The following is a 72089-nucleotide window of genomic DNA, read 5'->3' as shown; positions in this document are numbered from 1 at the left end:
TTCCTTTGTTCCTCTTTTCCTTCATCCCTTTTTGCCAGCCTCCTTCCATCCCTACCTCAATCAGGGAATTTCCTTCATTACTTCCCCCGTCTTCCTCTCAAACACTTCCTTCCTTCTTCTTTCACTCCTTGCCAACCTCCTTCCATCCCTATCTATCTATCTTTCTTTCTTTCTTTCTTTCTTTCCTTCCTTCCTTCCTCCCTCCCTTCCTTCCTCCCTCCTTGCCAGCCTCCTTCCATTCCTACCTCTCTTTCTTTCTTCCTATTTTTCTTTCTTTCTTTCTATCTTCTCCCTTTCTTCCTCTCTCCCTTTCTTCCTCCCTCCCTCGCTCCCTTCCTTCATTCATTCCTCCTTGCCAGCCTCTTTCCATCCTTACCTCTCTTCCTTCCTTCCTTCCTTCCTTCCTTCCTTCCTTCCATCCTTTCTTCCTTCTTCCCTCCTCTCCCATCCTTCCTCTCTCCCTCGCTCCCTTCCTTCCTTCATTCATTCCTGCTTGCCATCCTCTTTCCAACCCTACTTCTCTCTATCTTCCTTCCTTCTTTTTCCCTCTCTCCCTTTTTTCCTCCCTCACTCCCTTCATTCATTCCTCCTTGCCAGCCTCTTTCCATCCCTAACTCTCTTCCTTCTTCCTCCCTCACTCCCTTTTTTCCTCCCTCACTCCCTTCATACATTCCTCCTTGCCAGCCTCTTTCCATCCCTAACTCTCTTCCTTCTTCCTCCCTCTCTCCCTTCCTTCCTTCCTTCCTGCTAGCCTCTTTCCATCCCTACCTCTCTTCTTTCTTCCTTTCTCTCTCCCTTCCTTCCTTCCCTCCTTCATCGCCAGCCCCTTTCCATCCCTAACTCTCTTCCTTCCATCCTTCCTTCCTTCTTCCTCCTTCTCTCCCTTCCTTCCATCGCTCCCTTCCTTCCTACACATGTATATAATAGTGTAAAAACAGCAATAAATAAACCTAAATAAAGTGTATAACATGCAGGATTGTTGGGGTAACTGGCGATGCTAGTGATGAATGTCAGTGTCCTTGTAGAAGACATGTACTGTACAATATATTGCTGTAAATGGGGTTTAGTAAGGAGACTGCTGCCACCATGGTAAAAGCAATATCAGTCTGAGATCCAGCTTCTATCCCATGGGTAGAGCGCATAATTGCTGTATTTTATTATAAATGGGACGATTATTCGAGGACTAGCCTTGATCAGCAGACGGGATGCTTTCACCTGACGCATTTCCCCAGCAGTTACACTGTAATGAGAATTGTTTGTGTTACAGGGGCTATTGATTTGCGGCTCATGCTCCGCTATACCTGTTGGTTCCACTTGTGTGGATCTCCGTATAACCGCTGTCCTGTGCACATTGTTGTGCTTTATTACTGAAATCCTTTGTGATTGCTCTGGATCAGGCATATTGGCATGTTAGATACTCAGGTAATAGATATTGCAGCTCGCAAACAGGATATAGTGTCAGAAATGCCGCTGGCCGTAACGTTCATCACCCTCCGTCTGAGACCAATCCATTTGTTTCCTTAGCGTACCGCACTCCCGATGTCCTTGAGGAAGTCATATCCATTCATCGAAACCTTGAGCACCTCGCTGCCATTGCTATTAACGTTTTCGTTAAGGTCTGATGTGGACTCATTATAATTCTGTAATATACTGCTGGAAAAGTTGGGCGCCATTACCCGGCAGGGACCTCCTGGAGGCTTGTGTGTAAAGCTAATTCATCACTTGCTCCACGCCACTCCTACTGTTGGGACTGACATCCATCTTTTACAATAATGTGGAATTTAATATCTAAAACTTCTTGTTTCAGATTCTAAAAATTACTGTTTGTTTTTGTTTTTTCTTTGTTTTTCTTTTTCTTTTTTTTTCCACCAAGTAGCGCCACTCTTTTTCACAGGCTTGGCCTGGTATTGCAGTTCAGTCTTATTCACTTGAGCAAGAAAAAGTTTTGATTTAGCAAAATGCAATATTTAGAGGAAACCTGTCAAGTGAAAAAGTGCTATTAACTTGCAGATATGGGGTTAATCCGTGGGTTAGTAAAGTTCTGAAGCTCCTCAGTAGCCACACTTATACCCCTGCTGCCGGCAGGAAATTATCTTTATTCCCCCCGGCAGCGTTCATGTTTCAGTCATAGGCGTGGTGCCGGCGTAGGTTCAGTCACCGCTCTCTATATAGAGATCGGCGGCTGTAACCGCACCCCCGACACTGACTGACAGCCGGCCATAAGGCTGAGCTGCTATCAGTCAGTGCCAAGGGCACAGTTACAGCCATCACTATATACAGAGTGGAGACTGAACCCGCGCTGGCATCACTCCTGTGACTGAAATCGGAATGCTGCAGGGTGGGAAAAAAGTTAATTTACTCCCGACAGCAGGACGTTCTAGTGGCCACCGGGCAGCTTCAGAACACTATTAACCTGCAAATTAACTCCATATCTGCAGGTCAATAGCATTTTTTTTCAGGTGACAAGCTCCCTTTAGGTTCAAAATTATGCAATACAATATATCTTTATTATGCAATAAAAAGCAATCGAGACATCACATGTAACCACAAAAAAACTGTATTAATAAAAACATCAGCTAGGCAAAATAAGATATCTTACAGATCCAGAAAAAAAAAAAAAAAAGTTAAGGATCTCAGAAAATGGTGACACAGACCAACCTTTTTTTTTTTTTTTTTTTTAAAGTTCATAAATATTTTGTTTTTTTGTCACTAAAGTATTTAAAAAATAACCTATGTAAGGTTGGCATCTCCATAATCGCATTGACCTGTTGCCAATTCACCCAAAAAAACTCAGTCAAAAGAAAATTGAAAACAAAAATTGAAAAATTTAAATTTTTCACCAATTTTCTTATTTTTCAGAACATTATATGAAAAAAAAAAAAAGTGAATAAGGTCATTAGAAACTACAACTAATCCTCAATAAATAAATAATTAAATGAGAAGCCATTATATGGAAAGTTGATGAGTAAAAAAAAAAAGTTATGGCTCTAGGAGGAAAGAGCATAAAAAATAACCCAACAAGGCGTCAAAAAATGAAAAATCATGTTCTCGGAATGGTGGAACTTTTTGAAACTTCAAAGACTGATATCATCACAACGCTTTTGGTTGAAAAAGAGCCAAAAGGCTCCTGGATGGTGGGAGACCACTTTAATGGGGGTGCTGCAATTTATAATTTTTGGATTAATGTCAAATGTGAGTCCCCCTTTAACACTTTTTCATGTCCATAGTTAATTAATTCCTAATGTTCTATGTTCCTTGAATTAAAAAAAAGTTATTTTAACAATCCAGGAAAATAATTGTATGGATCCAAACTAGTTTTACTTTGGCCTTGATTTGCTTTTTGGCTACTGGCCCAGGCATCTTGTACATACTGTAGGTGAAATGAGTCGTAATGCACACAGTATTTAAATGTAATTACAATGGAAGATTAACAATAAATTTTGTTAAAATGATATTATAATGAAAGCAAAGTAACCCATTAGCCAACATCGAAGGCGACATAATGAACTGATACTCAGGCAGGCGGGCAGCGAGCTACAGTAGATGCTCTGAGCCGAGAGTACCGGCATGATTGGCCAGCCAGAGGGCACTTGTACTAATATATCAGCCTCCTCGGTGATAAATCCTCTGTAACGGAAGAAAGGCAAGGAGTTGAGGTGAGAATTGCAGGCGCTAGGTTTATATACATACATGAACGAGCTTGGCAGGAGTAAATATTCCTCCTTACCAACATGTGCTAACAATGGCTTTAAAGAGTCAAAGAGTGAAAAATACAGAATACTGTCGTTACGCATAAATCATATCTTCAACTTTACAAAACAATGTTCAAAATAGTTTCCTTTAAAAATCTAATTTTAAATGTAAATGACACATGGAATTTGTTTAATAAGTACATGAACTTTACTATGCAAGCTAAAGAAAAAAGAAAAATAGTTTGGACTAAAGATACCCTCCTGTTTAGTGCAGATTTTTGTGTCTCCATTCTTGCAGATGGATAAGACTTGATTGCGCTTGCACTTTTAAGTAGGCAGTCTGCAATTCACTTTTATAAAAAATTCTTCCAAAGTGCTGGTTACATGGTGTCTGTCTTTTGTTTAACTTTCTGCTCAATGCCTGTTGTCAAGTGTAGTCAATCTGGATCCACAGAGAAGATGCGAATGATTACAAGATGCAGGGCTGGTCTTCGTCTCCCTACATGAAGTGTAGATAGTTCTCTTCCTGTAGAAGGTCAATAACCTGCCCCTATTCATGCAGAGTAACATAGGACTTTTTTGTCTCTCTACGGCTGGTTTCACATTTGCGTACGGAGGAGCAGCGGAGGGATGCGGACGTCCTCCGTGACGGTGTGGCGACCGCACCAAAATGCAACATGTTGCGTTCGGCGCAGGTCGCCGCACGTCAAAACGATACATGTGGAGGCATCTGCATACATCCGCACGGCCTGGGTACCCAATGCTAAAGATAGGGTACGCAGGCCGCATGCCGACAGAGGCGGAGCTGACCAGAGGAGGTTTGGCGTGGGCGGAGCTTCATGGAGGACGTCCGCATCCCTCCACAGCTCCTCCATACTCAAATGTGAAACCAGCCTAAACGACATGGGGTAGATCTATGTCTCTTTACAGAAACTGGTAGCAGGTCTTGTTTAGAAAAAAACATAGGAATGATCATCTCAAAGAAAGAAAGGGTCCGGGCACAGAATCCTTGCTGTGTATCTAGAGTGAGGCAGGAAAAGAAAAAGGAATAATCCATCAAAGACGTTTCCCATAAAATCGTGAGTTTTTATTGACCAGAAGTCATTAAAAATCACAAATTCACATCCTACAAAGCTGAATATTCACCGACAGACTCGTTTCGGTCAACTGACCTCATTAATTCTTTTGCTGGCCTTGCTTTCTTACAAAATGTGGAGTCAGGTCTTTGTCTCTCTAGAAGATGTGATTTAAGGTCTTTGTCTTTCTACTAAATGTGGAGTCATGTTTTTGTTTTTATACAAGACTAGCTGAAGAGCCCGGCGATGCTTGGGCATATTAACTAACTGTGGTTAGTTATAACAAATTATGATTATCCTCCATTCCATAGTCCAGTGCCCATATACCCATCACACATCCTCCATCCCATAGTCCCATGCCCATATACCCATCACACATCCTCCATCCCATAGTTCAGTGCCCAGATACCCATCATACATATCCTCCATCCCATAGTCCCATGTCCATATACCCATCATACATATCCTCCATCCCATAGTTCCATGCCCATATACCCATCACACATCCTCCATCCCATAGTCCAGTGCCCATATACTCATCATACATATCCTCCATCCCATAGTCCCATGTCCATATACCCGTTATACATATCGTCCATCCTATAGTCCCATGCCCATATACCTATCACACATCCTCCATCCCATAGTCCTGTGCCCATAAACCCTTCACACATCCTCCATCCCATAGTCCAGTGCCCACATACCCATTACATATTTTCCATCCCATAGTCCCGTGCCCATATACCCTTCACCCATCCTCGATCTCATAGTCCCATGCCCATATACCCATCATACACAACCTCCATCCCATAATCCCATGCCCATATTCCCACCATACATATCCTCAATCCCATAGTCCCATGCCCATATACCCATCCTTCATCCCATAGTCCTGTGCCCATATACTCATCATACATATCCTCTATCCCATAGCCCAGTGCCCATATATCCATCACACATATCCTCCATCCCATAGTCCTGTGCCCATATACTCATCATACATATCCTCCATCCCATATTCCCATGCCCATATACCCATTATACATATCCTCCATCCCATAGTCCCGTGCCCATATACTCATCATACATATCCTCCATCCCATATTCCCATGCCCATATACCCATCATACATTGCCTCCATCCCGTAGTCCCGTCCCCATATACCCATTATACATATCCTCCATCCCATAGTCCCGTGCCCATATACCCATCACACATCCTCCATCCCATAGCCCAGTGCCCATATATCCATCACACATATCCTCCATCCCATAGTCCAGTGCCCATATACCCATCATACATTGCCTCCATCCCATTAGTCCCGTGCCCATATGGGATATGACAAATCTGCCAAGTATGACTGGGACACATGGTATCAATTATTATATGTAATTAATTATAGTCTCCATGTGTCCACTCGGATTCATAATGCCTATCATCAAATATATAACATATCCACGAAGAAAAAGATGATTAAAAGGCTTTTATACTAATATGAAACAGACTTTATTTTTAGAACCATATATAAAATATTACACATCACCAATTAGAGGAGTAAGGGGAAATAGACATACACGTATGTATATTGTGATTACACACATAAAAAAAACGCACACATCCAGCACATGGAGAATACAGGTTGCTATATGTCTCCAGTTCTATGACTATCCAAATATGGCAATTTATTCAATATAGTAGGTCAACTTCAAAGAGAACGATAACATAACAATTACCAAAATTACTATATCTCAGATTTCACTACTGAGGTTGTATACCATATATTGCATAATACTACAAAATATAAAGAGACCACATTATAGATGTCTATTATATTAAATTAAGCATCAACCACTAGAAAGTGGCTACTATAATTAGCATACATTGCCACTTCATGACAGTAAATATTTGTGGGATGATGCATAAATGCAGCCACACATCCTGACCGATCACCTATTACACTATCTATATTACTGCCAAAAAATGGCTACTATATACACAAGGAACAAAGCCCATTCTATGATAATTACCGGCAGTGGTGGTCAGGAGGTACTCCAATGTCTGGATAGCGCATCCTCCCCGACGCGCGTTTCGGACCCGCCTTCTTCAAGGACATCTATAATGTGGTCTCTTTATATTATGTAGTATTATGCAATATATGGTATACAACCTCAGTAGTGAAATCTGAGATATAGTAATTTTGGTAATTGTTATGTTATCGTTCTCTTTCAGGTTGACCTACTATATTGAATAAATTGCCATATTTGGATAGTTATAGAATTGGAGACATATAGCAATATAGCAACCTGTATTCTCCATGTGCTGGATGTGTGCGTTTTTTTTATGTGTGTAATCACAATATACATATGTGTATGTCTATTTCCCCTTACTCCTCTAATTGGTGATGTGTAATATTTTATATATGGTTCTAAAAATAAAGTCTGTTTCATATTAGTATAAAAGCCTTTTAATCATCTTTTTCTTCGTGGATATGCTATATGGGATATGGGATAGAGGATGTGTGATGGGTATATGGGCACTGGACTATGGGATGGAGGATGTGTGATGGGTATATGGGCACTGGACTATGGGATGGAGGATGTGTGATGGGTATATGGGCACGGGACTATGGGATGGAAAATGTGTGATGGGTATATAACCATCACACATTTTCCATCCCATAGTCCTGTTCCCATATACCCATCATACATATCCTCCATCCCATAGTCCCGTGCCCATATATCCCTCATATATCCTCCATCCCATAGTTCCGTGCCCATATTCCCATCACACACAACCTCCATACCATAATCCCATGCCCATATTCGTGCCATACATATCCTCCATCCCATAGTCCCGTGCTCATATTCTCATCATACATATCCTCCATCCCATAGTCCTGTGCCCATATACCCATCATACATCCTCCATCCCATAGTCCCGTGCTCATATTCCCATCATACATATACTCTATCCCATAGTCCCGTGTCCATATACCCATCATACCCATCCTCCATCCCATAGTCCCGTGCTCATATTCCCATCATACATATCCTCCATCCCATAGTCCCATGCCTATATACCCATCAAACCCATTCTCCATCCCATAGTCCCATGCCCATATACCCATCACACATCCTCCATCCCATAGTCCCGAGCTGGGTGACACTGAGCAGGTAGTTCCCGGAGATGTGCTGTTATGTAACCTGGCAGTGCGGCTCTGTGTGCGACCGCTGATGATGCGATTTTCTACGCCGGTTGTAATAGAGAACGGCAGTAATAGAGGAGGGGGGATTCATTTCTGTCATGTGCTCTCTGCTCCTTTCTGGGGCCAGACATTGGCTGGGAGATTATGTTCCCGGGGATGCTAGATTTCTCCCACCCGGTCAGTGTCTGCTGGGGTGTTGTGGAGTGGGAAAACTGTTCCTCCTAGTAACCAATCACAGCTCATCTTCTATTAAACAGCTCTGGTGAAATGAAAGATGCTTAGTGATTGGTTGGGGCTATGTGGAGTGGGCTTGGCTGATACACACACACATACACTCATTTTTATATATATAGATGTGGGAGTGAATCTTCGTCTCTATGCCAGATGTGAGAGAGGGTCTCCATCTCTCTACAAGATGTGGGAGGGAGTTTTTTTCTCTCTCCATTATGTAGGGTCAGGTATTGATCTCTCCACAAAATGTGGGGTGATATCTTTGTCTTTATTCTAAATGTTGGAGTGGATCTTTATCTGTCTACCAGATGTTGAGGTGGGTCTTATTCTCCCTACTGGATATGGGGTCAGATCTTTTGCTTTATACAAGATGTAGGGGTGGAGTCAGGTCAATATATGTCTACAAAATATTGGGTTAGGTTTTTGTCTGTCTACAAAATATTGGCTCAGGTCTTTGTCTCACTGCAAGACGATGGGTTGGTATTAGAGTTGAGCGAAACGGGTCGAAAAAATTCAAAAGTCGCCGACTTTTGGCAAAGTCGGGTTTCATGAAACGAAACCCGACCCTAGGATGAGGTCGGCCACGAGGTCGGCGACTTACGCGCCAAAGTCGCGTTTCAAAAGTTTGTTTTGCGCTCTTTTTCAGCCAATCAGGATCCACGGACACTGTGGGCAACGTGATGACCTAGGCACGGGTCACCACCATCTTTCAGAAGGGCATGCAAGTGATTGGCTTGCTTTGGTGGGCGTCACAGGGGGTATAAAAGGGCGTGCACGCCGACCGCCATCTTACTTCTGCCGATCTTAGTATAGGGAGAGGTTGCTGCTGATTCTGTAGGGAGAGCGTTAGGCAGGGAAGAAGACAAAAAAACTGCTTCTGCTGCTAGCGATTTGGCCTGCACAACACACAAGTCACTGTGTGTGCAGTGCAAGGGGAGGCTATATTGTGGTGTATCAGTGGTGTTGGTTGTTGGGCTGCCTTTTAAGGCTTCCTGACACGCTGGCATTGCTGTTTACCCACTGCTCCGCAAACTGCTTTTTTAAAAGCAATCCAATCTCCCTTATCCTCTAGTCACTTTTGTCACAGCTGTGCCATCGAGAGTGTCACATAGCGCTCAGATATCAGTGGGCCTCACACCATCCACAAGTGTCCAGTGTCCAAAAGTGTACGCAGAGATTCAAAATCTCCATTATCCTCTCGTCACTTTGGTCACAGGCAGCTGTGCCATCGAGCGTGTCACATAGCGCTCAGATATCAGTGGGCCTCACACAATCCACAAGTGTCCAGTGTCCAAAAGTGTACGCAGAGATTCAAAATCTCCATTATCCTCTCGTCACTTTGGTCACAGGCAGCTGTGCCATCGAGCGTGTCACATAGCGCTCAGATATCAGTGGGCCTCACACAATCCACAAGTGTCCAGTGTTCAAAAGTGTACGCAGAGATTCAAAATCTCCATTATCCTCTCGTCACTTTGGTCACAGGCAGCTGTGCCACCGAGCGTGTCACATAGCGCTCAGATATCAGTGGGCCTCACACAATCCACAAGTGTCCAGTGTCCAAAAGTGTACGCAGAGATTCAAAATCTCCATTATCCTCTCGTCACTTTGGTCACAGGCAGCTGTGCCATCGAGCGTGTCACATAGCGCTCAGATATCAGTGGGCCTCACACAATCTACAAGTGTCCAGTGTCCAAAAGTGTACGCAGAGATTCAAAATCTCCATTATCCTCTCGTCACTTTGGTCACAGGCAGCTGTGCCATCGAGCGTGTCACATAGCGCTCAGATATCAGTGGGCCTCACACAATCCACATGTGTCCAGTGTCCAAAAGTGTACGCAGAGATTCAAAATCTCCATTATCCTCTCGTCACTTTGGTCACAGGCAGCTGTGCCATCGAGCGTGTCACATAGCACTCAGATATCAGTGGGCCTCACACAATCCACAAGTGTCCAGTGTCCAAAAGTGTACGCAGAGATTCAAAATCTCCATTATCCTCTCGTCACTTTGGTCACAGGCAGCTGTGCCATCGAGCGTGTCACATAGCGCTCAGATATCAGTGGGCCTCACACAATCCACAAGTGTCCAGTGTCCAAAAGTCTACGCAGAGATTCAAAATCTCCATTATCCTCTCGTCACTTTGGTCACAGGCAGCTGTGTCATCGAGCGTGTCACATAGCGCTCAGATATCAGTGGGCCTCACACAATCCACAAGTGTCCAGTGTCCAAAAGTGTACGCAGAGATTCAAAATCTCCATTATCCTCTCGTCACTTTGGTCACAGGCAGCTGTGCCATCGAGCGTGTCACATAGCGCTCAGATATCAGTGGGCCTCACACAATCCACAAGTGTCCAGTGTCCAAAAGTGTACGCAGAGATTCAAAATCTCCATTATCCTCTCGTCACTTTGGTCACAGGCAGCTGTGCCATCGAGCGTGTCACATAGCGCTCAGATATCAGTGGGCCTCACACAATCCACAAGTGTCCAGTGTCCAAAAGTGTACGCAGAGATTCAAAATCTCCATTATCCTCTCGTCACTTTGGTCACAGGCAGCTGTGCCATCGAGCGTGTCACATAGCGCTCAGATATCAGTGGGCCTCACACAATCCACAAGTGTCCAGTGTCCAAAAGTGTACGCAGAGATTCAAAATCTCCATTATCCTCTCGTCACTTTGGTCACAGGCAGCTGTGCCATCGAGCGTGTCACATAGCGCTCAGATATCAGTGGGCCTCACACAATCCACAAGTGTCCAGTGTCCAAAAGTGTACGCAGAGATTCAAAATCTCCATTATCCTCTCGTCACTTTGGTCACAGGCAGCTGTGCCATCGAGCGTGTCACATAGCGATCAGATATCAGTGGGCCGCACACAATCCACAAGTGTCCACTGTCCACAAGTGTACGCAGAGATTCAAAATCTCCATTATCCTCTCGTCACTTTGGTCACAGGCAGCTGTGCCATCGAGCGTGTCACATAGCGCTCAGATATCAGTGGGCCTCACACAATCCACAAGTGTCCAGTGTCCAAAAGTGTACGCAGAGATTCAAAATCTCCCTTATCCTCTCGTCACTTTGGTCACAGGCAGCTGTGCCATCGAGCGTGTCACATAGCGCTCAGATATCAGTGGGCCTCACACAATCCACAAGTGTCCAGTGTCCAAAAGTGTACGCAGAGATTCAAAATCTCCATTATCCTCTCGTCACTTTGGTCACAGGCAGCTGTGCCATCGAGCGTGTCACATAGCGCTCAGATATCAGTGGGCCTCACACAATCTACAAGTGTCCAGTGTCCAAAAGTGTACGCAGAGATTCAAAATCTCCATTATCCTCTCGTCACTTTGGTCACAGGCAGCTGTGCCATCAAGCGTGTCACATAGCGCTCAGATATCAGTGGGCCTCACACAATCCAAAAGTGTCCAGTGTCCAAAAGTGTACGCAGAGATTCAAAATCTCCATTATCCTCTCGTCACTTTGGTCACAGGCAGCTGTGCCATCGAGCGTGTCACATAGCGCTCAGATATCAGTGGGCATCACACAATCCAAAAGTGTCCAGTGTCCAAAAGTGTACGCAGAGATTCAAAATCTCCATTATCCTCTCGTCACTTTGGTCACAGGCAGCTGTGCCATCGAGCGTGTCACATAGCGCTCAGATATCAGTGGGCCTCACACAATCTACAAGTGTCCAGTGTCCAAAAGTGTACGCAGAGATTCAAAATCTCCATTATCCTCTCGTCACTTTGGTCACAGGCAGCTGTGCCATCGAGCGTGTCACATAGCGCTCAGATATCAGTGGGCCTCACACAATCCAAAAGTGTCCAGTGTCCAAAAGTGTACGCAGAGATTCAAAATCTCCATTATCCTCTCGTCACTTTGGTCACAGGCAGCTGTGCCATCGAGCGTGTCACATAGCGCTCAGATATCAGTGGGCCTCACACAATCTACAAGTGTCCAGTGTCCAAAAGTGTACGCAGAGATTCAAAATCTCCATTATCCTCTCGTCACTTTGGTCACAGGCAGCTGTGCCATCGAGCGTGTCACATAGCACTCAGATATCAGTGGGCCTCACACAATCCACAAGTGTCCAGTGTCCAAAAGTGTACGCAGAGATTCAAAATCTCCATTATCCTCTCGTCACTTTGGTCACAGGAAGCTGTGCCATCGAGCGTGTCACATAGCGCTCAGATATCAGTGGGCCTCACACAATCTACAAGTGTCCAGTGTCCAAAAGTGTACGCAGAGATTCAAAATCTCCATTATCCTCTCGTCACTTTGGTCACAGTCAGCTGTGCCATCGAGCGTGTCACATAGCGCTCAGATATCAGTGGGCCTCACACAATCCACAAGTGTCCACTGTCCAATAGTGTACGCAGAGATTCAAAATCTCCATTATCCTCTCGTCACTTTGGTCACAGGAAGCTGTGCCATCGAGCGTGTCACATAGCGCTCAGATATCAGTGGGCCTCACACAATCTACAAGTGTCCAGTGTCCAAAAGTGTACGCAGAGATTCAAAATCTCCATTATCCTCTCGTCACTTTGGTCACAGGCAGCTGTGCCATCGAGCGTGTCACATAGCGCTCAGATATCAGTGGGCCTCACACAATCCACAAGTGTCCAGTGTCCAAAAGTGTACGCAGAGATTCAAAATCTCCATTATCCTCTCGTCACTTTGGTCACAGGCAGCTGTGCCATCGAGCGTGTCACATAGCGCTCAGATATCAGTGGGCCTCACACAATCAACAAGTGTCCAGTGTCCAAAAGTGTACGCAGAGATTCAAAATCTCCATTATCCTCTCGTCACTTTGGTCACAGGCAGCTGTGCCATCGAGCGTGTCACATAGCGCTCAGATATCAGTGGGCCTCACACAATCCACAAGTGTCCAGTGTCCAAAAGTGTACGCAGAGATTCAAAATCTCCATTATCCTCTCGTCACTTTGGTCACAGGCAGCTGTGCCATCGAGCGTGTCACATAGCGCTCAGATATCAGTGGGCCTCACACAATCCACAAGTGTCCAGTGTCCAAAAGTGTACGCAGAGATTCAAAATCTCCATTATCCTCTCGTCACTTTGGTCACAGGCAGCTGTGCCATCGAGCGTGTCACATAGCGCTCAGATATCAGTGGGCCTCACACAATCTACAAGTGTCCAGTGTCCAAAAGTGTACGCAGAGATTCAAAATCTCCATTATCCTCTCGTCACTTTGGTCACAGGCAGCTGTGCCATCGAGCGTGTCACATAGCGCTCAGATATCAGTGGGCCTCACACAATCCACAAGTGTCCAGTGTCCAAAAGTGTACGCAGAGATTCAAAATCTCCATTTTCCTCTCGTCACTTTGGTCACAGGCAGCTGTGCCATCGAGCGTGTCACATAGCGCTCAGATATCAGTGGGCCTCACACAATCCACAAGTGTCCAGTGTCCAAAAGTGTACGCAGAGATTCAAAATCTCCATTATCCTCTCGTCACTTTGGTCACAGGCAGCTGTGCCATCGAGCGTGTCACATAGCGCTCAGATATCAGTGGGCCTCACACAATCCACAAGTGTCCAGTGTCCAAAAGTGTACGCAGAGATTCAAAATCTCCATTATCCTCTCGTCACTTTGGTCACAGGCAGCTGTGCCATCGAGCGTGTCACATAGCGCTCAGATATCAGTGGGCCTCACACAATCCAAAAGTGTTCACTGTCCACAAGTGTGTGCAGAAATTCTAAATCTCCCCTGTCCTATAGACACCTTGTACCTTGTTTTACATTACTATATAGTTTGTTGGATTTTGTCTACATTTCTACCAAAAATGAGGAAGGCTGGTGGAAGAGGCCGTGGAATTGGGCGGGGGTTGGCAGCTGGTAATGATGGTGTTGGTGGTGGATCTGATGGTAGTGGCAAGAGCAAAATAGGACCGAATGCAGGAGGTGCTGACCCTGCGTCATCGTCTGGCTACATAAGGCCTCGAATGCTTAGTTTTCTAGGAGTTGGCAAACCGCTTTTAAAGCCAGAGCATCAGGAAAAAGTTTTGTCTTACATTGCTGACTCAGCCTCCAGCTCTATCGCCTCCTCTTCTTCAGTTGTAAAAAGTAAAAGCACTGAGTCGTCATTGGAGGCTCATGTTCATGAACCACACCTTTCCTTGTGTCCTTCACCCCAACCAAGATTGAAGGATGACGCAGGCCATACTACTGATTACTCCATGGAGCTGTTTTCACATACCATGCCTGGATTATCAAGTCAAATGGTGAATTACCCAGGCCAAGATGAATCTGACATGGAGTGCACTGATGCACAGCCGCTGATGGATGATTCTGCTGGTACATTCTCTCAGAGCACTACATTGTCCTCGCAGTGTACAGAGCCAGATTTTGACCCTGATGAGACTCAGGTGCCCCTTCCCGCACACTATACCACCATACACAGTGACACAGAGAAAGGTGCACATGACATAAAAGAGGAGGTGATGGATGACCCAGTTGTTGACCCAGATTGGCATCCATTGGGGGAAGAGGGTGCTGCTTCCAATTGCTCAGATGAGGAGCATCCACAGCAGACATCGACATCACAACAGCTGTTATCTGGCAGGCCCGGAGCACTCCAAAGACAGGTTCCAAACATCAAAAGAGTTGCTGGACTGCTTGTCCAGAGGGTCAAAAGATCACAGCGTGCTAGGCCGCAAAATGTCTGCCAAAGTAGGAAGAGTGCAGTGTGGCACTTTTTTGAACAAAATCCTCATGATCAGGCCAAGGTTATCTGTAAGAAGTGCGCAAAGACCTTTAGCCGAGGGAAAAATCTGAAAAATTTGAATACCAGTTGCATGCTTAGACATTTAACCAGCATGCACTTGCAAGCGTGGACACAACACCAAACCTCAAGTGCCACATGTGCCACTGATCACAACGAAGGTAGTCAGCAACGCTACATTGTTTCCCCCACTGTAAGCCCACCGGTTAGCACAGCAGCAAATGTTGAGGTGTCGTTGCAAGGCCACAGCAGTCAGGGAATCCCACTGTTATATCAACGAAAGACTGATTCTAGGCCATCAGAAAGAACACCAACTCCATCACCATCATCAACCCTCTATCAGTCCGCCCTGTCCACCGCTACTTCCACCATATGCAGCTCTCAAGTCCAGCTCACCCTCCCAGACACTATGAGTAGGTCAAGAAAGTACTCAGTCTCTCATCCACGTACACTGGGTTTGAACGCCCACATTGCCAAACTAATCTCGTTTGAGATGATGCCCTTTCGGTTGGTGGAAAGCACAGCTTTCCGCGAACTCATGGCCTATGCAGTACCACGCTATGACCTACCCAGTCGCCACTTCTTCTCTCGCAAAGCCATCCCAGCCCTCCACCATCATGTGAAAGACCGCATTGTCCATGCACTCAAGCAGTCAGTGAGCGGAAAGGTGCACCTCACAACTGATGCATGGTCCAGTCGGCATGGCCAGGGCCGTTACGTGTCCATCACTGCGCACTGGGTTAATGTGGTGGATGCAGGGTCCACAGGGGACAGCGGTGGTGGGACAGTGCTGCCTAGCCCACGGTATAGGAAACAGTTGGCTGTAGGTGTTCGACCCTCCTCCTCCTCCTCCTCCTCCAGAAGCGACAGCTCGTCCACAGAGCGCAGTCGTACGAGCACTCCATCTGCAGCTGCCACTGTTGCACATGAGGTGTCCCCCTATCGAGCAGCTAGTGGAAAGCGTCAGCAGGCTGTGTTGCAGATGATGTGTTTGGGCGACAGACACACCGCCGAGGTGCTGGCCGAGTACTTGAAGCGACAAACTGAGTCATGGCTGGGCAGTGTACATCTTGAGGCAGGCAAGGTAGTTAGTGATAACGGCCTTAATTTTGTGGCAGCCATAGCCCTTTCAAAACTCAGCCACATACCTTGCTTGGCTCACACCTTGAACCTGGTGGTGCAGTGCTTCCTCAAAAATTATCCGGAGTTAACAGCCCTGCTCCAGAAGGTGCGAAGACTGTGCGCGCACATCCGCCGGTCGCCTGTACACTCCGTTCGTATGCAGAAGCTGCAGCGATTGCTCCACCTTCCCAACCACCGCCTCATTATCGACATTGCAACAAGGTGGAACTCCACCCTGCACATGGTGGAGCGGCTGTGCGAGCAGAGGCAGGCCATAATGCATTTGTGGGAGGATACACGGCCAGGCACTTTGAGAGCAGACATGGAGTTGACAGGCGTGCAGTGGTCGAAGCTGAAAGACCTTTGTAAAGTCCTTCAGTGTTTTGAGGAATGCACACGGCTGGTAAGCGCAGACGACGCCATCCTAAGCATGAGCATCCCACTTATGCGTCTGCTCATGCAAACTTTGACGCACCTTAAGGAGCAGGCGTCTGCAGCCAATGTTGATGAGGAGGAAGAGGAGGAGGGAATCCTTGATGACATTCAGCCATTGTCTGCTCAGGGACCTCTCCTGGACGAGGTGGAGGAAGAAGAGGAGGAGGAGGAGGAGGAGGATGATGGGGATGATTACTTAGGGGAGGAGGATGCATCTCGTGGGGCAAGTGAAAATGTTGGCGTGGCAAGGTCTGGTACAGGGTTTGTGCGTGACTGGAGGGATGTGGATTTGCCAGAAAGTGCTCCTCCACCCAGCACTCGCAGTGCATCATTGACACCGGGAACATTGGCCCACATGTCAGATTATGCCTTGCGGATCCTAAAAAGGGACCCCCGCATTGCCAAAATGATGAACGATGACGACTACTGGTTGGCCAGCATCCTGGATCCACGCTATAAAGGCAAATTACAAAACATCATGCCACAGGAGAACCTTGACCTAATATTGGCTAATAAACAAGCAACTCTGGTAAATCGGTTGCTTGAGGCATTCCCAGCACACAGCAGCGGTGATGGTTCTCACACGAGCCGTACGGGCCGGGGGCAGCTTGGCAGAGGTGTTCGTGGTGCATACAGCAGAAGTGGCGTTGGAGACAGGGGTTTCATGACAATGTTGTGGACTGATTTTTCAAATACCGCTCACACAACTGGTAATACTGCATCGATGGAAAGTGACAGGAGACAGCAGTTGTCAACCATGGTTACAAACTACTTTTCCTCCCATATCGATGTTCTCCCACACAGGTCATTCCCCTTTGACTATTGGGCCGCTAAACTGGACACCTGGCCTGAATTGGCCCAATATGCCTTACAGGAGCTCGCTTGCCCAGCTGCAAGTGTGCTATCGGAAAGAGTCTTCAGTGCAGCTGGATCAATCCTGACAGAAAAAAGGACCCGTCTGTCAACCCAAAATGTGGATGATCTAACCTTCATTAAAATGAACCACGCATGGGTTTCCAAGGATTTTGTCCCACCTTCCCCTGATGACACATAGGGTGACAGAAAAATGGCTTGCTTTGGTCCACCTCTTCCTGGTACTTCACCTATTTCGCCTTTTGCATCATCTGAATGTCCAACATCAACATATGCCACTTTCTAAAACTCCCTAACTGTGCTGCCTCCCCCCCCATGGCCGGGGTAACCACCTAGCGCACGACACCGTGCGAGTGCCGTTGCCCTGGACAGGTGGGTAGGCCGACTCTTGGGCGCGGGCACTGGCACAGGGTCCCTCATAGTGCAATCAAGTGTCTCTGACGGTGGTGGTGCACACCCGCCGTCAGACACACCGCTGTACTATGAGGGGTCCAGTGCCAGTACCGACGCCCAAGAGTGGGCCCCCCTTGCTTGGGCAGGGCCCCAGCATTTGCAATCTTTACCTCTCCCTGCTCCTCCGCTGTGTAATCTGGGCCGTCAAATCCATACTGTGCCTGACACCGTCTGAGCCTGCCTCCTGAGACATATATTTTGAATGTGTACGCTATCCATACATGTTATCCAGGGATACGGTACCCTTTCTAACCTTTGTGCAATGACGTGCAATCCATACTGGGCCTAACACAGTCTGAGCCTGCCTCATGCTGTATAGACATATATTTTGAATGTGTACGCTATCCATACATGTTATCCGGGGATACGGTACCCTTTCTAACCTTTGTGCAATGACGTGCAATCCATACTGGGCCTAACACCGTCTGAGCCTGCCTCATGCTGTATAGACATATATTTTGAATGTGTACGCTATCCATACATGTTATCCAGGGATACGGTACCCTTTCTAACCTTTGTGCAATCACGTGCAATCCATACTGGGCCTAACACCGTCTGAGCCTGCCTCATGCTGTATAGACATATATTTTGAATGTGTACGCTATCCATACATGTTATCCAGGGATACGGTACCCTTTCTAACCTTTGTGCAATGACGTGCAATCCATACTGGGCCTAACACCGTCTGAGCCTGCCTCATGCTGTATAGACATATATTTTGAATGTGTACGCTATCCATACATGTTATCCAGGGATACGGTACCCTTTCTAACCTTTGTGCAATCACGTGCAATCCATACTGGGCCTAACACCGTCTGAGCCTGCCTCATGCTGTATAGACATATATTTTGAATGTGTACGCTATCCATACATGTTATCCGGGGATACGGTACCCTTTCTAACCTTTGTGCAATCACGTGCAATCCATACTGGGCCTAACACCGTCTGAGCCTGCCTCATGCTGTATAGACATATATTTTGAATGTGTACGCTATCCATACATGTTATCCAGGGATACGGTACCCTTTCTAACCTTTGTGCAATCACGTGCAATCCATACTGGGCCTAACACCGTCTGAGCCTGCCTCATGCTGTATAGACATATATTTTGAATGTGTATGCTATCCATACATGTTATCCGGGGATACGGTACCCTTTCTAACCTTTGTGCAATCACGTGCAATCCATACTGGGCCTAACACCGTCTGAGCCTGCCTCATGCTGTATAGACATATATTTTGAATGTGTACGCTATCCATACATGTTATCCGGGGATACGGTACCCTTTCTAACCTTTGTGCAATGACGTGCAATCCATACTGGGCCTAACACCGTCTGAGCCTGCCTCATGCTGTATAGACATATATTTTGAATGTGTACGCTATCCATACATGTTATCCAGGGATACGGTACCCTTTCTAACCTTTGTGCAATGACGTGCAATCCATACTGGGCCTAACACCGTCTGAGCCTGCCTCATGCTGTATAGACATATATTTTGAATGTGTACGCTATCCATACATGTTATCCGGGGATACGGTACCCTTTCTAACCTTTGTGCAATCACGTGCAATCCATACTGGGCCTAACACCGTCTGAGCCTGCCTCATGCTGTATAGACATATATTTTGAATGTGTACGCTATCCATACATGTTATCCAAGGATACGGTACCCTTTCTAACCTTTGTGCAATGACGTGCAATCCATACTGGGCCTAACACCGTCTGAGCCTGCCTCATGCTGTATAGACATATATTTTGAATGTGTACGCTATCCATACATGTTATCCAGGGATACGGTACCCTTTCTAACCTTTGTGCAATCACGTGCAATCCATACTGGGCGTGAGAACGGCTGGCGAGCTGTTAAGCAAGCTACAGCACCTGTCCAGACAAGTACAGGGATTCCCTAGCGAGGAGACTTATTTGATTGTTTTCAATGTTGGGACAGCAATTTTTGGGGAGCACTATACTCTGGAGAATGATAGATGGGGCCCACCATACACTGGAACATTCCAAAGGTGGACATCAGACACTGGAGCAGCATTTACAGGGCCCATTATACACTAGAGCATTAGAAATGGGGCCCATTATGTTTGGAGCATTATTTGGGCCCATAAGACAGTGGAGCTTCATCCATGGGGACCAACATATACTGTAGCATTATGTGGAGCTCATCATATACTGTTTCAAACATTATATGGGACCAATGATTCTGTATGGAAAAATAGATGGGCCTCGTCATGAGATGTAAAAAGTGAAGTATTTTTCATTGTACTATACCGCTATTTCTCTGCCGTATCGGAGCATGATGAGTTGTGGTATGTGTTAAAGGTGCGCTCTTTCGCCCAGGGCACATGAAAACCTGGAGCCAGCCCTCCCCCCCACAGTTTGTAGCCAAATAACCCCCATTTTTCAGTGCGTAACTTGTATTATGAAGTTAATTAAGGTTGACAAGCTTAAGTAAGAAGAATTGATGCTTTTGGCATTCAAATGGGCACTGTAGGTGTGTTTCCTGTCCTCCTCTCACTGCCGACTTTTATTCCCCATTGACTTACATTGGGTTTCGTGTTTCGGGACGACCCCGACTTTTCCCTATAATCGGACGATCTTGTTCGACCCGACTTTTGGAAAAGTCGGGTTTCACGAAACGAAACGCGACCCTAAAAAACCAAAAGTCGCTCAACTCTAGTTGGTATTTGTCTATCTACAAAAGTGGGAGTGGGTCTTTGACTTTCTTCAGGAAATGGGGGTGGGTGGGTCTTAGGGTCTCTCTGCTCCTACTTTCTTGTTTATCAAACTGTACAATAGAGAAATGAGCTTTCCATTCTAGGCAGGTAAGTCATTGAACAAAGCAAGGGGAATGCATTTTCAGAAGTCAAAGAAAAGAGTGTCCAGCTCCTATGGTGCTGGTAGAATGATGATAAAGAACAATCAACTAAAAAAAATAGATTTAATCACAAGTTACATAAAATTAGAATTTGGGACAGCTTCTAGACACGTTCAACTGTTATATACAACAAAAATAGATTTAACATGTTGAGGGAAATGAGGACAGCAAGATCTTTTATGTTTGGTGTGGAATTATATCCAGTTTGGCTTTAGGACAATTCTCTTTTGTGTTTTTTCATTTAGGACAAATTAAATGAAGATAATAATGCCAAAGAATTTGTGTTTGCAATCATTTTCAGGAAGAAACTGAGTATTATCTGACAGAATTGCAGGGGTGTCAATACTTTTGGCCACAACTGTATACCTCCAATATTTTATGAAAGCACAGGTACGCTGAATGTATGACATTTTTGTTCTGCTTTTGCAATAATCATAAATAAATTTCATAAATCATCACAAAGTTAGAATAGGCAGGGTAACCCTACACCACAGCTCATTTACATGGATAGTTCATGTACGCACTATATCTATTTTCATGATTTTAATATCCAACTTTAATCAAAAGAGAAAAGAAGTGTTGCATAGAACATCCGAAAAGAATAAAACGTATATCAATTAAGTGCAGCGTGCTGTGCGGATTCTATTACCTGCATTAAATTCTAATTTGCTACTGCGACACCGTAATTAGCACAGCGATGAGTTGAGATAAAACACAATGTTATAAAGACGACATTTCACGTCTGTGCAGAGAAGGTGTTAGAACGTATACCAGGACACAATTCTATCATAAGAGGCAGCCATATATTACACACACATATCCCGATTAGTGTTGAGCGACTTTTGTTTTTTTAGGGTCGAGTTTCGTTTCATGAAACCCGACTTTTCCAAAAGTCGGGTCGAGCAAAATCGGCCGACTATAGGGAAAAGTCGGGGTCGTCCCGAAACACGAAACCCAATGTAAGTCAATGGGGAATTAAAGTCGGCAGTGAGAGGAGGACAGGAAACACACCTACAGTGCCCATTTGAATGCCAAAAGCATAAATTCTTGTTACTGAAGCTTGTCAACCTTAATTAACTTCATAATACTAGTTACACACTGAAAAATGGGGGTTATTTGGCTAAAGTTGTGGGGGGGGAGGGCTGGCTCCAGGTTTTCATGTGCCCTGGGCGAAAGAGCGCCCCTTTAACACATACCACAACTCATGATGCTCCGATACGGCAGAGAAATAGCAGTATAGTACAATGAAAAATACTTCACTTCTTACATCTCATGACTGATAGCCATTTTAAATTCTCCAATACCTCCAAAAACGGACAGTATATTACTCCATAAAGTATTATGGCCAGCGCTTAGTGCGCTATACAGAGTAATGAGGCCCATATATTTCTCCAAACGGAATCATTATTCCCATATAATGTTTCAAACCGTATATGATGAGCTCCACATAATGCTACAGTATATGTTGGTCCCAATGGATGAAGCTCCACTGTCTTATGGGCCCAAATAATGCTCCATATATAATGGGCCCCATTTCTACTGCTCTAGTGTATAATGGGCCCTGTAAATGCTGCTCCAGTGTCTGATGTCCACCTTTGGAATGCTCCAGTGTATGGTGGGCCCCATATATCATTCACCAGAGTATAGTGCTCCCCAAAAATTGCTGTCCCAACACTGAAAACAATTACATAAGTCTCCTTGCTAGGGAATCCCTGCACTACTCTGAACTCCTTGTCGTCCTCATCTTCCATCTCACTGCACTTGCCTGTTTAGGCCCTCCCACCGGCAGAGACACTTTTGTGTACTATGCGGTGCCCTGTGCCAGTGCCATCGCCCATGAGTATGCCCCCCCACCTGCTCAAGGAACCTGCACTTTCATCTGCACCTTCCTCTTTGTCACCGTGTAAGGTGGTATAGTATGTGGGAAGGGGAACCTGAGTTTCCTCTGGGTCAGATTCTGGCTGTGTAGAGTGCGAGGGGCATGTAGTGGTCTGGGTCAATGTACCAGCAGCATCATCCAGCAGTGGCTGGGCCTCAGTGCACTTGTGGCGTCCCCAAGAGTATGGTCGCCACTGTGGCATTGTCTTCCTCCTAGGGAGTGTGTTGTCAAGCTTGGGAGCAACGAAGGATCTCTCTAGCAGTGAAACCAACGCACAACACATTTCCCACTCCAGGCTAGCAGGGAGACCTCTGAACCTGACTGCTGAGGAGCTGCTCTCTGTGGTCGGGAGGAGGTAAGTTAGGGCACTCTGTGCAGGGAAGGGGAAGTGTGTGGACGTGAGAAGGGGAGCTGGAGGATGAGCAGAGTTAAGGCTCACTCCTAGCTGGAGCGCATGGTCCGGATTCCGGTCTCCGAGTTTGTAGGGACACTGATGTTCCTGCAGCAGAAACCGGGGGAAGTAGCAGCTATAATTGCTCTGTACCCAACTAAGGCTCGGAGGCCCCAGCATCGACGTGTACGAGGCAGAAGGAAAAGGCTACAGCTGTCTGCCATACAAGTAAAGTCTGAGGAACATCTGTTAGACAGGAGGCGTTTCAGTGAACCACATCCTGTGAGTGCTTCCCCCACAAGCGCTAGAAAGGAGACGTTCAGGAAGGTACATGTTGGCGGAGTGTTGGAAGGGAGCTTTCCATTCTGGTCCCGGAGGTTGGCAGAGGTCCTGACCCGGAGGACACAGCATGGAGGCAGGCATCTGTGTAACCTGCAGACTGTGAGTAAAGCTTTGGAACTGCACGCTCTGGTGTCCTACAGTTATTCCAGCACCGCTACATCTGGGTACCAGCACCTACACCGCCTGTGCCTTTCCCCCATCACTACATCTACACTTCCCTGGGACTCCAGCTCCACCTGTGGGGAGCTTCATCTTCTTTGCTGCACAACACCATCAGTCCCAGAGGATCTGCATGCAGCGTCGGCCTAATATCTATGTAGCCGAACACCACAGGTGGCGTCAAACTATCTATGTAAACTCTTTACCATTATACCACGCCATTTACATGGGCGCCAAGGGCCACCGTCCAGGTCACCGCTGCTGTGACACATCCCACTGACACCGGCCCGGTACCGAGTACCCCACAGCCCTGGGAGGGCGACCCATATGCCGACTGCTGATCGGGCGGCGTTATTCCCACGAACCTCCAAACAGCGTCCCTGAAGGCAAAGTTTTTGGTTTCCGGGGGCAGTATGATTGCAAAGCTGAACCTTAAAGGAATGTCCAAAAGGGCACCACCAGGAGTGGAGCCTGTGGCTTAATTGGACTGCACCCGGGAAACCACTACCATACAAGCTACAGAAAAGATGGACAGATTGCAAGCTTTGTCGATTCTGTGTGTGGTGTGGTATGTCCGTTTGTAGTTGTGCTAGCGATTTCTCAGCTTTATTCCGTTAACAACCGAGACTCTGGCATGGCCCCGCGGTACGCGTCAAGCTTACTAGAGGGATACGCGAGGCTGTGGCACGTGAGATCGAGCAATAACAGGTCTAGCATTCCAGTACATGTCCGGGGCTGCATGCACGTTACACTGAAAGGACCAGCTTTTGTCGCTTACAGGTGCAGATAACCTGCTGAACTCCGTTAGTGATGGGGATCTGGGATTCAGATTATTCCCCGCGAACGATGATTTCCCAGTTAGTTCAGGTTAACCGCAATTCCGGAGTTAGGCTTAACCGTCATTCCTGAAAAAATTACGTGTCCAAACCACAGGTGCTGTAGCTTGCTTAACAGCTCGGCTGCCGTTCTCAGGCCCAATATGGATTCAACAACATTGTAGAAAGTTGATAAAGGGTACAGTTTCACCGGATAACACGTATATATGTAGCCTAGTTTACACATTAAAAATATATGTCTATAGATCAGGAGGCAGACTCAGATGTTCTCAGGCCCAGTATGGATTTGACCAGATTGTACAAAGTTGAGAAAGGGTACTTTATCACTGGATAGCAGGTATATATAGCATAGTTTAAACATGTAAAATCTCCGTGTTCTCAGTATGGATTACACAGCAATCTAAAAAGTGGAAAAAAGGAAATGCATTTGAGGCGTACACAACTATATATTTTTAGTGTTATTTTTAAATCTTCATATATATTTCTGTCTCAGTAATACAGTCCAGCCTCTCCGCAATAGGAAATGAGATGCATACAATTAGTCACATAAAGGCTATTGATTGCAGAAATCTAGGAATTATTATTCACGGGAAAAACTTCCATCACAATTCTCATAGGCGATGCTGACCCTCAATTAATTTGTGTGTTGAGACAGTGAAAAGACTTTATTTGTGAATAAAGTCTTGCTGTATCGCACTTCCATTGATTCCATCACTGTTACTCATCTCAATCCAATTTTTATCACAGGGAGCGATGTAAACATGGTGTTCACTGGCTATCATGATCTGTCACGTAATTTGGAGTGCAAAAGACAGAAGCCACAGGCCGTAGGCGATTCTATTTGATTGGCATGAGAGGGCACATTTTGAAATGTGCGCCGGAATGTCACACGTTTGTGAGTAGGAAAACTGTGAAAGCTGATGATAAACCACCACTGCATGTAATTGTGAATTGACGTCCATAAGAAATGGAAGCCACTGATCATCTGGAGCTAGAGCCCGGCCAGCAGGACAGGGCATAGCTACATCTTAACCATCATCTTTCAGTTCAATCAATTTGTAGTGGCAGTCTCAGTGAAGGATTTGACAGCCCAGACTACACAGCGGAGGAGCAGGGAGAGGTAAACATTGCAAATGCTGGGGCCCTGCCCAAGCAAGAGGGGCACACTCCTGGGCGTCGGTACTGGCACTGGGCCCCTCATAGTACCTCGGTGTGTCTGACGGCGGGTGTGCACCACCACTGTCAGAGACACTTGTTTGCACTATGAGGGACCCTATGCCAGTGCCCGCGCCCAAGAGTTGGCCTACCCACCTGTCCAGGGCAACGGCACTCGCACGGTTTTGTGCGCTAGATGGTGACCCCGGCCATGGGGGGGGGCGCCCACTTAGGGAGGTTTACAAAGTGGCATATGTAGATGTGGGTCATTCAGCTGCTGCAAAAGGCGAAATAGGTCAAGATCGCGGAATAGGAGGAGGACCAAAGCAAGCCATTTTTCTGGCAACCTATGTGTCATCAAGGGAAGGTGGGACAAAATCCTTGGAAACCCATGCATGGTTCATTTTAATGAAGGTTAGATCATCCACATTTTGGGTTGACAGACGGGTCCTTTTTTCTGTCAGGATTGATCCACCTGCACTAAAGACTCTTTCCAATAGCACACTTGCAGCTGGGCAAGCGAGCTCCTGTAAGGCATATTGTGCCAATTCAGGCCAGGTGTCCAGTTTAGCGGCCCAATAGTCAAAGGGGAATGACCTGTGCGGGAGAACATCGATATGGGAGGAAAAGTAGTTGTTAACCATAGTTGACAACTGCTGTCTCCTGTCACTTTCCATCGATGCTGTATTAACAGTTGTGTGAGCGGTCCGTGAAATATCAGTCCACAACATTGTCATGAAACCTCTGTCTCCAACGCCACTTCTGCTGTGTGCACCTCGAACACCTCTGCCAAGCTGCCTCCGGCCCGTACGGCTCGTGTGAGAACCATCACCGCTGCTGTGTGCTGGGAATGCCTCAAGCAACCGGTTAACCAGAGTTGCTTGTTTAGTAGCCAATATTAGGTCAAGGTTCTCCTGTGGCATGATGTTTTTAAATTTGCCTTTATAGCGTGGATCCAGGATGCTGGCCAAACAGTAGTCGTCATCGTTCATCATTTTGGCAATGCGTGGGTCCCTTTTTAGGATCTGCAAGGCATAATCTGACATGTGGGCCAATGTTCCCGGTGTCAATGATGCACTGCGAGTGATGGGTGGAGGAGCACTTTCTGGCAAATCCACATCCCTCCATTCACGCACAAACCCTGTACCAGACCTTGCCACGCCAACATTTTCACTTGCCCCACGAGATGCATCCTCCTCCCCTAAGTAATCATCCCCATCATCATCCTCCTCCTCCTCTTCTTCCTCCACCTCGTCCAGGAGAGGTTCCTGAGCAGACAATGGCTGAATGTCATCAAGGATTCCCTCCACCTCTTCCTCCTCGTCAACATTGGCTGCAGACGCCTGCTCCTTAAGGTGCGTCAAAGTTTGCATGAGCAGACGCATAAGTGGGATGCTCATGCTTAGGATGGCGTCGTCTGCGCTTACCAGCCGTGTGCATTCCTCAAAACACTGAAGGACTTTACAGAGGTCTTTCAGCTTCGACCACTGCACACCTGTCAACTCCATGTCTGCTCTCAAAGTGCCTGGCCGTGTACCCTCCCACAAATGCATTATGGCCTGCCTCTGCTTGCACAGCCGCTCAAGCATGTGCAGGGTGGAGTTCCACCTTGTTGCAATGTCGATAATGAGGTGGTGTTTGGGAAGGTGGAGCAATCGCTGCAGCTTCTGCATACGAATGGAGTGTACAGGCGACCGGCGAATGTGCGCGCACAGTCTTCACACCTTCTGGAGCAGGGCTGTCAACTCCGGATAATTATTGAGGAAGCACTGCACCACCAGGTTCAAGGTGTGAGCCAAGCAAGGTATGTGGCTGAGTTTTGAAAGGGCTATGGCTGCCACAAAATTACGGCCATTATCATTAACTACCTTGCCTGCCTCAAGATGTACACTGCCCAGCCATGACTCAGTTTGTCGCTGAAAGTACTCGGCCAGCACCTCGGCGGTGTGTCTGTCGCCCAAACACATCATCTGCAACACAGCCTGCTGATGCTTTCCACTAGCTGCTCGATAGGGGGACACCTCATGTGCAACAGTGGCAGCTGCAGATGGAGTGCTCGTACGACTGCGCTCTGTGGACGAGCTTTCGCTTCTGGAGGAGGAGGAGGAGGGTCGAACGCCTACAGCCAACTGTTTCCTATACCGTGGGCTAGGCAGCACTGTCCCACCACCGCTGTCCCCTGTGGACCCTGCATCCACCACATTAACCCAGTGCGCAGTGATGGACACGTAACGGCCCTGGCCATGCCGACTGGACCATGCATCAGTTGTGAGGTGCACCTTTCCACTCACTGACTGCTTGAGTGCATGGACAATGCGGTCTTTCACATGATGGTGGAGGGCTGGGATGGCTTTGCAAGAGAAGAAGTGGCGACTGGGTAGGTCATAGCGTGGTACTGCATAGGCCATGAGTTCGCGGAAAGCTGCGCTTTCCACCAACCGATAGGGCATCATCTCTAACAAGATTAGTTTGGCAATGTGGGCGTTCAAACCCAGTGTACGCGGATGAGAGACTGAGTACTTTCTTGACCTACTCATAGTGTCTGGGAGGGTGAGCTGGACTTGAGAGCTGCATATGGTGGAAGTAGCGGTGGACAGGGCGGACTGAGAGAGGGTTGATGATGGTGATGGAGTTGGTGTTCTTTCTGATGGCCTAGATTCAGTCTTTCGTTGATATAACAGTGGGATTCCATGACTGCTGTGGCCTTGCAACGACACCTCAACATTTGCTGCTGTGCCAACCGGTGGGCTTACAGTGGGGGAAACAATGTAGCGTTGCTGACTACCTTCTTTGTGATCAGTTGCACATGTGGTACTTGAGGTTTGGTGTTGTGTCCACGCTTGCAAGTGCATGCTGGTTAAATGTCTAAGCATGCAACTGGTATTCAAATTTTTCAGATTTTTCCCTCGGCTAAAGGTCTTTGCGCACTTCTTACAGATAACCTTGGCCTGATCATGAGGATTTTGTTCAAAAAAGTGCCACACTGCACTCTTCCTACTTTGGCAGACATTTTGCGGCCTAGCACGCTGTGATATTTTGACCCTCTGGACAAGCTGTCCAGCAACTCTTTTGATTTTTGGAACCTGTCTTTGTAGTGCTCCGGGCCTGCCAGATAACAGCTGTTGCGATGTCGATGTCTGCTGTGGATGCTCCTCCTCCTCATCTGAGCTATTGGAAGCAGAACCCTCTTCCCCCAATGGATGCCAATCTGGGTCAACAACTGGGTCATCCATCACCTCCTCTTCAATGTCATGTGCACCTTAGTCTGTGTCACCGTGTATGGTGGTATAGTGTGCGGGAAGGGGCACCTGAGTCTCATCAGGGTCAGAATCTGGCTCTGTACACTGCGAGGACAATGTAGTGCTCTGAGTGAATGTACCAGCAGAATCATCTATCAGTGGCTGTGCATCAGTGCACTCCATGTCAGATTCATCTTGGCCTGGGTAATTCACCATTTCACTTGATAATCCAGGCATGGTATGTGAAAACAGCTCCATGGAGTAATCAGTAGTATGGCCTGCGTCATCCTTCAATCTTGGTTGGGGTGAAGGACACAAGGAAAGGTGTGGTTCATGAACACGAGCCTCCAATGACGACTCAGTGCTTTTATTTTTTACAACTTCAGAAGAGGAGGCGATAGAGCTGGAGGCTGAGTCAGCAATGTAAGACAAAACTTTTTCCTGAAGCTCTGGCTTTAAAAGCGGTTTGCCAACTCCTAGAAAACTAAGCCTTCGAGGCCTTGTGGAGCCAGACGATGACGCAGGCTCAACACCTCCTGCATTCGGTCCTATTTTGCTTTTGCCATTACCATCAGATCCACCACCAACACCATCATTACCAGCTGCCAACCCCCGCCCAATTCCCCGGCCTCTTCCACCAGCCTTCCTCATTTTTGGTAGAAATGTAGACAAAATCCAACAAACTATATAGTAATGTAAAACAAGGTACAAGGTGTCTATAGGACAGGGGAGATTTTGAATTTCTGCACACACTTGTGGAAACTGGACACTTTTGGATTGTGTGAGGCCCACTGAATATCACAGCGCTATGTCACAGGCTCGATGTCGCAGGTGTGAAAAATGTCACTAGAGGATAACGGAGATTTTGAATTTCTGCACACACATGTGGACACTGGACACTTTTGGATTGTGTGAGGCCCACCGAATATCACAGCGCTATGTCACAGGCTCGATGTCGCAGGTGTGAAAAATGTCACTAGAGAATAACGGAGATTTTGAATTTCTGCACACACTTGTGGACACTGGACACTTTTGGATTGTGTGAGGCCCACTGAATATCACAGCGCTATGTCACAGGCTCGATGTCGCAGGTGTGAAAAATGTCACTAGAGGATAACGGAGATTTTGAATTTCTGCACACACTTGTGGACACTGGACACTTTTGGATTGTGTGAGGCCCACTGAATATCACAGCGCTATGTCACAGGCAGAAATTGGCTAGTGTATGACAAACTACAAGGTGTATATAGAATTGGGCAGAATAGGAATCTCCCTAGAGTGTAGGTCTGTAAGAATGGAACAAGTCCTCAACTTATCCTTACAGAGTGACACACAGATAGCTTCACTGTGGCCGTGATAACAGCCGTTACACGGTACTGAGAGAGGAGCGTGCACGTACACAGCTGTCCGGTGTACGTAAAATTGTCAAGCTCCGTGTTTTTTAAGTATACGGACTGACACACGCTGTCTCTCTATAGTTTTGAATGTGATCAAACAGCAAATATATTTAACTGTTTGAAAACTAGACAAAACTAGAAGGTGCAGGTCTGTAAGAACGGAACATGTCCTCGACTTATCCTTACAGAGTGACACACAGAGAGCTGTTGTGATTTCATTTTCCCCTTCGTCACTGAGGTCTGGTGAACTCCCTATTCTGGTAAAGGAAGGTAATGAGCCTGATTATCAGGCACCTGAGCCTAATGAGGATGACTGGCTGAGTGGAGTCACGGACTGGATATAAGGCTGCCGACGCCCTTCTGCCCTGCGGGTGATTTCTCTGTGGACTTCTAGGACACCAGTCTGATTCCAGCTCCTCTAAAGCTAAGTTTTCTGCTTTGCCTGTTAGCATTGGTGTTTTGTTTTTGTTTTCCTTGCTTTTCTGGATTCTGCCATTCCCTGCTGGGGTGAGCTGAATCTCCTTTTGCCGGTTGCTCTGTCTTCAGAATATTCCTGAGTACTGACATAGCTTCTTTGAAGCCTAGCGTCTTTAGGGCCTTTTTCACTGTCAGTCTGTTGGCTCTTATTTTCATAGGGTTTTTCACGGATTGCAGACAGCAGCCTTCCTGTCCTTTCCTATCTAGTTAACTTGGGCCCCGTCTTTGCTCAGTCTATCTTTCTGTCTGTGTTAGTGTTTTCATCTTGCTTCACCGTCATTATTTGTTGGGGGCTGCCTATTGCTTTGGGGTCTGCTCTGGGGCAGTTTAGATTTCCCCTTTCTTTCTTTAGGCTTATTTAATTGTCCGGCTGTGATCGACAGGTCTAGGGCATCGTAGGAACCCCCCACGGCTACTGTTAGTTGTTGTGGATAGGATCAGGGGTCTGCAATCCGATAGCTGCCAACCTCTCTGGTTTTCTGGACTTAGCTAGCATTTCTGTTTTTGCCTCCTACGGTGACTCAATCATAACAGAATCACCCGCCCGACCGCAGATCCTAGGGTACTCAATAGCAGGAAAGAATTGTGTTTAAAAAAAAAAAAAAAAAAGGTGTGTGTATATTCTTTCCTCTATATCTCTGAGGCCGTAGAGGGAATTTTTTTTTCTCTCAATGGAGATAAAGCAATTGTCTGATCGTGTGGAGCAGCTTGCTGCGGAAGTGCGGGGAATTTCCGCCTACCTTGCTCGTTCGCATGTTGTTGAACCAAAGATCCCTACACCTGATGTATTTTTTGGGGATCGATCTAATTTTTTAAGTTTCAAAAATAATTGTAAATTATTTTTTGCCTTGAAGCCTAACTCGTCAGGGAGCTCCGCACAGCAGGTTAAAATTGTCATCTCTTTGCTGCGTGGCGATCCCCAGGATTGGGCATTTTCTTTGAAACCAGATGATCCTATTCTGACTAATGTGAACGCATTCTTTCAAGCTTTGGGGTTGTTGTATGACGAACCTAATGCTATTGATCAGGCTGAAAAGACCCTGTTGGCATTGAACCAGGGTCGAGATTCTGCAGAGTTGTACTGTCAAAAGTTCCGAAAGTGGGCGGTCCTTACTACCTGGAATGATAATGCCTTGGCTGCTCTTTTTCGGAAGGGTTTGTCAGAAGCCATAAAAGATACTATGGTGGGATTTCCTGTTCTCTCTGGTCTGGACGATTCTATGTCATTAGCCATTCAGGTTGATCGGCGTTTACATGAACGCAGGATTGCACGAGAGGTGTTGCCACCGGTTGAACAGACGTCTGAACCTATGCAATGTGATAGAGTTTTGTCTAAGGCGCAACGTCAGGAGTTCAGAAGGCGTAATAAGCTGTGTTTTTTCTGTGGAGATGCCTCGCATATTATTTCTGTTTGTCCTAAACGAGAGAAACGCTTTGCACACACGTTTTCTGTTGGTGGTGTTCAACCTAAGTTTCTTGTGGCAATTACTCTGATCTGCTCCCTGTCCACATTTTCCGCCAAGGCTTTTGTGGATTCGGGAGCAGCGCTAAACCTAATGGACTTGGATTTTGCTAAACGTTGTGGACTTCCGATGACACCTCTGCAGATGCCTATCCCTTTGAGGGGGATTGATGCTACTCCTTTGGCTAAAAATAAACCTCAGTTTTCGACCCAGGTGGTCATGCGGGTCGCCCCAGACCATCAAAAAAATTGCAGATTTTTGGTGTTGCATGGTCTGCATGATGCAGTTGTTCTGGGGTTTCCCTGGTTGCAAATTCATAATCCAGTTTTGGATTGGAAATCTGTGTCTGTGGTGAGTTGGGGTTGTCGGTGTGCCTTTAGTGAGGCTCCGTTTTTTTCCACCTCTCCTCAGTCACATGATGTTCCTGACTATTTGGCGGACTTTTATGATGTATTTAGTGAGAATGAGTCTGCGTCCTTGCCTCCTCATAGGATTTATGACTGTGCAATTGAACTAAGCCCGGGGTGTAAATTTCCCAAGGGTCGGCTCTTCAATTTATCTGTACCCTAGCACGAGGCTATGCGTCCTATATTAAGGAGGCGTTGGAGAAGGGTCATATTAGACCATCCTCTTCACCCTTAGGTGCCGTTTTTTTTTTTGTGGCCAAAAAGGATGGTTCTTTAAGGCCTTGTATTGATTATCGTGCCCTCAATAAAATTACTATTAAATATCATAGAATCATAGAATCGTAGAGTTGGAAGGGACCTCCTGGGCCATCTGGTCCAACCCCCTGCTCAAAGCAGGATTCGCTAAATCATCCCAGTCAGATGTCTGTCAGTATCCGTTACCCCTGATTTCGGATCTATTCTCTAGAGTTAGAGGTGCTTGCTGGTTTACCAAGCTTGACCTCAGGGGGGCATATAATCTTATCTGCATTAAGCAGGGGGATGAATGGAAGACAGCGTTTAATACTCCGGAGGGACATTTTGAGTACCTGGTGATGCCTTTTGGGCTCACTAATGCCCCTTCTGTCTTCCAGTGCTTCATGAACGATATTTTCCGAGACTTTGTCGATAAATTTTTGATTATCTATCTGGATGATATTTTGATCTTCTCCAAGGATTGGGATTCTCATGTGGAACATATTCGGACTGTGTTCCGGATCTCGAGGGAGAATTCCCTGTATGTCAAAGGATCGAAATGCCTTTTTGGAGTACAGAGGATTTCATTTTTGGGATTTATTTTGTCTCCGTCAACTATTGAAATGGACCCGGCCAAGGTACAGGCCATTTATGATTGGGTTCAGCCCACTTCTTTGAAGGCCCTCCAGAAGTTTTTGGGTTTTGCTAATTTTTATCGGAAATTTATAGCAAAATTTTCTAGTATTGCCAAGCCATTAACTGATCTGACTAAGAAGGGTGCTGATGTGTTGAATTGGTCTCTGGAGGCTGTTGCTTCCTTTCAGGAGCTGAAGCGAAGATTTACCTCCACCCCGGTTTTGCGGCAACCTGATGTCTCACTCCCGTTCCAGGTAGAGGTGTATGCTTCTGAGATTGGTGCAGGAGCTGTTTTGTCCCAAAAGGATCCTGTAACATCTAAAATGAATCCCTGTGCTTTCTTGTCCCGAAAGTTCTCTCCATCTGAACGTAACTATGATGTGGGGAATCAGGAACTGTTGGCCATGAAATGGGCATTTGAGGAGTGGAGACATTGGTTGGAGGGAGCTAAACATCAAGTTGTGGTCCTCACTGACCACAAGAATTTGATTTACCTAGAGTCAGCTAAACGCTTGAACCCTAGACAGGCTAGGTGGGCCTTGTTTTTTACACGTTTTGATTTTGTGGTCTCTTTTCTTCCTGGAACTAAGAATGTCAAGGCAGTCGCCCTCTCTAGGAGTTTCTTTGCTGATTCTCCTGTGGTGACCAAGCCTGCTACCATCTTAGGCGAAGGGGTAGTTCTTTCTGCCATCTCGCCCGATTTGAGACTTGCTCTGCAAGAGTTCCAGGAGGACAAACCTGAGCATTGTCCCACTGGAAAGTTGTATGTTCCTGACCAGTGGAAGAAGAGAGTGATGTCTGAAGTTCATTGCTCTGCATTGGCTGGTCATCTAGGTATTTTTGGTACTAGAGATCTGGTGAGTCGCTCTTTTTGGTGGCCCGCCTTGTCTCATGATGTCAGGAATTTTGTGCAGTCCTGTGGGACTTGCTCCCGGTCTAAATCTTGTTCTCGCTCTAGTGGGTTGTTGATGCCTTTGCCGGTCCCCAGGAGGCCATGGACCCATATTTCAATGGATTTCATCTCTGATATGCCGGTCTCTCAAAGAATGACTGTTATTTGGGTGATTTGTGATAGGTTCTCTAAGATGGTTCATCTTGTACCACTCCCTAAGTTGCCATCTTCCTCTGAGTTGGTGCCCCTGTTTTTGCAACAGGTGGTTCGCTTACACGGGATTCCTGAGAACATTGTATCTGACAGAGGAGTTCAGTTTGTGTCTAGATTTTGGAGGACCTTCTGTTCCAAGCTGGGAATTCAGTTGTCCTTCTCCTCTGCTTTTCACCCTCAGACCAATTGGCAGAACAAACCAGACCTTGGAGTCGTATTTGAGATGTTTTATTTCCGCTGATCAGGATGAATGGGTTTCATTTTTGCCCTTGGCCGAATTTGCTTTAAATAATAGAGCTAGTTCTGCCACTTTGATGTCACCTTTTTTTTGTAACTTTGGGTTTCATCCTCGATTTTCTTCAGGGCAGGTGGAGCCTTCTGCCTGCCCAGGTGTTGACACTGTGGTGGAGAGAATGCACCAGATCTGGGACCAAGTGGTGGATAAGTTATCTCTCTCCCAGGAAAAGGCCCAGCGGTTTTCCAATCGACATAGGACCATTGGTCCCCAGTTTAAGATTGGTGATATGGTGTGGTTATCATCAAAAAATATTGCTATGAAGGTGGCTTCTCCTAAGTTTAAGCCTAGATTTATTGGACCTTACAAGATTTTGGAGATTATCAATCCTGTCTCTTTTCGTTTGGCTCTTCCGTTTAAAATCCATAATGTGTTCCATAAGTCCTTGTTGAAGAGGTTTGTTGAACCAGTTGTTCCTGGGGTGGCACCTCCAGACCCTGTATTGGTTGAAGGTAACATGGAATATGAGGTAGAGAAAATACTGGATTCCCGTCTGGCTAGACGGAGACTCCAGTATTTGGTTAAGTGGAAGGGTTATGGTCAGGAGGATAATTCCTGGGTCTCTGCCTCTGATATTCATGCCAAAAGATTGGTTCGTGCCTTTCATCGGGCTCACCCTGGTGGCGTGGTTGAGGGTTCGGTGACCCCTCCTCAAGGCGGAGGTACTGTTGTGAGTTCATTTTCCCCTTCGTCACTAAGGTCTGGTGAACTCCCTATTCTGGTAAAGGAAGGTAATGAGCCTGATTATCAGGCACCTGAGCCTAATGAGGATGACTGGCTGAGTGGAGTCACGGACTGGATATAAGGCTGCCGACGCCCTTCTGCCCTGCGGGTGATTTCTCTGTGGACTTCTAGGACACCAGTCTGATTCCTGCTCCTCTAAAGCTAAGTTTTCTGCTTTGCCTGTTAGCATTGGTGTTTTGTTTTTGTTTTCCTTGCTTTTCTGGATTCTGCCATTCCCTGCTGGGGTGAGCTGAATCTCCTTTTGCCAGTTGCTCTGTCTTCAGAATATTCCTGAGTACTGACATAGCTTTTTTGAAGCCTAGCGTCTTCAGGGCCTTTTTCCACTGTCAGTCTGTTGGCTCTTATTTTCATAGGGTTTTTCACGGATTGCAGACAGCAGCCTTCCTGTCCTTTCCTATCTAGTTAACTTGGGCCCCGTCTTTGCTCAGTCTATCTTTCTGTCTGTGTTAGTGTTTTCATCTTGCTTCACCGTCATTATTTGTTGGGGGCTGCCTATTGCTTTGGGGTCTGCTCTGGGGCAGTTTAGATTTCCCCTTTCTTTCTTTAGGCTTATTTAATTCTCCGGCTGTGATCGAGGGGTCTAGGGCATCGTAGGACCCCCCCACGGCTACTGTTAGTTGTTGTGGATAGGATCAGGGGTCTGCAATCCGATAGCTGCCAACCTCTCTGGTTTTCTGGACTTAGCTAGCATTTCTGTTTTTGCCTCCTACGGTGACTCAATCATAACAGATAGCTTCACTGTGGCCGTGATAACAGCCGTTACACGGTACTGAGAGAGGAGCGTGCAAAATTGTCAAGCTCCATGTTTTTTAAGTATATGGACTGACACACACTGTCTCTCTATTGTTTTGAATGTGATCAAACAGCAAATATATTTAACTGTTTGAAAACTAGACAAAACTAGAAGGTGCAGGTCTGTAAGAATGGAACATGTCCTCGACTTATCCTTACAGAGCGACACACAGATAGCTTCACTGTGGCCGTGATAACAGCCGTTACACGATACTGAGTGAGGAGCGTGCACGTACACGGCTGTCCGGTGTACGTAAAATTGTCAAGCTCCGTGTTTTTTAAGTATACGGACTGACACACGCTGTCTCTCTATAGTTTTGAATGTGATCAAACAGCAAATATATTTAACTGTTTGAAAGCTAGACAAAACTAGAAGGTGCAGGTCTGTAAGAACGGAACATGTCCTCGACTTATTCTTACAGAGTGACACACAGATAGCTTCACTGTGGCTGTGATAACAGCCATTACACAGTACTGTGTGAGGAGTGTGCACCGCTGTATGGTGTGAAAAAATGCACACTCAGTACCTCACCAGGACAAAAAAAAAAATGGGATTGCTTTTAAAAAAGCAGTTTGCAGAGCAGTGGGTAAACAGCAATGCAGCCGTCAGGAAGCCTTAGAAGGCAGCCTAACAACCAACACCGCTGATCCAGCAAAATATAGCCTCCACTTGCACTGCACACACAGTGACTAGTGTGTTGTACAGGCAAAATCGCTAGCAGCAGAAGCAGTTTTTGGTGTCTTCTTCCCTGCCTAACGCTCTCCCTACAGAATCAGCAGCAGCAGCAGCTCTCCCTATTCTGAGATCAACATGAGTAACATGGCGGTCGGCGTGCACGCCCTTTTATACCCCCTGTGACGCCCACCAAAGCAAGCCAATCACTTGCATGCCCTTCTGAAAGATGGTGGTGACCCGTGCCTATGTCATCACGTTGCCCACAGTGTCCGAGGATCCTGATTGGCTGAAAAAGAGCGCAAAACAAACTTTTGAAACGCGACTTTGGCGCTTAAGTCGCCAACCTCGTGGCCGACCTCATCCTAGGGTCGGGTTTCGTTTCATGAAACCCGACTTTGCCAAAAGTCGGCGACTTTTGAAATTTTTCGACCCGTTTCGCTCAACTCTAATCCTGATAATTAAATGAAAATCTGTGTTACGTATGCTACTGATGGAAAGTCATTTACAAAATTTTCATTTAATTAGTTTTCTTTGTTGCAATTTTTTTTTTTTGGGGAGGGGAATATTATCCAAGTGGTCATTTTTTTCAAATTATTTTTCCATGTGATTTTAAAAGAAAACGTAAAATAAAAAGAATAAAAAAAAAGAGATAAAGATATTTATACTTGGTAAATGTCATGTAAATTCTTCCAGAAATGCAAAAAAAAAAGAAAATATATATATATCTTATATATAAAGCTGAATGTGTGTATGTATGTATGTGTGTGTGTCCGGGATTGGCATCCGCACCGTCGCAGCTACAGCCACAAAATTTGGCACAGTCACACGTCTGGACCCCGAGAGCGTCATAGGCTATGTTGTGAGACAAAATTTTAACCCCACGCGTTCCAATTCACCAATTTTTCCCCTATTTACATAATGGGCAAAAAGTGTGTGTGTATCAAGCTCCGCCCCTCATTATGATGTCATAATGGTTGCCATGGCGACGCTAATGTCATAATAGGTTGCAATGGCGAAGATGCTGTCACAATGGTTGCCATGGTGACGATGATGTCTTAATAGGTTGCAATGGTGACGGTTATGTCATAATGGGTATATGGGCATTGGATTATGGGATGGAGGATATGTATGACATGTATATGGGCACGGGACTATGGGATGGGGGATATGTATGATGGGTATATGGGCACGGGACTATGGGATGGAGGATATGTATGATGGGTATATGGGCACGGGACTATGGGATGGCGGATATGTATGATGGGTATATGGGCACGGGACTATGGGATGGAGGATGTGTGATGGTATATGGACATGGGACAATGGGATGGAGAATGTGTGATGGGCATATGGGCATTCGACTATGGGATGGCGAATATGTATGATGGGTATATGGGCACGGGACTATGGGATGGAGGATATGTATGATGGGTATATGGACATGGGACAATGGGATGGAGAATGTGTGATGGGCATATGGGCATTCGACTATGGGATGGCGAATATGTATGATGGGTATATGGGCATGGGACTATGGGATGGAGGATATGTATGATGGGTATATGGGCACTCGACTATGGGATGGAGGATATGTATGATGGGTGTATGGGCACGGGACTATGGGATGGCGGATATGCATGATGGGTATATGGGCATGGGACTATGGGATGGAGAATGTGTGATGGGCATATGGGCATTCGACTATGGGATGGCGAATATGTATGATGGGTATATGGGCATGGGACTATGGGATGGAGGATATGTATGATGGGTATATGGGCACGGGACTATGGGATGGAGGATATGTATGATGGGTATATGGGCACGGGACTATGGGATGGAGGATATATATGATGGGTATATGGGCATGGGACTATGGGATGGAGGATGTGTGATGGGTATATGGGCACCGGACTATGGGATGGAGGATATGTATGATGGGTATATGGGCACTGGACTATGGGATGGAGGATATGTATGATGGGTATATGGGCACTGGACTATGGGATGGAGGATATGTATGATGGGTATATGGGCACGGGACTATGGGATGGAGGATAATTATATTTTGTTATAACTAACCACAATTAGTTACTATGCCCGGCCAGCGCCGGGTTCTTCAGCTAGTATATATATATATATATATATATATATATACACACAGTGAAATAAAAAAAATAATGAATGTAATAATTGCTTTCATTAGATTGTATTGATTTAATAGTCCAATATTTCTGGATCATGCCACCATTAATCCTATTTTTAGGTGATGATGAGTAAAGTACAGTAAATCTGATCTGCATCTGTCTTGCCGTAATGACTAGAGATGAGCAAATTGATCAGACAGTAATTAATTGAATTTATTACTAAATTGGTGAATCAAAAGTGTGGTAGAAAAAATGGCAGCCAGTGAAACGCCACTATTCTGGACTCTTATAGGCTCCGGAAGGGGTAAAAAAAAAAAAAAAAAATAGAAAAACATTATACTCACCTGTTATGGGAATCACCTGATTCCTTCCTTTGCTTGTCACTAGAGTTGAGCGAATTCGTTCAGATTTGGTAGCTGAATCTGAATTTGCCATTTTTGTGCCATATTGGTTCCCTATTCGTGCCGAATTTAAGTTTGATGATCGGTTCCGAACATTTTAAGTAATTTTTACTCCCATTGACTCTAATGACGTTCGGATGTGTTCGATGAATATTGCAAAAATGATATTTGATGTCGATCGTTTTTGGACCCAAAACCGAATCGCTCAACTCTACATTTCACAACCTGCCTGGATCTTCACACGGGCCTGCCAGCCAATTTGAGCAAATCTGCCTGAAAATATTTTTGTAAGACATAAGACAGAAAGACTGTGGAATAGTCCGGACGCTGTCGTGGATATAGGAGACCAAAATGGGAGGAAGAATAACTTTTAATGAACTGCGCATTTCGGAAATTACCCTAACCTGATGAATCGAGATGGACCGTCTCCAAAACGCATTGTTCATTAAAACTTATTCTCTCTCCAACTCTGGTCTCCTACCTCTTCCGCAGTGCCCAGGCAATACCACAGTCTTTATTCCATAAGTCTTATCTTCTCAGTTGCGTTTCCACAGGTCCAGAAATGGTGGTCAGTGCAGAAACCTATGGTGGATTATCCTAGCTCTTTTCAGGTTAAATCTGCCCAGGACAACCAAAGTAGGTGAGCAGAACTCGCTAATTGACTCACACCTGGCAGAACCAATTCAGATATGGACTACTTTTCTTTGTTGACATGGAAATACTTTTGGGGAAACTTGCTGTAAGGGATGGCACTGTACATAACAAAAAAAGGAAACTATGTAAAAAATATTGGCGATGTACATAACAAGAGAAGAAACTATGTAATAACGGATGGTGCTGTACATAACAAGAGAGGAACTTCTGTAATAATGGACGGTGCTGTACAAAACAAGAGGGGATGCTATTTAATATGGGGCTGTGCTGTACATAAAAAGAGAGGAACCAATGTCGCCAGGGACGGTGCTGTACAAAACAAGAGGGGAGGCTATCTAATATGGGAGAGTGCTGTACAAAACAAAAGAGGAAACTATGTGATAAGTGACAGCGCTGTACATAAAATTGGATGCTATTTTGCCAGATTTGGCTTTCAGTACCATCTTTATGCTGATGACACACAACTATATACGTCTTCCCCCGACCTTACCCCCTCTGTACTACAGAACGCCAGTGACTGTCTGTCTGCAGTCTCCTACGTCATGTCCGCTCTCTATCTGAAACTTAACCTCTCAAAAACTGAACTTCTACTCCCGCCGTCTACTAACCTCCCTAAATCTGACATTTCCCTCTCCGTGGGTGGCACCATAATAACACCCTGGCAGCAGGCGCGCTGTCTGGGTGTTATGTTTGACACCAATCTCTCCTTCACATCCCATATACAATCTCTTGCCTGCTCTTGCCGCTTACACCTAAAGAACATCTCCAGAATTCGCCCTTTTCTCACCATGGAAACAACAAAATCCCTCACTGTCGCATTGATCCACTCCCGCCTGGATTACTGCAACGCTCTGTTAATTGGCATCCCCATCACTCGACTATCCCCTCCCCAGTCCATACTTAATGCAGCAGCCAGGGTCATCTATCTGGCTAATCGGTACTCGGACACGTCCGCTCTTCGACAGTCCTTACATTGGCTGCCCATTCATTATAGGATCCAATTCAAAGTACTTGTTCTCACCCACAAAGCTCTCCACAGTGCGGCACCCCACTACATCTCCTCCCTCATTTCTGTCTTAAAAGACCGCTGCGCACTGCAAAAGACTTTCAACTAACCTCTGCACTAATCCGTACCTCCCACTCCCGACTCCAAGACTTCTCCCGCGCTGTGCCAATCCTCTGGAATGCTCTACCTCAAGAAATTAGGACTATCCACAATTTGCACAGTTTTAGGCGCTCTCTCAAAACACATCTATTCAGAGCGACCTATCACGTTCACTAATCACAGTCATTCTATGTGTAAGTGTGAGTATGTAGCCCATTCTCTATCTCTGTCCCCCACCTTCTCAAGATGGCTGGACCATCATTGTAAATACACCATTGTAAATACACACCTGTACTCTGTATCTCCCCCACCTCATTGTAGATTGTAAGCTCTCACGAGCAGGGTCGTCTTATTTTACTTTACTTACTGTATTGTTAACGTTGTTACTTATGACTTGTGTCTTGAAACTGTTAAACTGTAAAGCGCTGTGGAATATGTTGGCGCTATATAAATAAAGATTATTATTATTATGTAATACGGTACAATTCTGTACATAACAAGAGAGGAAAATATGTAATAAGGGACGGCACTGTACATAACAAGAAAAGAAACTATGTAATAAAGGACCACTGCAGCCAATCTCAAATTTCAAAGCTGAGGTAAATGATTGACTCCAGCTCTCACAGGAAGTATGGATAGGATGTGATCAATACACGACCTTAGGGGGTTTTATAACATATTTAACTTGTGACAAACTTTCCTAATATCATGGGCAAAATGAAATTATATTCACCCAATGTATCCTAATGGTGGGCAGATAAAAATTTGCCAACATTTGCTATCCAGTCCACTCATCACAAAAATTTATGGACCAATGTTTCGAATCCAACCTTGATCTAGAATCTCTTTTGAAAGTTTAATCTAACTTAAACCCAAAATTTATGCATAACATTTTGACCAAACTTTCTACTACGATGGTGATTTCACCATTTCGGGAGAGACATACCTTTAAAGCCTTTTGACACGACTGGACATTTTCGAGGACTCCATTTCTAGGTCATTGTTTCCTTGCCTCTAGGCAGATATAGAAAATGTAGCTATAACGCGCCTCGGCTTTACCTATGTGACCAGACTTATAATCTCCGATGCTCAGAGACATTCGTTGACCAGTAGCTTATAAACCGCAGGTTTAACCCCTACTTAGAAGGAGCCAGTGGCAATTGGCAGCAAAGACCAAGACTCTTCTATCTTCTAATGAGCTCCACCACAGACTCAGGTGAGAGTTAAATCTTCATTTCCAGCTCACTCTCCCCCACCTGCTGACTTTTGAATTAAACACAGGATCGGACCAGCTTAATTTTAGAGAGAACACTGAGCTGGAATACATTGCAGGGGTCCCGCTGATATCTAAACCCACTCGAACACAGCTTCGGGGAGAAATCACTGCGGTGGAAACCAAGATACCTAATTACAGGCTTTGTGTTTGAGTCACTGAGCCTCTGGTGGATAAACACAGGAAAAAAAAAGCCTCCGTCTATTGCTCTTAGTGATGTTCTGTCACTTCGCTGCCGGGTCACTGAGTGTCACACTGTCAAGGAGTCGTGGTTATAGCCAGGAAAGCTCCCTACAGAATATCATCGAGATCTGCACAGGCAACAACCTACCTAGGGTCACAGAGGTATCACTAATGTAATGTATGTACACAGTGACTGCACCAGCAGGCTAGTGAGTGCAGCTCTGGGGTATAATACAGGATGGAAATCAGGATCAGTAATGTAATGTATGTACACAGTGACTGCACCAGCAGAATAGTGAGTGCAGCTCTGGAGTATAATACAGGATGTAACTCAGGATCAGTAATGTATGTATGTACACAGTGACTGCACCAGCAGAATAGTGAGTGCAGCTCTGGAGTATAATACAGGAGGTAACTCAGGATCGGTAATGTAAGGTATGTACACAGTGACTGCACCAGCAGAATAGTGACTGCAGCTCTGGAGTATAATACAGGAGGTAACTCAGGATCAGTAATGTAATGTATGTACACAGTGACTGCACCAGCAGAATAGTGAGTGCAGCTCTGGAGTATAATACAGGATGTAACTCAGGATCAGTAATGTAATGTCTGTACACAGTGACTGCACCAGCAGAATAGTGAGTGCAGCTCTGGGGTATAATACAGGATGTAACTCAGGATCAGTAATGTAATGTATGTACACAGTGACTGCACCAGCAGAATAGTGAGTGCAGCTCTGGAGTATAATACAGGAGATAACTCAGGATCAGTAATGTATGTACACAGTGACGGCACCAGCAGAATAGTGAGTGCAGCTCTGGAGTATAATACAGGAGATAACTCAGGATCAGTAATGTATGTACACAGTGACGGCACCAGCAGAATAGTGAGTGCAGCTCTGGAGTATAATACAGGAGATAACTCAGGATCAGTAATGTAATGTATGTACACAGTGACTGCACCAGCAGAATAGTGAGTGCAGCTCTGGAGTATAATACAGGATGTAACTCAGGATCAGTAATGTAATGTGTGTACACAGTGACTGCACCAGCAGAATAGTGAGTGCTGCTCTGGAGTATAATACAGGATGTAACTCAGGATCGGTAATGTAATGTATGTACACAGAGTCTGCACCAGCAGAATAGTGAGTGCAGCTCTGGGGTATAATACAGGATGTAACTCAGGATCGGTAATGTAATGTCTGTACACAGTGACTGTACCAGCAGAATAGTGAGTGCAGCTCTGGAGTATAATACAGGATGTAACTCAGGATCAGTAATATAATGTATGTACACAGTGACTGCACCAGCAGAATAGTGAATACAGCTCTGGAGTATAATACAGGATGTAACTCAGGATCAGTAATGTAATGTATGCACACAGTGACTGTACCAGCAGAATAGTGAGTGCAGCTCTGGAGTATAATACAGGATGTAACTCAGGATCAGTAATGTAATGTGTGTACACAGTGACTGCACCAGCAGAATAGTGACTGCAGCTCTGGAGTATAATACAGGATGTAACTCAGGATCAGTAATGTAATGTATGTACACAGTGACTGCACCAGCAGAATAGTGAGTGCAGCTCTGGAGTATAATACAGGAGGTAACTCAGGATCAGTAATGTAATGTATGTACACAGTGACGGCACCAGCAGAATAGTGAGTGTAGCTCTGGAGTATAATACAGGAGATAACTCAGGATCAGTAATGTAATGTATGTACACAGTGACTGCACCAGCAGAATAGTGAGTGCAGCTCTGGAGTATAATACAGGATGTAACTCAGGATCAGTAATGTAATGTGTGTACACAGTGACTGCACCAGCAGAATAGTGAGTGCTGCTCTGGAGTATAATACAGGAGGTAACTCAGGATCGGTAATGTAATGTATGTACACAGAGTCTGCACCAGCAGAATAGTGAGTGCAGCTCTGGGGTATAATACAGGATGTAACTCAGGATCGGTAATGTAATGTCTGTACACAGTGACTGTACCAGCAGAATAGTGAGTGCAGCTCTGGAGTATAATACAGGATGTAACTCAGGATCAGTAATGTAATGTATGTACACAGTGACTGCACCAGCAGAATAGTGAATACAGCTCTGGAGTATAATACAGGATGTAACTCAGGATCGGTAATGTAATGTATGTACACAGTGACTGCACCAGCAGAATAGTGAGTGCAGCTCTGGGGTATAATACAGGATGTAACTCAGGATCAGTAATGTAATGTATGTACACAGTGACTGCACCAGCAGAATAGAGAGTGCAGCTCTGGAGTATAATACAGGATGTAACTCAGGATCAGTAATGTAATGTATGTACACAGTGTCTACACCAGCAGAATAGTGAGTGCAGCTCTGGAGTATAATACAGGATGTAACTCAGGATCAGTAATGTAATGTATGTACACAGTGACTGCACCAGCAGAATAGTGAGTGCAGCTCTGGAGTATAATACAGGATGTAACTCAGGATCAGTAATGTAATGTGTGTACACAGTGACTGCACCAGCAGAATAGTGAGTGCAGCTCTGGAGTATAATACAGGAGGTAACTCAGGATCAGTAATGTAATGTGTGTACACAGTGACTGCACCAGCAGAATAGTGAGTGCAGCTCTGGAGTATAATACAGGAGGTAACTCAGGATCAGTAATGTAATGTATGTACACAGTGACTGCACCAGCAGAATAGTGAGTGCAGCTCTGGAGTATAATACAGGATGTAACTCAGGATCAGTAATGTAATGTATGTACACAGTGACTGCACCAGCAGAATAGTGAGTGCAGCTCTGGAGTATAATACAGGATGTAACTCAGGATCAGTAATGTAATGTATGTACACAGTGACTGCACCAGCAGAATAGAGAGTGCAGCTCTGGAGTATAATACAGGATGTAACTCAGGATCGGTAATGTAATGTATGTACACAGTGACTGCACCAGCAGAATAGTGAGTGCAGCTCTGGGGTATAATACAGGATGTAACTCAGGATCGGTAATGTAATGTATGTACACAGTGACTGCACCAGCAGAATAGTGAGTGCAGCTCTGGAGTATAATACAGGATGTAACTCAGGATCGGTAATGTAATGTATGTACACAGTGACTGCACCAGCAGAATAGAGAGTGCAGCTCTGGAGTATAATACAGGATGTAACTCAGGATCGGTAATGTAATGTATGTACACAGTGACTGCACCAGCAGAATAGAGAGTGCAGCTCTGGGGTATAATACAGGATGTAACTCAGGATCGGTAATGTAATGTATGTACACAGTGACTGCACCAGCAGAATAGTGAGTGCAGCTCTGGGGTATAATACAGGATGTAACTCAGGATCAGTAATGTAATGTATGTACACAGTGACTGCACCAGCAGAATAGAGAGTGCAGCTCTGGAGTATAATACAGGATGTAACTCAGGATCAGTAATGTAATGTATGTACACAGTGACTACACCAGCAGAATAGTGAGTGCAGCTCTGGAGTATAATACAGGATGTAACTCAGGATCAGTAATTTAATGTATGTACACAGTGACTGCACCAGCAGAATAGTGAGTGCAGCTCTGGAGTATAATACAGGAGGTAACTCAGGATCAGTAATGTAATGTATGTACACAGTGACTGTACCAGCAGAATAGTGAGTGCAGCTCTGGGGTATAATACAGGATGTAACTCAGGATCAGTAATGTAATGTATGTACACAGTGACTGCACCAGCAGAATAGTGAGTGCAGCTCTGGGGTATAATACAGGAGGTAACTCAGGATCAGTAATGTAATGTATGCACACAGTGACTGAACCAGCAGAATAGTGAGTGCAGCTCTGGGGTATAATACAGGATGTAACTCAGGATCAGTAATGTATGTACACAGTGACTGCACCAGCAGAATAGTGAGTGCAGCTCTGGGGTATAATACAGGAGGTAACTCAGGATCAGTAATGTAATGTATGCACACAGTGACTGCAGCTCTGGAGTATAATACAGGATGTAACTTAGGATCAGTAATGTAATGTATGTACACAGTGACTGCACCAGCAGAATAGTGAGTGCAGCTCTGGGGTATAATACAGGATGTAACTCAGGATCAGTAATGTAATGTATGTACACAGTGACTGCACCAGCAGAATAGAGAGTGCAGCTCTGGAGTATAATACAGGATGTAACTCAGGATCAGTAATGTAATGTATGTACACAGTGACTACACCAGCAGAATAGTGAGTGCAGCTCTGGAGTATAATACAGGATGTAACTCAGGATCAGTAATTTAATGTATGTACACAGTGACTGCACCAGCAGAATAGTGAGTGCAGCTCTGGAGTATAATACAGGAGGTAACTCAGGATCAGTAATGTAATGTATGTACACAGTGACTGTACCAGCAGAATAGTGAGTGCAGCTCTGGGGTATAATACAGGATGTAACTCAGGATCAGTAATGTAATGTATGTACACAGTGACTGCACCAGCAGAATAGTGAGTGCAGCTCTGGGGTATAATACAGGAGGTAACTCAGGATCAGTAATGTAATGTATGCACACAGTGACTGAACCAGCAGAATAGTGAGTGCAGCTCTGGGGTATAATACAGGATGTAACTCAGGATCAGTAATGTATGTACACAGTGACTGCACCAGCAGAATAGTGAGTGCAGCTCTGGGGTATAATACAGGAGGTAACTCAGGATCAGTAATGTAATGTATGCACACAGTGACTGCAGCTCTGGAGTATAATACAGGATGTAACTTAGGATCAGTAATGTAATGTATGTACACAGTGACTGCACCAGCAGAATAGTGAGTGCAGCTCTGGGGTATAATACAGGATGTAACTCAGGATCAGTAATGTAATGTATGCACACAGTGACTGCACCAGCAGAATAGTGAGTGCAGCTCTGGGGTATAATACAGGAGGTAACTCAGGATCAGTAATGTAATGTATGTACACAGTGACTGCACCAGCAGAATAGTGAGTGCAGCTCTGGAGTAATGCAGGATGTAACTTTGGATTAGTTATGTGAACATTTACAATAAGGTAATATTTCAAGACACTTTATACATAATACTTTGAACAACGTGGCACCTATTGCTTGAGTCTGGGAAGAATGCACTGCATTGTGTTCTTCTGAGTGTTCATTGTCCTTTCTATCTCTGGTCATTGAGGTAAAATTCCTTCTTTATCAAATCAACATCTATTATAAAAATCTCATAGATATCTTTGGATACAGTGATTGCTCGTCACATTGAATGCAGCAAATAATAATTGGATAATACATCCCTTCTCCTCCAAATAAATCTCATATTCATTTTGAACATACAGTTTACAAATGATACAGAGGCAGAACGATAACAGCCACAATAAGAATTGATCCAAATCTGGACTCCGCCATTTATCTTGTTTCTTCCAGGACTTTTAGCTATATATACCATGATGTTAGAAGCAAGGTCAGCATTTCCTTTACACCTCCAGAGTCATTTATCAAGTTGTAGAGAAGAAAAAAATCATAAAATAAACGTTGGATGTTTGTTGCATTTTGCCCCAGTTTTCTCTTCAATACTAAAGTAATATTCGTTCTTTAAAAAAAAAAAAAAAAAAATCCTTTCCATTATCAAATTCATATTTGAAATATTTCACAAGTGTTTTCCCTGAATCTGAAGACACTTTTAATTTTTGGCGTTTGGTAGTCGTTTACATTTTCTTGTACCAAATTTTTCAAATCGGGCAGTTCATGAATTTTGTACAAAGGACAAAAATGTTTGTGTTTTTTTTTGTCAAAATTAAATGTTCCATTTGCACTTATTTTTGTTAAGTTTTAGATTACGGTAATTTCCCACAAAAAAATGATAAAAAAAAAACCTGCTATTGTATATAAAAAAAATTATGTATTAGGGTCTTTTTTTCTCTTTTTTTTTTGCGACTTTTTATTGCACAAAAATTTGACAAAATAACTGGCAGACATACAATCCTCCCTGGGAAGGATCGGAGAACATTTCTGTAAATATTTAAATTTTTGAAAAGTCACAATCATGAATCAGGTGTAAACAACTGGAAACTCAAAGCTTTCAAAATTTGAAACAAAAAACAAATAAAAAAAGAAAACAGATAAACACATAAAACAGATTTAAAAAAAAAGGCACAAATGTAAACATGAATATGGTGTAAATGGAAAAAAAAAGTGCAATAATGAATTGGGCCGCTCAGGTTTAATAAATAATTCTATATTTCTCCAAGCAAGTTTTATCTGGGATTTAGAGGATTTTTCCACTTTTATAAAAAGGGTTCTTTTCATGAACTAACTAATGTAAAATAACAGAAACAGACAGTAATCACAATCCCTGTGTCCAGCATCGGCTCTTCACAACTGCTTCTATCTCAAGGTTTTGGTCGCATTGGTGAAAGCGCAAATCACTACTGCAGCCAATCGCTAACAGAAGCAGAGATGAAGAGCCAGTGCTGGATCCAGGGGGCGTTATGATGTAGATATCTCCATTTATTTTTACATTTTTCAGTGGAGGACACCTTTAAACTTACTTGACGCTCTCCAATTTTGAAAGTGTAAAGTCTCAAAAACATACGTTTCTAATAGCCCTTCAAAATATTAAGACTTGATTTCCTTTACATACAGGACAGTGATGGACACCGACAGCTTGGGGTCCCTATGCATAAATTGTCTGGGCCTCTACTTTTAGGTGAAAAATCCACAAGTCATATGCTCTGTATATATATATATATATATATATATACACACACTTTTTTTGTACAGCACTGTCCTTTATTACATAGTTTCCTCTTTTGTAATGTACAGCATCATCCATTATTCCATAGCTTCTTCTCTTGTTAGGTATAGCTCTGCCCTTTATTACATAGTTTCCTCTCTTTGTAAGTATAGTGCTGTCCCTTATTATATGGCTCCTTCTTTTGTTATGCATGGCGTCATTCCTTATTATATAGTTTCTTCTCTTGTTATATACAGCGCTGTCCCTTTTTGCATAGTTTCCTCTTTTGGTATGTACAGCGCCGTCCCTTATTTCATAGTTTACTCTTTTGTTATATACAGCACCTTACCTTATTACATAGTTTCCTCTCTTGTTATTTGTAGCTCCCTCTCTTATTACAGTTTCCTTTTTTATGTATAACCTGGTCCCTTATTACATAGTTTTCTCCCTTGGTATGATTAGCATCAACCCTTCTAACATATTTTCATCTCTTGATATATATAGCCCTCGCCCTTGTTACATAGCTTCTTCTCTTGTAATGTACAGTGCCTTCCCTTATTACATAGTTTGTTCTCTTGTTATATATAGCCCCTTCTCTTATTACAATTTCCTCTTTTATTATGTATAGCCTCATCCCTTATTACATAGTTTCTTCTCTTGTTACATACAGCACCATCCCTCATTAAATGGAAAATAAAAAAACTTTACGATCCCTCCAAAAATTTTTTTGAGTCTAATATTGTCTGTTAATTGTAGTATTTCAGTCATCTATTATAGAAATATGAACAGATCTTTTTGTAATAATGCAAAATGAATCCTCGTCAATAACAAAGTGATCACACGGATTATCATGCATAATTCGTGGTTTCTCATTCTCGCAGGTATTCGTTAGAACACCAGTGTAATTTTCTTTGAAGCAATTCAGCTGGAAAGTGACATGCTACAATCAGATGAAATTACTCTTGCATTTTCTCGTCGACAGCCCTTTCCTAAAGACATGCTTAAAAAGCCGGCATTAAAGGTTATTCAGCCTTTCTAGAGCTGCATTTGAATACCAAAGTAGCTAATGATTATGGGATTGGAACAAGTGCAGACTGAGGGAAAGCAATGGCATGTTAGTCGAGTGTCAGGAATCATTGAATTAGCTGTTGTCGTCAATAAAATATTACTGGGCGTGGAGGGAAACCATCAACAAAACCACACTACAAAGCGAAACGCCACAATACCATTATGTCTTCTCTTCTACTAAGAAATGTATCAGCCATTCAGGACAATATCAAAGTTTTCATGCTCCATCCTATTCATTTATTGTGAGACATCGGCATTTTGGAGAATTGGATCCGACAAGGCGCATAACTCCCTCCCCTTACAACATCAGGCCACTCATCCTGCTGTGTATAGCCTCCGGCCCCCCACATGCCGCCTGCCTTTACTAATGTGGCGGACCGACCGGTGGTGCAGAGCTCACTGATACCAGCGCGGTCCTGTAATAGGAGCCAATGGGGGAACAAGTCCACCTATGACATTTCTTCCTTCTGAATCTTCTCCCATCACCTGTGAGTGATATTACTGGGAAGTGGAAGGAATGGCAGCAATTCAGCCATGAAGTGGAGACCCCGTAACGTTAACAAGCGGGGGGCTGAGTGCTGAGGAGCAGAGGGCAGAAAAGTCACCACTGCTCTGCTGACCCCATAACTGCAAAGTCCAGACCGCCTCTGGTGTCAGCACAACCACTGCACCCCCGCCGGGAGCTTCATGACCGAGCAGCTGCATGCAGCCGTACATCACCAAGCACAATGCCGAGCGTCGGATGGAGTGGTGTAAAGCCGCCACCACTGGACTCTGGAGGAGACGTGTTCTGTGCAGTGACGGATCGCACTTCTCTATCTGCGTCTGATGGAGGAGTTTGGGTTTGGTGATTCCAGGAGGACGTAACCCCCTGACTGCATTGTGCCCCCTGTACAGATGGTGGAGGGGGATAATGCTATGGGCAGTTATCAGGGGGCAGCCTCGGACCCTCAGCTCAAGTGATGGGAAAACCTAACATCCTGGATAATTGTGGTTTCAGCTTTGTGGGAACAGTCTGGGGAACGGTCTTTTCTGTTCTCCATGATGGTGCCCAGTGCACAAGCTCCATACAGACTTGGAGGGGGGAGAACATAAGCGGCCGCCCAGAACCCGGACCTCAGGGCCACTCATTGATCACCCTCACTGTCAAAAAGTCTATAGATGTAGATGGGAAGTCAGAAAAGCACCGGGAGGGGGATGTGGAGGGACAACATACTTTTCTCCATAGAGTCCACATAGATGGTTATTAGATTACTGTATGAGGGCTTTCAATGTGTTTTGTATTTATGTATTTTGTATCTCAATTTTCCAGAATAAAGAAAATGCACAAAGAGAATACATAGATACATCCCGTATATGAGAGGAGAGCAAACATCCACATACAGCATATGTATATATATATATATATATATATATATATACACACAAAGTGGGACCTGTTGTTGGCAGCACAGCTGTATGACCTTATTTATGAGCACAAACACTTTGTAGCAATGATGTATCTCCTCTTCAGAAACAATAGAATAAAACAGACAGTGATGAGTCAGAGCCACGGCCGTCAGTAGAAACCATTCATCCTGCGCTCGGATAGAGTCGCTATGACATATATAAAACACAATGCGCTTTATTACTACAAGAGCCGGGACTGTCCGGATCGATACTGAAGCTTATAAATGTGGAGGTTTTTATTCGCTCAGTCACTCGTTAATTATATTGGTTTTGCTGTACGGCTTGTGACAATGGCTGGATGACCAGTGATGACACATTCTGGAAATATCCAGATTATTTGTTGTTTTTTATGTAAAGTTTACAAACAAGCAGAAATGAGCTTCGTTTGCTATTTACCTGCAGAGCTACGTCATCTCCTGCCTACATGTGATGTGTGCTGTAAAGAGGGGAAGGTAAAATGGTGAAATGGTCAATGCGGATTAAAAACATCACAAAACAGTCAAATGATAAATAGAATCAAATAATACTGCGGAATAGCGCACAGGTTATAATGCAAGTAAAATCCAAAATAATACCATCACACACTGCAAACTATACTTTGCTGCAACTTGTATGTCCTCTGACTAACCAGCTTTGTATCTATGAGATAAAATAACTCATACTACGGCGTGTATTATGAGGTTATGCAGCAACTGAGTTGTAACAAAGGAAAAAAGCGATCGAAAAGCCTGATATACTATATGATGTAATATTACCAGGCTTTGAAGGCAACACCGAAACGCGCGTCGAGGTGGGTGCAGGCACTGCGGCATCGTGGTCACTATGATCTGGGTAAGATTAAGTAGTTGTGATAGTCTTATCAACTTTTCATGTTTATTACTTAAGCTGGTGAACGCTATATTATATTTTGTTATATACGACTACTCAGCTGATTTGTATATTATAGCGTATTTTACCCTTCTATATATATATATATATATATAACATATGTAATATTACACCATACTGCTGCCGTGTGCTTCCTGCACCTTGTGGATTTTTGTTGATGCACATATGCTCTTTTGTTTCCCCCATGTAACTGTTCTTTGTATTTATTATGCCAATAAAGTTCATATTTTACTCCTTAGTATATCAGGCTTTTTGATGGATTTTTTGCTTTGTTTCGATTATTTTTGCGATTTAGACCCTGATTTGGTCCTCTATGAGCACCATTATGCTTTACAATGATTGTATGTTGATTATATGTTTATCATAATGGTGCGTTACATATTGCCGAGTATCATTTTCATAGCAGCTGAAGTGTGTATTATGATGTTATGTAGCAGCTGAGGTGTATTATGAGGATCTGCAGCAGCTGAGGTGTATCATGAGGTTCTGCAGGAGCTGAGATGAGAATTTTGAGGTTCTGCAGCAGCTAACATGTATTATGAGGTTCTGCAGCAGGAGAGGTGTATATTACAATGGTCTGCAGCCTCTGAGGTCTTTGATAGGATGTTCTGCAGCAGTTAATTAGCAGAATTATGAGGTTCCAAAGCAACAGAGGTATGCATTGGGATGTTGTGAAGCAGCCGAGATGTGTGTCATGATGTTCTGCAGCAGCTGAGAGGAAGAAGAAGGAAAACAATCAGTGATTTTCACAGGAGAACATAGTCGTGCAGAGCCATTTATCTCTACCCATGTCTCACATTAGTACTGTACATTCTGCTCACACTATGATTCTCTGCCATGAACGACAGGCTGAATATTCTCCCGGACGGAGCAGCACTCATGACTCTGACAGACATTAGAATATGAATAATTATAATGACCTGATATCGCTCCTCTCAATGATTATTTCACATCTAATTCATCCCTGTCCTCTCACGCTTGATCCCAATGTTCAATTATTCCTTCAGCTCCCTCATTTATATCCTCTGATGTCCACCTTCCTCAGGCAATGGGTGGTAAATGCATCTTATTGAGTTTCCCCATTGTAGCGTCTCATTCATTGCTGTCACTCATTGCCTACACTCGTTAGTCAGTGACAGACGACAGACTTTAACATTACAGAGCAGAAGAAAACTTCTGTTATGGATTTAAAAAGAAAAAAAAAGTACATAGGCATGTCGATGCTTCAAGAAAACAAGGCAACAAAGGACTCTGGAGCTCCAAAAAAACAAGGCCATGAAGGACTCTGGTGCTCCAAGAAAACAAGGCCACAAAGAACTCTGGTGCTCCAAGAAGACAAGGCCATGAAGGACTCTCTGGTGCTCCAAGAAAACAAGGTCACAAAGGACTCTGGAGCTCCAAGAAAACAAGGCCATGAAGGACTCTGGTGCTCCAAGAAAACAAGGCCACAAAGAACTCTGGTGCTCCAAGAAGACAAGGCCATGAAGGACTATTCGGTGCTCCAAGAATACAAGGTCACAAAGGAATCTGGTGCTTCAAGAAAACAAGGCCACGAAGGACTTTGGTGCTCCAAGAAAAAAAGGCCATGAAGGACTCTGGTGCTCCGAGAAAACAAGGCCATGAAGAAGTCTGGTGCTCCAAGAAAACAAGGTCATGACAGACTCTGGTGCTCCAAGAAAACAAGGCCATGAAGGACTCTGGTGGTGCAAGAAAACAAGGCCAAGAAGGACTCTGGTGGTGCAAAAAAACAAGGCCATGAAGGACTCTGGTGGTGCAAGGAAATAAGGCCATGAAGGACTCTGGTGCTCCAAGAAAAAATTGCCACAAAGGACTCTGGTGCTCCAAGAAAACAAAGCCATGAAGGACTCTGGTGCTCCCAGAAAACAAGGACATGAAGGACTCCGGTGGTGCAAGAAAACAAGGTCATGAAGGACTCTGGTGGTGGCAGAAAACAAGGTCATGAAGGACTCTGGTGGTGGCAGAAAACATTGCTAAAAAAGACTCTGGTGCTCCAAGAAAACAAGGTCATGAAGGACTCTGGTGCTCCAAGAAAAAATGGCCACAAAGGATTCTGGTGCGCCAAGAAAATAAGTCCACAAAAATATTTGGTGCTGCAAGATAGCAATGCCAGAAAGAGCTCTGGTGCTGCAAGAAAACAAGGCCAAGAAAGGACTCTGGTGCTCCAAGAAAGCAAGGCCACGAAGTACTCAAGCTCTCTATGAAAATAAGGCCAAGAAAGACTCCGGTGCTGCAAGTAAACAATGCCACAAAGGACTCTGGTTCTCCAAAAACACAAGGAAATGAAGGACTCTGGTGCTCCAAGAAAACAAGGTCACAAAGGCTTAAATCTCCTAGATTATGTTTTAAAGGGAATATGCAGGGTTTAATATCAAATGAGTGGTTGTCTGACACCCGCACCCCCACCAATCAGCTGGGTACAGATGTATACAGTCAGTGAACCGAGGTGGATCAGCACAGCGCTGTTCACTGTATAGTGGTCACTCTCTGGTACTGCAGCTAAGATCTCATAACAAGAGGAGCTGTAGTACCTGAACATAATTTAGCCAAGGTTGTTTGTCCCATAAAAAGCGATGTCCTGGCCACAGAAGTCAGTGCCTTGGCGGTACTTTTTTTTCTGTGCAGTATATGTTCCTATTCTTAATCATGGCAGCAACATGCAAAATCTTTGGCTGTAAGAATTCCACAGTTGTCAAATGTCTTACTCCCCTTTCTTTTCCTCTGATCTTCTCCTCCAGCCTTTTAATTACGAAGGCCCAGCTATGCAAAAACCATTCGCCTCCCATCTCGGCATGTCAAGTCAAGACTTTCTAGTCCTACCTCAACTTAATATCACCATTGTCATTCCTGATTGAGATGCTCGAATTGATCCATGCAGAATCAGGTTCATTGCAAATTTCACCAAATTTTGGGATATTGTCCGGTTTCCCCCCATCCTATCCTATCATGTCAAGTCAATACTTTCTGGGCCTTCCAGAACATAATCACTCCTTTGTCATGACAGTTTAATATTTGTAAATTGATACATACCGATTCCAGTTCATTGAAAATTTTCCCAAAATTTCTGATTTTGGCAAGTCCTCCCTATCCTATCCTATCCTATAATGTTAAGTCAAGATTTTATAGTCCCATCCAGAACATTATAGCATCATTATCATGACAGTTTGAGGTGCACAAACTAATCGGTACCAAATCAAGTTGATTGCAAATTTCCCCAAAATTTTGGATTCTGGCAAATACTAATTTTTAATTTATACTTCATTTTCACAAATCCAGCAAAAATACTAGCTAGTCATCTGCCATATTGCTATATACTCTTAAAGGCTAGGAAGGTGTTAAAATAATAAAAGGCATTATACTAACCTGTCCATAAAGAAGCCCTCCTACTCCCATTAAAATGTGTATCCTATTAATATATTGCAGTCATCATATTATACAGCACTGTGTACTTACAATTGCTCATTCTGCCTTTCTACCGTACTAATTTATCTCTTTTCCATTAGGTCTATGACATCACATGATTAAAAGCAGACAAGCTGAATCTTTCTAGGCTCCATGTAGATACAGGAGGCCAATTTTCCCTGCACGAGTCATCATTAGAACTACAATCCTACATCACTGAAAAATCTCTGGAAGCCCAGCTCCACCTCCTCTTCAACTCCTGACCCAGCTGCTCCTGTCCCCTTATTTTTATCTCACTTTCTTTTTTCCATTGGTCAACGATATAGATTTGTAGTTCTAATGATGATTTATTTATGTAGAGAAAAGAAACATAGAGCTTAGAAGGGTTGAGCTAGTCTGATTTTAATCACGTGATGTCATAGACCTAATGGAAAAGAATGGAAAATAGAAGAATTAGCTGGGTAGAAAGACAAAATGAGCAATTGTAAGTGCACAGTGCTGTATAATATGATGAGCTCAATATATTAAGAGGATACAAACTTTGATAGGAGCAGTGCTTCCTTAATTCATCTTCGCAACTCCCTGGTACTTCACGTAGGTCTCGGATTCTTCTGGCACTCCCTTCTAGTGCTAAGGCCAGTGATTGGTCTGGAATGGCTTAAGGAGTCAGGTGGGGTCGAGGACAAGAGAGTATAATTTATTTTCATATTTTTTTAACCTCATGTTTATTATACATTAGGGTCTGGAGAGACCTTAGAGCATTATAATAAACTTATTTTAATGAAAATAGGGGCATTTTCAAATTTATTTGGTGTGAATCGAAATGGCAGGTTTTATTGAGTAAATCTGTTCTAAATACATTTTTGGAGATTTCTCCATGTGAAAATGGGTAGATAAAAATGTAAATGCATTATTGCAACCACCCAGGAAAGACTGCAATTCACATGACAGCCAGTAGGCGGCTACATAGGGACACATGCGGCATAAACATCTCCTGGAAGAGTATCGCAAAATCACATTGTTATTCAAAGCAGCTGTACATCCTCTATCCTTCATCTCAGAAGCCAAAAGGAAAGATGTGGATTACTGGAGCATTATTTTATACAAAGTAGTAATAATAACTATATATATACTGTGTGTATATATATATATATCTCAGAAAAAGATCCTGACTTTTGCTACAATTAACTTTGGCTTAATTTTTTCCAAAAAGCAACTTACATAACTAATTCCAGTTACCGGCTCATTTGAAGTGCTGAGCTTATTACTTCTCATAAATAACGACGACATGGTGTTAATGGGTTTATAATGAAAAATAAATAATTTCTCCATTATTGTGAACATTCTCATTTATTTTGCCATAGTCAGAATCTTCATGTAATTGCAAATGTACATTCAATAATCCTTTTAAGGGTTTTATCATATGGAGTACGATCAGTGTAATTTTTAGAGCACCATATGTAATAGAAGGATAATTATTTTGCAGCTGGCGTGGCAGATTCTGCAATTAAGATATCACGAAATGCTGTATTACGCCGTGTATCAGTCTAGGCTGCTTCCTCGGGGTCTTATAGGAGACCATATACGTGGAACCTGAAGAATTGCCATAATCATTTATGGCCCTTCTATAGGTAGATGTTTATGAAGTCATTGCTGTCCCATCTTTAAAGTAGGCATCCCACTTTGGCGAGTTATCACCTATCCAGGGAATAATTTGCCGATTTCTTGGGGTGCAAACAATCCCAAGAACAAGGATCAGGAAAGTGTTGGCCATGCATACGCACCGTGGCTTCATTTATTGTCTATGGGACTATCGGAGGGAGCTGAGCACAGTTTTTGGCTAACTCCTGCAGGGTATACTAATAGATCACAGACTGAATATGAGTCAACAGTGTGATGCAGCAGCAAAAAAAGGCAAATGCAATTCTAGGATGTATTAACAGAAGCATACAGTCTAGATCACGTGAAGTCATTATCTCCCTCTACTCCTCTTTGGTCAGACCTCATCTGGAATATTGTGTCCAGTCTTGGGCACCACATTTTAAAAAAGACATCAACAAACTGGAGCAAGTTCAGAAAAGAGCAACCAGAATGGTGACCGGTCTGCAAACCCTGTCTTATGAGGAAAGGTTGCAGGATTTGGGATTGTTTAGTTTGCAAAAGAGAAGACTGAGAGGAGACTTAATTGCTGTCTACAAATATCTAAAGGGCTGTCACATTGTAGAAGGATCAACTTTATTCTCATTTGCACAAGGAAAGACTAGAAGCAATGGGACGAAACTGAATGGGAGGAGACACAGATTAGATATTAGAAAAACTTTTTGACAGTTAGAGTGATCAATGAGTGGAACAAGCTGCCACGAGAAGTGGTGAGTTCTCCTTCAATGGAAGTCTTCAAACAGAGGCTGGACAGACATCTGATTGGGATGATTTAGTGAATCCTGCTTTGAGCAGGGGGTTGGACCAGATGGCCCAGGAGGTCCCTTCCAACTCTACAATTCTATGATTCTATAACTCATGGACCACTAATGGAACAGTGAGTTGGACTTTCGGAGATCATAAAGTTAGCACTTTTTCTACGGATAGGTAATAACTTGCCAATGTGAAGGCATACCCATTTAACGGCATATCTATCTTGTCGGGAAAGCATGCATAGGGGTCGATATAAAGAGAAGATCCAGTCTGATTGGTCCCATGTCTTTTGATACTGGGTGTCAAGAAATTGTGTAGGTCTCCTGTCTACTGAGAAGGTGCATTGATAAGACAGAGATGAGTGAGGAATTGGCCCAAGGATCATGGAAATAGCAAAAACAAACACCCGGTGACCAGAGGAAACAGTTTTTACTATAAACGTGGGCCCATTTTAATCTTTTTTTCATGGGATTCTATTTTTTTCGGCAAATCAATAGTAGAAGAGTGAGTACCAAAAGCAAGAGTTTTTTTTAATCAGGTCTGCTTGAAAAAACACCTAAAAATTCCTTACTTTTCATACTAATTTTTATGATAAAACTAGCTTAATTTGATTTTCATATGTTCACTCTTTTAGGCATTGTTTCCACTTCAGATTCTAAAAAAATGCTTGGTGGGGAAAAAAAATTGTACATGCCATTGCTTTGAAGAAAACCACTCCAAAATACACACTGTCCAATCAAAAGTCTGAAAAAAGTGTGCCAGGTAAAAGACTCTTCCAAAAGTTTTCAAATGTATTTCCAGCCCTCTTCAAGAAACTAATGTGGCGCCCCCAGGAGTATGGTCGCCACAGTGGTTTTGCCTTCCTCCAGGGAGGGTGATGTCATCCTTGGAAGCAAGGAAGGGTCTCTCTAACAGTTAATCATTTACATGCAACACGTTCCCACTTCAGGCCAGCAGAGGGAGCTCTGAACCAGGATTGGGAGAGGAGCGCACTCTGAGAGCCAGGAAGGGAAATAGTTAGTTAGTGTGAGGAGGGCAATGAGTGTAGACGTGTGAAGAGAAGCTGGAGGTTGAGCTGAGGATAGAGAGCTCCCTCCCAGTGATAGCGTATGATCTGGAGCCTGGTCTCCACGGTTGTATGGATACTGAAGGTCCTGCAACAGAAACCAGAGGAATAGGAAGCTGTAAATGCTCTATTCCCAACTAAGACTCGGCGGCACAACAGCGACAGGTGAGCCAAGAGAGATAGAGGGCTACAGCTGTCTGCCATACGAGGTAGTTCTAAGAGAAGATAAGAAGGAGGAACCTCAGTGTAACACAGTACTGGATGTGCCTCAAGCCAGCACTAGGAAGGAGACTACACAACCCATCTGATAGAGAGATTCCGGAGTTGCTTCCAGGCTAGACTGCTCCTGTGCCATCTGTAATCTGGACCCTGGACTGCGTTTGCCAAGTAAAGGTAAAGAAATTGCACCCTGTTGTGTCCTTGCCTCCTTCCTGCAACATCCTCAGCACTGCTACATCTGTGCCAAACACGGCACCCTCTTCCTAAACATTCCACTACACTGCCCTGGGACCAACAGCCCTACCTGTGAAGGGCTACAACATCATTGCTGCACTACACCATCTGTCCCAGAGGATCTGTCTGCAGCGTCGGCTTAACACCTCCATTGCCGAACACCACAGGTGGCGTTACGAATCACTTATAAACTTTATTCCCAACTCAACCCCTTTTACATGGGCGCCCAGAGCCACGGACCAGGTCACTGCTGCTGTGACATTCCCCTGTGAGAGACCGGCCCGGTACCGAGTACCCCACAGCCCTGAGAGGGCGACTCACTAAAGCACGTAAAAAAAAAAACCCCAAGGGTTTGTGCACACTGAGCCTTTTTGCTTACTTTTTGGATCAGAATGTGAGTGGAAACTCCAAATTTTTGAGGAGTTTTGAGATTTGGAGAGTTGCCGCTCAGTTCTTTCAACAAAAACTCCTTGAAAAACTCTCTGTCCACATAGCTCCAAAAAAGGAGATTTTCCTGATGTCTTCTATTTCAGCACACTTTCCCTTCTGCAGGTAATTTACACTATGCTTTGCTCTCTGGTTCTTTATGAGGAACGTGAAGAGCTCAAAGACCTTTCAAGCAACATAGGTCCTAGTTGCCATCTTCAATCTGTGGTTAGGGATCTTTCAGCTCATGCAAGAAGCACTAGAGACTACAGGATTAGGGTCTCTAGTCTGTACAGTAACGGGCAGGGTCAGTTGCAGTGTTCAGTGTGTTGCCTATTTTTTCGAGTGAGTTGCTACACTATTGTAACACTATCCTTACACCCTATCAATCTTTGTAAATTGCTCTATTTCAAGGCACTCTATACCTTTTTCTATCCTGCTAATCCCTATTTTTTCTTACTGCACTTCCAATAATGTTATCTTTCAGAGGAGTCTAAATCACGACATCACAGGAGGCTGGGACTGCACTTACTCTCTGCAGAGTCACTGCACTCACTCCCCATAGCATCCATCGTGCCTCCAGGAACAGGACATCATCAGGAAGCAAAACTGAAGCTACTTAATAGTTTCTTGCATCACCGCCCACTGAAGATGCTCTTCATCCTGGGTAATGGACGCTATGAGAGAGGTTAAGGCAGCGCCAGCACTCTGATTCTATCACTTCTGCAGCTGTAGCTTCTAATTAAAGGGAATCTGTCACCGGAAGTTGGCGGCTTATGTAAATGGCCTGTGTCCAGTCCGATGAGCGGTGTTTCTTCTTTCTTTCTCCACCTCATCCGTGGCCGCCGTCCGCGATCTTTTCCGGAATTCTAGTAGTTCTACTCAATAGTTCGCGCGTGCACAAAGCAATCTTGCTTCGCGCACCCGCAGTATGCTTTGCGCAACTGCGGGCAAAGCCAAAAATCATTACTGCCCATGAGCCAGTACACTATGTCCCGGAAGTATTTCACTGTATTCTGGGACATAGTGTACCGGCGCATGCGCAGTAATGATTTTTGGCTTTGTCCGCAGTTGGGCAAAGCATACTGCGCGTGCGCGAAGCAAGATTGCTTTGTGCTCGCGCGAACTATGGAGTAGAACTACTAGTATTCCGGAAAAGATCGCGGATGGGGGCCACGGATGGGGTGGAGAAAAAAAGAAGAAACACCGCCCATCGGACCAGACACAGGCCATTTACATAGGCCGCCAAGAAAAGAAGCTGTGAGGAGCAAAGTTAGAAGCAGTGAGTGACACCAGTACAGCCCCAAAGCTTCTAGCACTTAAATGAATCGTCATTGGGGGGGGTCACTGATATCATTCACTGGTTTTAGCACCTAGAAACTAGAAAGTGCATGACGTCCTGTTCCAAGAGGGACGATGGATGCTATGGGGAGTGAGTGCAGCCCCAGTCTCTTGTGACATCAGTATTCAGGCTCCTCTCAACCGAAACATCAGTAAAAAATAGCACAATAGGGGAATAGCAGGGTAGGGAGAAGTGTAGGGAATTGTGTAATAAAGCACATTACAGTAATGGTAAGGTGTAAAGATAGTTAGAAAATATGTTTTAGGTGCCGGACCATCCCCATTAATGAATTGCTCAGCCAATGATCTTTTTTTTATAAGGAATTAGGAAATAATACTCTGATATAACCAACTGAATTAATTAAAAAAATAATTGTTAGAATTGGACGCACTTGCCTTATATAAGTGAAAAAAATGAGCAATTTCTGACCTTTCCATATACAGAAACCTCTGTTAAACTTCACAGAAACAATATCTTATACCGGAAATCCTTTGGACGGAGTCTTCAGCACCCTTAAATTCATTGCTATCAATCATTTGCTCCTCACCTGATTTTTCCAGTCTGATTCTTTAGCATTTGAACTCTGAAAATGGAAAAATGATGAGAAACATCAGAAATAAATTGAATTTTGGTCTTTTTTTGCCACATGCGCTTGTGGGTACAGGCCCATTGAATATTACACAACACTCAGTCTTTCTGTTCTCGCTGCAGGATTCTGTTTTTTTTTTTTTTAATTCATTCAGTTTTCTTTCTTTCTTTTATTTCTAACATCACTATTCATGGTTACCCACTTTGGTTATCGTGTGAGTTTTCAGGTGGTTGTCTTTGCACGTTATGCTTTTAGCTTTAGATGCGTAATCTTTCTTATTCACACTGACCGCTATACTTTTCAAAGTTCACTTCAAAATATGTCGCAGGCGCAGCCACTATGCATGTGAAGGGAGTTTACTAGCTGTCAAAATATTGATTTTCAGCAGTATACAGTATATTCATCTAAGTATACAGACAATATGAGTTTGGAAACTTGTCGTTGAACTTAAAGGTAGAGATGGGCGAAACCGAACATGACAGCGCGACAATCACTGCTTCTGATCGGCGGTAAAATCATTACCGATGGTCAGACCGCCGCGGTGCCATGCTGTCAAATGACAGTGTGAGCCTACAGCTATTATCAGAGGTATAAAGTTTACCTCTGGTCACTGGTTTCAGCTGATAGGACTACTGCACCCATCAGCCAACACCTGCTACCGCTAATAACAGCGAGAGCAGGAGCGGCGGATAGGAGTATTCATCAGCTGACACCTGAACTCTAAATAATTTTTAAAAAAACGGAGTGGATTCCTCTGTATTTTTGATAACTAGCCTGGAAAAAACATTTAAAAACATTTGCTGCAATACAAAGGTGACATCAAACCCACAAATATTACCCCACTTGCCACCGCTATGTCATTTTTTTTTTCTTTATTTATTTAGCGCACAGGCGCTGGCAGATGAATGCTCCCATCAGCCACCTCCTGCTCTCACTGCTATTAGCTGCAGCAGGAGTTAGCTGATGGGTGCAGTAGTCCCATCAGCTGATGCCAGTGACCGGAGGTAAACTTTATACCTCTGATCACAGCTGCGGGCTCATGCTGTCAGGTGGTTGTCTTTGTCATTCAAGTGAATGGGGTCCTGGTTTAGGTTTGGGTCTGGGAACTGATCAGGTGCCCGAACCCAAACTTTTTTCAACTGTTCAGCCGAACCCTACAGACCCAAACATCCAGGGGTCTGCCCCTCCCTACTTAAAGGGTTTTTCCAGTGTAAATCGCTAAGTCTGCAGTTACTCTGTATGACTGCAATCTTATGAATCTGGGAGCTGAAAATATTCACTAGTTTTTGAGCCGCGAGCGCAGGGTATATATGCATTATAAATACTCCCAGCCAGAACCCGACTAGTGGGCACGGCCTCTCTTATAATAATAATCTTTATTTTTATATAGCGATAACATATTCTGCAGTGCTTTACACACACATTATCATCACTGTCCCCGATAGGGAATCACAATCTAAATTCCCTTTCAGTATATTTTTGGAATGTGGAGGAAACCAGAGAACCTGGAGGAAACCCACACAAACACAGGAATAACATACAGACTCCCTGCAGATGTTGTCCTTGGTGGGATCCGAACCCAGGACTCCAGCGCTGCAAGGCTGCAGCGCTAACCACTGAGCCACCGTGCTGCCCATGACCTTCATACACTTATATTGAATGAGGCCATGCCACAACTAGTGACATGGCCATCCAGTGGATGTGTCCGACTAAAGGGCGCAACCTCACTCTATGAGTGTATGGAGCAAGGTTGTGCCCACTGGACAGGCTCTGGCCAGAAGTGTGCAAAACGCATATATACCCTCCGGTCCTGGCTTAAAAACTGGTGAATCCTCGCAGTGCAAAGTGCCTGCACTGTGGAGATTCATAAATCAGCAGTCACACAGAGTGACTGCAGATTTATCGATTTGGAATGGAAAACCCTTTTAATTGGAAATTCGGATATAGTCCTTGGCAGCAGTGTAACATGGCATGGGTCGGTAGCCATGGGCCATGAAAGTGGAGGTCCTGACTGGATGTGTGGACTTCTGCTGTAAGGGTGCTGCGCCTCAGCAGGCTGCATGTAACTGATGGAACACAGAAAAAACACAGTATGACAAACGTGCAAAAATACTCTGTTGTAAAAAATATATATAACACTAAATAGCAAGTGCTAGTAAAAAGATGATAACAAAAACAGGGTATTTAGTTGATACGTTTTTTGCAAAAAATGTATACTAAGCAACTCCACCAACATCATGGTATACCCATCTCGGAGCAGTCCTATCTAATGTATTTAAAACCTGATCATGTGAACAGTACCTATATGAGCAGAATTCAGAAAGGCGCCTCCTGGTGTGGGCACGCTGTGCAAGACGGCTCTTTATGTGCATGTCTCACAAAACTTGCATAAGCAAGAAACTAATAGATTAAAAACACATGAGACATGCACAAAAGTGAACAGGTCTGTAGGACAGTGTTCACACCACCCAAAGACTGAAACACAGAAAAGACACAGTATAACAAACGTGCAAAAATACTCTGTTGTAAAAAATATATATAACAGTAAACAGCAAGTGCTAGTAAAAAGATGATAAGTGATAGCAAAAATGCATGTAACTGATGTTGTGGGTATGTCAGGACCAGATGTTTCACAGTTCAATAAGGGGACCGCCATAAAAAAATAAACTTTTTACTGAACAACAACTGGATAAGAGTTATATACAAAGGAAAGTGGTTTCAAAGTCTTATGGACGTTTCCTCTACAGTTTCAAGCATTTTTCACACGGTATCCTTCCTTAGTAGTTTACTCCAGGCCTTTCTATATCCATTGTTTCTCCCTATCTCACCACAACCTACTTTTAATACTACAGTCCTGATTAACAAGTCATCTTTACTTGTTCTGTAGTTCCTCATCCTCTTTCCACTACTGGGGCCCTGGAACTCCTCGCTTCCCTAGTCCCATTTACTCAGTCTTGTTTTGGCCTGTTACCTTCCAGCATTACAAGTTCAAAGTGTCATAGAAAGGCGTCCTCGCCAAGGGACCATCTTTGGAAGGCCACACTGTGTCCCTATCACCTATGCCCTGGATCTTGCCATCCCTCTTCTTTGGTCAGCTCATCCTATAATGCAGCACTATTCACTTTGGACTCTTAATTTTCTCACCAATCACTCCAGGCCCTATCTGATTCAGTACCAGGAAGTTCTCCAATGTCTTCCCACATAACACCTCCCATTCTGGGCTAGTCCCAACCATTAACTGTATTTTTCTCTACTCACTGTCTGCTGCTGGGCAGAATACAGCTTCCTCACAGTAGAGTGAAAGAAAACATTAAACAGGCAAACATTAACTCCATCTTGCCCTATTGTCTGGCACAACACAGTCTATCACTAACATAACATATTACTATTCACACTCACATCATTAACACTTGTTTCATTATGCATGACATTTAACACTACACCACATAACACATTTCTTCACGAGGAAAATGTGGGCATCATGTCCATATCCTTACAGCAGCATGGAAACACAAAGGGAAATATCAAGAAAAAATGTTTGCAGGAGAAGAAAATGAATAACCTAGTGACCACAGTCTGCTCTGGTCAAATATGCCCTCAGCTGTTTTGGAGATGGCCATGTAAGATGATGGACATACTGCCCACGTTCCCCATTGAGGATGTGAGTACTGTAATATATAATGTGTACTGTGACATGCGCTACTAATGATAGGTTGTATTTTGCCCAACAGTAGGGTGAGTTAGGGATAATGTTTGTGACTGGCCAAGAGTGGGAGTGGATAAGGTGAAGGGACAGAGACAGTTTCCTGTCAGGACATTAGATAGGGCCCAGCACACAAGAGAAGCAGACTTATGGTCTGACTAGTCGGCAGAGCCACGTGATGTGGGTGTCCCTGACGTGAGTGGAAACCAAGACCGTAGATAGTGTGATCCTCAGCAGAAAGAGGACAGTTTTTCTTGCAGTGCTAGTGAGGATCTCATCGAGGCCACCACAGTTCTGCCTGAAGGGAATGCAGCCTCAGTGACCGGAGGTAACCTCAATGATGTCACCGCCAGTCACTGAAGCTGCACTTGCAGTAGTTCAGTCACCAATGGTTCACAGCCTGGACGGTCACATCTTGGCAACTGTTTTTCCCCCAGACATGGATTACGGCATGGGACAGGATGACGGAGAGGTGAGGGATACTTTTTTTTAAAATTTTTATTACAGGAGACAAGGGATTCAGTGGATTTAGGCATTAGGTGACTATAACAGTGTTTGTTATTTTTAAATAAAAAACTAAAACTGTGTTTTGTTTTATTTCTAATAAAGGACTTTATTCTAGCTGTGTCTTTATTTCCCATACCACTATAGTATTAGTAATGGATAGGTGTCTTATAAACGCTTCTCCATTACAAAGCCATGGGCTTGATGTCACCTGACAATACAAAGGTTACATCAACCCCACAAATATTACCTCACTTGCCACCGCTACGGGGAAAGTGTGAAGAGCCTGACAAAGCATCAGAATAGGCGCATCTAATACATGTGACTTTTCTGGGCAGCTGCAGGCTGCTATTTTTAGGCTGGGGGGGCCCAATATCCATGGCCCCTTACCATCCTGAGAATACCAGTCCCTAGCTGTCTGCTTTAGTAAGTCTGGTCATCAAAAAATGGGGGAGACCCCACAAAGTTTTTTTAATTGTTTATTTAAATAATTAAAAAATGCGGTGTGGGGACTCCTCTATTCTTGATAGCCAGCCTTGTGGAAGCTGACAGCTGAGGGTTGCAGCTCCCAGCTGTGAGTTTTGCCTAGCTGGTTATCAAAAATACAGGGGAACCCGCACCATTTTTTAAAATTTTTTATTTACAGCGCAGGAGCTGGCTGATGAATAACTCCCATCCGCTGCTCCTACTCTCATTATAATTAGCGGCAGCAGGTGTTGGATGATGGGAGCTGTAGTCCCATCAGCTGACACCAGTGACCGTAGGTGAACTTTATACCTCTGATCACAGCTGAGCGCTCACTTTTGACAGCGTGGGAACTGCGGCTCTCTGACCAATGGGGACGATTTCATCGCTGATCAGAAGCGGTGTTTGCCGCACTGTCATACACCCGGTGTTCGAGCAGCCAAACACGAACTTTCGGGTGAAGTTCGTGTTCGTTGTCCGCGCCCGAATATTAGGTGTTTTGTACGGACGCCGAACTTTACTGTTCGGGTTTGCCCATTTCTAATAATAGATAGATAGATAGATAGATAGATAGATAGATAGATAGATAGATAGATAGATAGATAATAGATAGATAGTAGTACTGAAAGCAGTGGTAGTAGTTTAGCTGAAGTAACAGGGCTGTGAGATCAGAGAGGAGCAGCACACAAGGACGTGTCAAGCTACAGAAGGAAATTAAAGATGCCAAGTGCCCGTCTATAGAAAATTAATTTTATAATTCCTGCATGTTTCATATAAAGTGACTTAAATTGAAATTCCAAACTTACAATATTTCCTTAATACCATCTTACAGCTGTCTAACTAAAATGCCTTAATTATAATGAGCACTTCCACAGACACTGAGGGAAACGCTCACATCCATATTTTAAAGAATTCTATTAAAGGTACAAGACACGGTTGCAAAATAAATGCTTAATTAAAGCTTTTAATTAACTGACTCACTCACTCGCTCTACATACATGTCCCGTCCTCCGTCATTCCAGCGGCTTTGCCTATATTCCGTTACAGGTTTAATCACGGCTCGTACAGCTTTTGCATTTCTTATATATTCACAGTGGCGGTGATAGCGCTGGAGTTCTGCTCTTCATCCTATGGTGGTCATGCTTGTGGATTAGAATAAATGTATCCTGTGATAAAACCAGTGCGGTAATTACGGCTCATCATGAGATCCTACAACCTTAAAATTAGAAACCACAGTTATATGTTTTTTTATGATACCATGTTTATTAAAATGTGCAAAGACCTATATAATAGTGCAGTTTTACCAGGCAGAAACATAGGTGGATACACAGTTTGGGATATTAAAACCAGACAAAGACGTGTTCGGATGCCCAACATTGTCTCTGACATCCAGGAAAGGATTACGCAACGCGGAGGAAATCAATATGAAAATGGTCCAAGCAGTCGCACGTTCGTAGTAGATCGGTCACCATTCTGGTCGCCCCTTCTGAACTTGCTCCAGTTTGTTGATGTCTTTTTTAAAATGTGGTGCCCGAAACTGGACACAATATTCCAGATGAGGTCTGACCAAAGAGGAGTAGAGGGCAATAATGACTTCACGTGGTCTAGACTGTATGCTTCTGTTAATACATCCGAGAATTGCATTTGCCTTTTTGGCTGCTGCATCACATTGTTGACTCATATTCAGTCTGTGATCTATTAGTGTACCCAAGTCTTTTTCACATGTGCTGTTGCTTAGCCCTATTCCTCCCATTCTGTATATGCTTTTTTCATTTTTATTGCCCAGATGTAGTACTTTGCATTTTTCCCTGTTAAAAACCATTCTGTTAGTTGCTGCCCACTTCTCCAGTTTATTTATATCTTTTTGAATCCTCTCTCTCTTCTCTAGTATTAGCTATCCCTCCTAGCTTTGTGTCATCAGCAAATTTAATCAGTTTACCCTCTAGCTTATACTCTCTGACTCTAAAGCTAATCTGTGACTCCCCCTTACCATCCAGATTCGCTACAAATTGGCTGCTGCATTCTCTGCCTCTGCTTTTATACAGGCTATGGTAATTTCTCCTGGTTAGCTGTGTTATGAGGTGGTTACAAAAGTGTTTACATGTAAATAATTGAATCTTGATATTGTGACTTCTTTAATTTTATCTACAAAAAAGTTTTTTTTTTTTTTTATGAAGATCTGGATGCTGGAACTTTTCCTTTCCACATTTTGTGACACTGCAAGTTTATTCTGCATGAGATCTTCATCGATGGGTGAGCTCACTTTTTTTTACCCTTTAGAGTTATCATGTAAGCCCTCTCTGGCTGATGCAGTGCACCCCAAGAGAACAGACACCCTAGTTTACACTAGTCCTCACACTTGCGAGTCCTAATACTAAAATTAAATGCAAAGTCACAAAAAGAGGAATTAAAATTTTTGGAGGATTTTTTATTGCTCTTTTTGTGGCTTTGCTTTTAAATTGACTGTTAGGACTCACAAGTGTGAGGACTGGTGTTAACTAGGTTGTCTGTTCTCATGGGATGCACTTAGTGTACATCTCCAGCGAGGACACACAGAATTCTTTATGGTCAAACATGCTCTTATCTGAGTAAATCGGCACTGCCGCATTTAGCCATAAGTCCCAGAATAAGCTAAACTCCCACCCTGTCATAACTGGGTGTAACACGTCTTTAACTACTCTGACTTTTTGGGACTCAGTGCCACCATTCATTTTTTATGGTCACTCTGATGACAGGGTTTTTCTTGTCATCCCCATGAATACAGCGGATGTGCATGAGTTTTCTGGGGATCATCTGGTGGGGGAGTGTGGCCCTTACCAGGGTCACCAAACTCCTGAAGTCCAAGAGTCCAGGCACTAGTACTCAATTATTTTCATGGGACACGCCCCAGGACCATTGCTGGGCTGATAGTCCACACTGAGGGCCAGATAGGCATAATACAAACAGCGCTTCCTATGCTGCAGTCCATTTGTTCAGTAGTCATAGGACAATGGATGACTATGTGCCCGCCCAGGACCATGATTCCACCAACACATTAAGTCCTTACTAGCGGCCCTTCGGCAACTTCTCAGCGGCCCCTTGGGACTCACCCCAGTTGTGACTCTACTACTCTCATTTTGACAATCCGACTTCTTTTGGATACCCCAGTATGGGGATGAGACAACTGCCAGTTTCCTTAAGGACTTCTCGACCACCTGGCCAACCAGGTCATCCACATTCCTGGGCAAAACAGGGCTGCACTAGCCTAGGAAGGAAGTGGATAAAGCTGTAAATATCAATGCGCTTGATCATTGTTATGCCGCGCTCACCAGGAGGCGGGGCTTCGGCCCCGACGTCACTCCCTCCGGTACTGCGGTCCCTCAGGGGTCCCCGTCGGGTGCGCACGCGCAACTCTCGTCCCCGGGTCTCCTCCTCCATGTCACGTTTGCACTTGCGCGTTCCTGTCAGTGCTGTATAGGGCTCGGTCCTCTCTATGGTATTGGAGGACCTGACCCGGAACCACTAGTGGTCATGTGCTTTCGGGCCAGGTCCTGACCCGGAACCAGTAGTAGTCATGTGCTATATCAGACGACCTCCCCCTAGGGGAGGTGCCTGACTATTGCTGTGCTTCCTGGCTGGGTCAGCTGTGTCCCAGCCTGGCTGTGCGCTGTTCTCAGGTCCTCTGCTCTGTCTGCTATTCTGTGGTGCTCCTAGCACTTGCTCTGAACCCTTGTTGCTTCATGCTCAGTTGTGCCTCCTGGCACATCCTCTCGTATCCTGTCCCTTGTTTCTTGCTCCGCCGTGCCTCCTGGCATTCACTCTATTCCTGTGTTCAGTTACTTGCTACACGCCTTATGTGCCCACGTGTACCCGTCTAGCACTACCCTGTACTCAGCGCACTCCCGTGTACTCTCCTGTGTTCCCTAGTATCCTGCACCCTCCAGTCACACAGTCTCGTATCTCCTGTGAGCCGGCCGCCTGGTGCCAGCAGTCGTGGTATCGTATCCCCTGGGGCTTGCTCCTGACACTCCCTGTATAGGGGGTGGTCCTCACTAGGCTAGCTCGCCCTGGGAGGGTTGGTGCCGCGACCCAGAGGGTCCACTCCAGGAGTCGCTAACACTCTAACACTCTAACAGTATAACAGTATAATCAGGCCATGGACCCCGCTGGTACTGCGGCTTCCGTCCAAAAGGAGCTGACGTTCCTCCGGGAAAACCAGATTAGGATTATGGCATTTCTCAAGTCCATGGAGTCCGGTTTATCTGCCTCTCAGTCCTCTGAGCCTGGGAATGCTGCCCAGTTGGCTAGTCTCCAGCAGGAACTTGCGCAGCAACGTGACTCCCAGGCTCAGATTCTCAACTATATAGCGTCGGTAGATAATCGGCTCGTTTCCATACAATCTGCCCAGGCCATGCTTCCACACTCGCTTCCGCGCCTATGTAAGCCACCCCGGTATAGTGGTGACCCTGTGTTGTGTAGCGGATTCCTGAACCAGTGTCGTTTGCATTTTGAGTTTTTGCCGCAGCATTACCCCACCGATCGTGCTAAAATAGCATTTATTGTTTCTCACTTAGAGGGTAAGGCGCTTGCGTGGGTGAATCCCCTTTGGGAGCGTGATGACCCGCTCGTCGCTCAGCTTTCCATCTTTTTGGACACTTTCCGTAAGGTGTTCGACGAGCCGGGTCGCCTTGCTTCCACCACCGAGTCCCTCTTTAATCTTCGTCAAGGTTCTCTATCGGTTGGACAATACGCGATATGTTTTCGCACTTTGTCCTCTGAGCTAGGTTGGAATAATGATGCCCTCGTAGGGGCCTTTTGGCGTGGTCTGTCCGGTCGGATCAAAGACGAACTGGCGGGCCGAGATACCCCTACCAATTTGGAGGATCTTATCTCTCTCGCGACACGCATTGATTTGCGCTT

Source organism: Dendrobates tinctorius, unplaced genomic scaffold (assembly GCF_039654945.1).
Source record: "Dendrobates tinctorius isolate UK_male_01 unplaced genomic scaffold, ASM3965494v1 ptg000059l, whole genome shotgun sequence".
NCBI lineage: Eukaryota > Metazoa > Chordata > Amphibia > Anura > Dendrobatidae > Dendrobates > Dendrobates tinctorius.
The sequence above is the reverse complement of the archived record's forward strand: the minus strand, read 5'-3'. Positions refer to the sequence as shown.